Here is a 71,782-nt window from a genome sequence, read left to right as displayed (position 1 = left end):
GTGCTGGCTGCTCAGGATGGTAACTCAAGAGTGTTTGAAGTACAGTAGAAGCTTTTCCTGCAGGGATGCTCATCTTAATATCATAGTCTTCACTAATATTGCAAAGATTGGCGCTCATAAGGTCCCACAGGTGCCATAAAATGTCAGTAACATCTGCTTCACTCTATAGTGTTTGGGGCTTAAGATGATTAGATATTTAGATTTATAGATCTTAGGGATACTTGGAGTCCTTTCTCTAATCTTTAACATCTTTAGCATTGAAACCTGAAAGCCCTCAGTGGCCGGTTGAGGATGCACAGTGGGGCCTGCATGCCTGAGTCATTCTGTATGCTGAAAAAATGTATCTTGAACAGCTGCCAGGCTTTAGGAGCGACATCTTAATCACCCTTCAGCCATCAAATAAACTAACTTTAACGGTGCAGCTATTCTCCTTGTGGTTCACCACTCTTATAAAACAAAAAAAACAAAACAGGTCACACAGAGTTTCCCCAGATCAATTTGAACTAAAAAACCGCTCCAGCATCTTTCGTGATTCTGAAAGTGTCTTCATTGGTGATTCTGGTGTGACATGTTTGCCTGAACTTTACTTTTCACCACCTTTTCCTCACCTGATGGACGATCCTGTCAGGCGGCTCAGACAATCCATCACCCCACGGCTAGTTTCAGTAACGTCTCAGCGCTGCGACTTCTCCTCCTTCAACACCTCCTTCCCTCCTGCCTCCATCCTCCTGCTCTGTATTTTTAGATCATTTTCCTCACAGATCTGCCACAACAGATTGATTTTTCTTTTCCTTTCTTTACAATCCCAACTTGAGGCAGCTCATTCCCGTTTTTCCCCTCTTCTTCATCACTGTTCCCTTGTGCTCTCTCCTTTGACCCAGCCTCTCCTGACATGTTTATATGTGTGAGACCCCATGTCGCTGAGGAGACCAGCCATTAGCTGCTTTGTCTAGCTTTCTTTCTTCTCCCTCTTTGCCTGTGCTCGGCTCAGCTCTTCTGAAGGGCAGCTGTATGTGTGTGGGAGCCGAGGGGGAAATGCTAGCGCACATTCCTTCAGCAGAGGGGCATTTGCTGCAAACCGAGCGTTGTGGAATTTCCTAAGTGATCTGGTTTGTATTCCCCCTCAAGTTGGACTCATCTACAGAAGTTATTAGGGAGCGTTCGCTCTATAGGGCCGAGCTGATTAGAATCATGCACAGGCCTCCTCTATGCTTTCTTGCTCACCAACCCTCAGTACATCCCTCTAAATGTAATAGGATACAGCCACGAGGCTGTTCAAAGGCACAGCTTCAGTGTAAACACAGAGAAAGGCACAGAGAGAAAGAGAGATCACTCAGTGCTTGTTTGGATGGGTAGATGTTCTTCAGTGATTGTGAGGTGCAACTCATACGAGAGTCTACGCGAATTTGACTGATTGAGGGTACGGTATGTATGCAGGGCTAATTCGGTTAAGCACACACATGCTTGAGCGCCGTCTCTGTTTATTTTCACTCAATGAGACATCTGTATTTCTCATGAACTACCTCAGAGGGTGTTGTGGTCTGAAGCCGGGATGAGAAAAGCCTGGTAGAATCAGGGTGTGTCCACTTGCGGTTCAATGATGTGTACTACTGCACAGCCACATTTTGAAAGAGACAGTCCAATTCCTTGTGCAGTATCAGCCCATTGTAGGCCCTAATACACTGATCTCACAATTTAAGTGTAAGCAAGCTTGGATGCCAGCCTGGCGCCTTCCTAAAAGTTCACACAAAGTTTCCAAATCCAATATGTACACTAAATATACTAAATGGCACAAGTTCCACTTCGACATCTTTTTGTGGTTCAAATTGCTTCCACAGACTGGGCAGGGCATCTGAGTCGCTAGTGGACCCCGGAGTACTATTTTGTTGTTGTTTGTGTGTGTCTGGAAGTGTGTGTGTTCATGTATGAAGCATGTGTGTGCTCAGACTTGGACTCACAGCACCATAAGCATATGGTGGGAGCCCTGGTGCACTAATACACAGTCTGAGCCCAAACCACAATCAGCTGGCTGCATCTGCCTGTCTGGATAATGTTGAAATCACACAGAGCCAATGGTGCTATTTACACATTACAAAAAAAAAAAAAAAACCTGAATCAGCTATATGGCAACATTACTTTGTCTTTAATAGGCTCTTGGCAACAATACGGCTCAGACATGAGGGAATCAGAAATAATTGCAAATGAATCTCAGGGACTAGTCCTGGACACAATCACTGTTTTCACCACTGCCAGCTCGCCTGGTTTTAATTTGTAGTGTTTTAATGTAATAAATTTCGGGTGTTATCCAGTGTAAAATCCCACTCAGTGTTCACATGGATCTGGCAGCCAAAATAAACAGACACCGGATGTTGGGGGAAAGTATTGGCCACTTTGATTTAGTTTGGTAGCGGAAGAACAAACAGGCCTTCTGATTGCTTCTTTCCCCATGTTTGGACAATGTACTGCTAAACAGACCATGGATGTCCGATTTTACAAGCTAACAGAGTTGCTATTGAGTTTAGTTAAATCGTAATGGAGGTCTTTGTCACAGGTCAGAGGTTTGCGTGTGCGTACAAGAGGTAGAAGTCTTTCACATGCAGTCCAAGTTGTAATCTGCACAGGACATTACTTAATTCAATGGAATGTCTTGCAACACTTTTACTCTTTCTTCATTATATTGTCGGGTTAAGTGTTAAAGAATTAGGGGAAATGGGTGGGAGGGGGAAGTATTTCAACCCTCCACAGGCACAAACTGTGACTCTGCTGCAGTCACATTTTATCTTCTTCCACTCAGTCAGCTTTAAACACCAAAACATGAGAACTGAGCTATTCATAGCACCATGTCATTCATTAAGCCAGCTTGTGCGCAACATTATGGATCAATTGACGTGACATCCTGTCCCGTCTGATTCTGTTTGGCTCAGCCCATTTCCATCTAAATGCCTTTCTGCTCACTAGCCGAGCCTCTCCGCAGATGGTATAGGAACAAGGCAGGAATTATTCTCCTAACAAGAGGCTTGCTCTTTGTTTGGATCAGTGCTCTGCAGAATGTAATCAAAATTTTATCCGGGAGACAGAAAAAACAAAACAAAATGCCAAACACTGATCTGGTTCGCCGCCACGCAAGCGGAGGACTTAATCCGTGTCACACAATGCAAGGTCCTGACAAAATATTTATTCGTCTTCCCTCCTGTAAATGACATTAGCTCAAAATATCTGCCACCGCCACTGTGGAAATGTAATGTGGAGAAATACCAGGAAATCAGGGGCCTCAATGTGAGAGAGAAATGACAGAAAATCTGTTTTTGTTTTTTTGTGCACTGGCTTTTTACAACTTCAGACTTCATGTAATTAATTGAATTGTTTGCTAAAACAGTTGCACCACACACCGTGTACTTATATATTTGTACAGATTATAAAGGCATTTATGCCATTGAGACTTCCATTTTACATTATTTTCTGTGTTTTTGGATGCAGACTAAAAGATTTAAATGATGCAATCCACTTCAGTAAATCGAATGAAGCAATCAGCAACAACTTAAGAAGCACTTTCTATGCAAACTCAGCGGTGGATTTATGACTAGTTGTTGCAAGCCAATCCTGGATTTTGTCATTTGTGGTGGCATCAGTAGCTGGCTGTCATCACGCTGCCACAGTTTGACGCTTCTGCAGATCAAACTAAATTTTAAAAAAAATCACTGAGGGTGCAACTTACAACTTTCTTTTCTGTCTTGACCTGACCTCGTTTTGAACAATTAACACTTTCAACAGAGATTATGAGTCAGCGCTCAGATTGATGGTGCTGCCCATGCTTTGCCCACAATTAATTTCACTCCAAACACACTGAGGTGACTTGTAATAATATTCATCCCCATCTCCTGGAGTGCATTTCTGCAGCTACAGTACCTTATACACCCACCTCCAACTCGCATCCAGTCTGGAAGCAATTAAATTCATGCCTTCATACCTCCTGCCATCTGTGCTCTGAATGGTGTTCTCACTTTTTTACTCTCTAAATTAAGAGACTACGCTGAATCCTTTTTCCATTCGGAGGGCTCATATTTATTCTCAGTACACTAGAGGCTTTGTTGGTTCAGTTTTTTTTCGTGTTCGGTGAAAATAAGCCACGGGAGAAGCTTTCAATCTGTCACCTGGGAGAAAGTTACTGTAACAAAATTTGCCCAGTTAATGTACAAATCACGCAGCTGCAAAAACATTCGTGTTAAATGATGTTGTTACTGTGATCTGTCCAAAACAAAACCCAAAAAGTGGGGCACAGTCCACAGGTCTTGGTCAGAGAGAAATGTGATCAAAGAGCTAAAGCTGCAGCTCAGTGTCGTTTTAGTTGCCAGAAGGTTTGCCAATCCGGTGAGTGTATGCAGTCTCCGCTGTATGCTTTGCTCATCACCGTCACTCCACAGGTTTATGCTCTTTCACCAGCCTCTAGTAGATCCTATTACTCTGCCGTGAGTGAAGATGCTGGAGAGGACATAACTTTTCCATTAAAGAGAAAGTGCCAGCCGGCTGACAGACAGGTTTGGTGGAACAGCTTCGCTGGAGATTGGACGTGGTTATTTATCTTCTTTGGCCGGGCTCAATAGACCACAAGCGATAACCACGGTTTCTGACGAGGACCCCGCTAAGCTGTCCGCCATCCGCCTGACAGATGGGACAAAAAGCAGCTCAGACAGTAAAACTCACCCGCATCCAGGGAGAGTCACTCAGGGGCTGATAATGAGCAGTAACATCTTTCCTTCTCACCTGCTTCTCACATCCTTCATGAACAATGATGAATAGAAAGTTTTTCTCGAAGGCACCTCATGCTGTAAGTCGATTAAACACGATACCACATGAAAAGTGGTGCACATAGGATGACTAGTCTCGGAAGTGTTGTGGAACTTACCCACAAGCTGTGAGAGCTTTCTCTTTTATGGTTCTCAATGACTAGTCCATTTCACCACAGTGACTTATTCAATAATGGCTTGTGCCAGTAAAAGAAATTCAAAAATCCCCAAGTCAGACCCCAGAAAGTCTTAGGAAAGAATTTCCTCTGTAAAAGTTACAGGCAACTTGATCACACTTGTACGTAAGGGAAAGTCCTGACACATTCATTAGAGTTCACATGCAAAGCAGATCTGTGTGAACATCAATCTGAATGAGGAGGACTGACTCAGGTTTTACGGGGCTCCTATACTGGAGCTCTTTGTGGAAGTACTATGTGTGTTTGGATGCACTGAAGACCGGTGGCCTCATAAAACTCTCATTTATTGAACTTTGATTGGTCCGTGTGAGAATAACGTTCTTCGTGGTGGGTTCTGGCTCAAACTCAAAACGGGTCTGATTGAACAGACTTTAGTAATTAGCAAGTGAGGGCTGCCAGTCATGACCATGAACTGAATTTACTCAAGTGAACTCCATTACGGGTGAAGAAAATTAGGATACGCTACTGTAAATGTGAATGAGAGCAAACTGGTTCCACTCGGTTCAGTTTATCCTTCAAAGCTGGACAGACTGTTCCACCCCCAACTGAGGGGGGATGTATGAAAATTACAGTGATTATCTTTGTTTGTAACTGTTGGCTCATGGTCTATTATTTCATCCCAGAATATCTATTTGGCTAATCTGATTTATTAGGTGGCTAATCAGCTTTATGTGCCTTAGTGTTTTGGGAGGTGATATTACTGCCGGTTCATGCCGAGGGGGATCAGCTGCTGTGGTGTTCAATGTCCTCTGGATCTCTGTCAATGCCAGTCACAGCTCGCTGGTCATGTACGCACTGCATGGCATTGTAATTGTTTCTTAAAGATACAGGTTCCAGATTTATTTGCTTGTCCATGAGCTGCGGAGGTCCTGAACTCGACATAAGTCTGAGAGATGCTCTAAAATGGCCACTGTGCATACAATGAAGGGATATGGTTTAATCCGACTTGTTTTTTTAGTAGTACTTTTAACATAAATGAATTCTATAAAGCATCTTGAATTGTAATTGGCGCTATATAAATAAAATGGAATATATTGAATAAATGCAGCATTAAGCACGATGTTACGATCCAACCTCTTGGGGGTGGCTGGATGTAACAAAAATAACCAGAATGTTGTTGGTTTAGGTCAGGGGTGTCAAACTCAGTTCCTGGAGGGCCACTATCCTGCATGTTTTAGAGGTTTCCCTCTTCCAACACAGCTGATTCAAATGATCAGCTTATCATCAAGCTCAGCAGAAGCCTGATAACGAGCCTGATCATTTGAATCAGGTGTGTTGGAAGAGGGAAACATCTAAAACATGCAGGATAGTGGCCCTCCAGGAACGGATCTTGACACCCCTGGTTTAGGTGAAGGGATTTATTGCTTAGTGGCAAAGGAACATAAAAGGGACAACAATGAACACAAGACTGGTGAGTGTTGCTAAATCAAAGAATAGAATATAATGAAACGAAGGCTAACGGAGTTTCCCAAACTTATCTAAACCCAAAACAAAGAAACTGAACTCCCTAGCCAAACATAAGTACAACAGCAACACCAACCACCAGTAACAGAAACTAATACAAAGTTTCCAAAGGCAAACTAACCAAAACTGGTGTCTCACATTCACACATTTGACCACACAGGTCACAAACACACATTAGTCACACAGGTAACGAAGACTCAAAACTCAAATGGCTTCTTCACTAAGCCCACAGCATCTGTAGCACTCACCAGGAGTGTCTACAGACTGAAGTGGTCTGCGGTACCCACCAACCCAACCACACATACCTACAGACTAAAACTCATCAAAATGCTAACAAATGATCACACACACAGAGGCACCAGGGTGGACTGGTCACAAATACCAGCCACCCTGACTAACAGCATGGTTGCAGGTATATAGTCTGCAGGTGTGGTGCTGTCTGCTTCTGGTTGGTCAGAGGTGGAGGGGAGCTGGAGGGTGGCCCAATCAGGAAGGTCGGAGGGCGGGGAGAACCGGATTACTGTGCAGATCCTCAGCTCTGGTGTCATCAGCTGGAATGGCTGTCAGCTGGGGTTCCAGAGACTCTGGAACAACCACAGCTGAACCCACACATGTAATTTTCCCCCACATAAAGGCCCAACAGGACATCACCCCAGAAACCAGACGGTTACACCAATACTGGTGACCGTAACATGTGAACATGAAACAACATCAACGTAGCAGCAAGCAACTACCTGCTGTATAAAGATGGAGTAATTCAAAGGAGAGAGTTAATTTGTACTCCCTTTGTGTGCTTCCAGATTTCCAGATTTTTCAACCAATCCAGGCACATGTGCATGGTAGTGCTCTTTGAAATTGTTGTCCCTCCTTGCATTTTTAAACAGCCCCAGAAATGACCTCCCATTGAAAAAGCAAGAGTGCAGGCCAGTGTTCAGCTAGTCCCCAAAAAACAAGGATTTTTTTTTCAGAAAAGGTTAATATTGTAACTTATGTGCACTTGTTTTATTTGAGCTCAGTGTGAGAGTCCTTGCTGCTGTTTTTCAACTCTCATTTTCCGCTCATGTCTGTTAAGCTCCAGTCGTTGTGTATCAGTTTCCCTACATGGGTTTGCTCCAGTCTGACAGACCGACAAACCAACAAGGAGAGGCAAATCAATTGAAAATAATGTTACTGGAGTGGCCAGCAACTCCCTGCAGCCATTTAATGTATTTTAGAAAGCTAGCGTGAGGGCATGGTTGTGTCTGGGTTATTTTTTTCTTGCTGGTTATCAATCAAAATGAGAGAATAAAGGATGGTGGTGCTCAAGCAACATGCAGCGGTTCTGACAGGTTGAATACAGAACCTTTAACTGGTTGACACAGCATTGTATTCACCACAGTTACTGTTGAGGTTTGGGAACCTGAAGGCAATGCTAAAAAATGAGACAATAAACATAAGCTGTCAGACAAGAGACAAGAAACATAATCTGCTAATCGGTTTGCCATATTTTGCTATTTCTTTATTTGGATGTAAAACAGAAAATGTATCTGAGATTAAACTGATAATTCCGCATTAAACAGGGAAACTATGACTATAAACATCTAGAGTAAGTATGATGGGTCAAAATTCAACCTAAGAGTTCATCAGTACGCCATGTATTAGAAAATTGTTGTTTTTAAATGTACAGTTTTAGAAATAATTTGATTACTCCTTTTTTCCCCCTCCCCATTCTGTGAGTTTGCCTTTAATCTCTACAGTTAAGTTTGGATCCCTCATGGTTGTTGTCCTGTTGGAAATGATTAAATCCTACTACCTAGGCAGTTAGTTTAGTTTGCACAGTATCATCATAACTGCCACAATGTATTGCATTAAATTTTCTTTAATTCAGGAAAGAACTACAAATTTTGTCTAAAAACTTGACATACTGAATGTGATGGAACCACCTCTTGGTCGGCATGTCTCTCCAATTACTAAGATGGTACTTCCTTTTTAAAAGACAGATACTGCTAGCCACACCTCCCTTTGTTTGAGCCTGGGAAGGTTTGGTTTGGCAGCCACTTGAGACCTCACTGAGATAAATTGCCTAAATCTTTCTGTTGAGAGGATTACTATATTCATATGTAGTCCAGAAAGTATTTGTGAGTTCACTACTTAAATCACTTCTATGTTAAACTGAAGGCTGTGAAGTATACGCCCAATAATTTATGGATTCATTTTGCTTTATTCATTTTTAAAGTTACCATTGAAAATAAGTCCCAAGGAGGTGACCATAAGAGAACTTACTCTGCCCCTTGGCCTACTGTAGGTCAAATAAAGGTAGAGCTGCAAATAGATAACTGTCCCCTCTGAGGCAAATACGTTTTCATTTAACTTGTATGCACTCACCTGTATCGTGCTTCCTATAGTCCCAGATGGCTGCTCTGCTTTATTGCTGCTTTGTGATCTGCTTCTGTTTCATCATTGAGGCATTCAGACTTCTCTGATCTTTATTAGTCTGACGGATTCTTAAAAGAGCATTTAAAGTGTACGCTTTATTCTAACTGAAAGCTCTGATGTTTTTTAATTTGAAAGAATGTGTTAATGAGGTGTTTGAATATCTGTTGTCTTATTGCATGCAGCTATGAGTTCTTTTCTTTTATGTTTTGCTCCTGTGCAGGCCAGACATCCTCACTGCACACTGGGTGGGAAGACTTGTGGCCACAGTCACCAGTGTTGCTATGAATCTGAAGTGTGCATTGAACTTTAAAGTGGTTCTGTGTTTTTAGCATGTGTGGTGAATCCTCCATTATCTCCCCACAGCAAGCTGCTGACTGATTTATGTACTTTAGTGGTACTAGGCATTGAAATGAACAAGAAATATATATATAGATATATATTTTTTCTTTGTTTTAAAGTTATATATAAACCTTAAAGCCAGTTTAAAATATTGTTTATACATACATTTAATGCATTGTAAAAACCATGAACACTTAAAAAAACAACATCAACAAAATGGAATATTCTGGCAAGTGGAGAACCAAAAGGAAAAAATGAAAATTAATGATCTTTTTAAAAATATTGTAGTTTTCCATAGTTAAAATACATTTTCAGGCCCTAAACTGACATGAAATCATGTATTTTTTTGTGTTTTAATCTGCACTAAAGGATATTTGAATAAAAACAGTGAATAATAATAATAGCAAAAGATTCCTCTTTTTCTCTTAATTGTCATAAATTATATCTAAGAAATACAGTTACAGTAATAAACTTAAATGTACTATTTTTATCGATTTACTAAAGAGGACATATGTGTGAAACTGCACTAACTTCTTAATATCTTTCAGCAATGTTTTAATGTAGACATTCACAGTTATTAAACAGGTTTTTAATCTTGTTTTACATCAGAAATGTAAATTCGGTGAAATACAGTGAAAGATCTGTAAAAATTACAGGGTTTCTTTGGTGGTATTTATTCTATTGAATACATTTCTTGTGAATGCCTGTCTCTCACTTTCATTGAACTTAACCTGCAGTTGAAACTCTTCCACTGTACTCGGTCACATGTCCATTTCATGCTCCACTAGTGGGAACAATGTAAGAACAGCGTCTTTCCAACTATTCTTGTGTGTAATGAGAATCACGTTCTCCGAGGGCTGCTTGCATGGTGACAGATTTCAAGTCTTATTTGACTTTTTTCATGTTCTTTTTTTCAAATACAGCAACAGCAAAGACGCCACTGAAGCTCTTTCTTCCTCCTACTCCATCAACTGTTACTGTTAATGACGCATAACTCTTAAAATTGCTCCGATGGGAAAGCAAATACCAGACAGGACTGAAAACATTCTTTAATTCCACAGGTGGGTGATTCAGTTTGTGAAAACACGCTGAGTTAATGTTGACTCTTTGAAACTGGTGAAACATCTCTTCACTACACCCATACGAGCTGCTTCACTTTGTGGCCAGGTGATTCAGATGGCTGGAGCCTCACTCTGCACCCTGCAGGTGTTTAAATACACGTGTACTTGCTTGTACATGCACACACGACATTACCAGAACTGTTAAATTGTCCTCAGGCGTCTCCAGCCTGCTGCCCCTCTTCCTGACAGCTGACGTGGCCTTAAGCGGACGTCTGGAGGAGATACTGACAATCGTCTCATCCCATAAATACCAAATCCTCCATTATGTCTGCTCCTGCACCTGACCCCTGACAGGCCCTTAGCAAGGCAGGGCAATGTGGAATCAATACCCAAATTATTCGCACAGCGAGCAGAGGAAGTGTCCTTTCCAATTTAAAGTAAACTCATTTGTTATTGTAAAGAGGAGGCTGCTCCTCAGGCCATCACGTTGTTTAGAATTGCCTGAGAATACCGGTTGGGTTTAATCCCATCTGCTCCGCATATGGAGGTTCTGAGAGGAAAAGGCTCTTTACAATGACCAATTACGAAAACATGTTTTTTCACCTGACACAATTTGTAATGGAAAACCCATCGACGCCCCGAGAAAACTCTCTCATCCACTACTGTTACCAGCCACCCACCTGGAAGATACCACCGCGGAGAAATGCAGCATCGGCTAAATAAAAGCAGACATCAGAGGCTCTTTATTTAAACCATCCCACACAGGCTTGTTTTTAAGCTTTTCGCCCCACTCGCACGACTGAGGGAGAAATATAGTTCATGCAAACTGCCGAACACCCATAACCTCTCTTGTGTGGATGCCACAGCCTGCAGCTCTCTTGATTACTGCTCTTCCAGTCGCATGCAGGCATTCCAGACAGCAGCAATGAGTGTGTTGTAAATAGACAAAACATGCTTCGACAGGCTTCCTGCATGGTCTCCTATTTTAAAAACTGCTTCTTTTCTATTGCCTCTCCCTTTTTCATTTTGCCTTCTTTTCTTGGGTTTTTCCTAGTCCCACTTTATTAGTACCCTCGAGACCACAGATATTATCTGCAGACCGAGCCAGTTTGGTTCAGAAAATGGAGCGCGGTGGAAATGTCCTTTTATAATTGAGCCCAAGCTTGAGCAGTATAGAAGGGAGCCGAAGACTCAGTGCTGCTTTCCCATGAGCTCTTTGTGCATGACCCAGGGTTATTTTATGTTAATGGGAGTTGAAGTCACAGCTGCCAGAGCTCTGTGGTTTGTCTCTCTGTGAGAGTTATCTGTGAGAGTTCAAGCTTCAGAAACAGTAAAAGTCACGGAGGAGGGACCCCAACGGCTGGCAGAGGAGTGAAAATCAGATATACGGCACATTCAAGGGGACGTTTGGAAGCCATACATGTGTGTAAAGTGCACTTTTATATCTGTGTGTTGTGGTATTAGACTGTGCGCCCTCACAAATCGTGCCTTTCTGTGAGTGAGCGTGTTTAGTCTACAAGCAGAGGAAAGGAGCTTGTGGTTTGACAAAGATGAATAGCTGAGTTTGTTCCTCTCCTGCGAGCTGAGCGTGTATCAGCATATGACATCACCACTTCTATTTCTATGCCGCCGGCTGCCTGGTGGTCAATGTGCTCCAGGGCAAGTTCAGGCATTCATACATGCAGTATATTAAGTAGGATGCACAATTGGAAAACAGAGGGGAGAGTGAAAAAGACAGAGCAAGGTCGGGTGCAGTGGCTGATTAGATAGGCGGAATGCCATTGTCACAAGCCACTGTGGTAATACCGGAGTGCTAACAGCATGTGCAACATCAGCGCAAAATTATGCTGAGCAGCAGTGACGGTCGCTTTTGTGTGGAGAATATTACCAGTCTGAAGATATAACTCACACATGGTAATAGTAAACAGATTCTGTGAATGTAAACATTCATTCACATCATTTTCATACTATTTTACTCTTGCTTTATTGCTTCATAAAGGCCTGAGAACTACAAATTAAATGTGAAAACTGAGACTGTTGTCTGCCGCGGCTTAAAGCACTGTCACGAGAACCATGAGAGTGCACTAGAACATTAAAGTGAGCAACAGTATTGGCCAAGAATTAGCACATTTTTGTGGGTTTGATGCATATCGTGTTTGCACTGGTATGTGCTGCCACCAAAAAATAGTAAGATGCTCCCACTGTCACGTCCTACTCAATTTTCAGATATACACCGCCAAACTAATTTCCCAGCATATACATGAAATTATTGCAGCTTCAGTGTTAAAAACTCACTGAAAGACTGAGAAAAAATATACCTTCGACGTGACTGAGGTATTTTTCCCTCTCAGAGTTTGCCATATGACCTGTGGTACTGTATATACTCGCTGCCCTCAGCACTTCTCGTCTGCTACCTGCTGAACTGCAGCCCGTTTGCCAAAGAATACAGAACAGGGCAGCTGGCAGGTTTAGAACTCGCCAGATTTGTTCACGAGTCCAAAAATAGACTTGGTGTTTGTTAGCCTGTGGATATTACTCTTGATTTCCTGCAGCCGGTGGACTTTGAAAAGACTCCCTAATACGGTTTGGCCCCCTCAGTTGATTGAATTTCCTACAGACATAAAATTTTCCATGGAAAACAATCCTTCCTGTTTTAAAATGATTTAAATGTCCCACTGTTTTCTCCAGGTATTTCTTTCCACTTGTTGCAGCTTGAGCACACCAGCTCACATTCAACTCTGCTTTAACCACTGTAGCACCACTCTGTGCCATACAATGGTAAGTTGCAATATCAGGCTAATTCAGCATGCGTGTTCAAATCAAAGACTAAAATCGAAAGGGAATAACAAATGCAGGAAGGTGCATGCTGCAAATTGATAGGATTGGCTGCTTCGGTTTGTGACATATGAAACCTGGAAGTCTAAATCTGTGTTTTTCAGACTGTCACTGGTACACTGCAGTTTCCAGGTGAAACATTCACCCATGGCGTTTAATAGCGCTAGTTCATTTCTCATTTCTGCTACTGCCTAGCAAGATTAATTCTTGTTACTGTAAAAACAAAGAGACTACAGATGCAATGCCAGTCAATGTGTTGATGTCTCCACCCATGAGCACTCAGTCTTAGTCATTACTACATTATTCTATCTCATGGGGTGGACCACACCTATTTTCAAACTCGGCCTTCATTTTCATCTCAAGCACACACGTGTAAAGTTTCGTGACTACAACTTGCACAGTTGTGATGCTGTTGTGTTGACAAAATCTGTCGACAGACAGACAGACAGACAGACATGTAAGTGCCTGCAAAAAGTATTCAAAACCGCCTTTGTGGTAGCTTCGGCTACAGTAGGTGTCTCAAGGGCGACATTTTACTATGACACAAAAACTCAAAGGGTGGAAATGCACCAGATAACTTTTAATACCACTGTATGTTACCTAAAGCTTTAATCGTTGCAAGAATATGAAACATATTGTCTTAATTCCACTGAGCACCGGCAATGTTAGTTTGACCTGCACTCCTGTAGTATCAGAGGTGCACTATACCTCAAAACTTGAAAACACTTGATATATTTAAAGGATATAAATGTTCATTATAACATTTTGTAGATTTTTATTATTAGAACAGCAGCTTTAATTTGCCTGTTACATTAAGAATATAAATGTCTATTGCCAATATGCATGATCACAAATGTTGCAAGCACTACAAAAAGATCTACAGCCTGTTCTTGGTTTACAAGCTAGTTTGTCCTTAACTCCCATGATGTACAGCACCTCATAAATAGCATTTAACACCGTATGACCACGTTCACAGAGGAGGTTAAATCAGCTCTAACTCTACACTGAATTTGGCTCTGAAGTCAAGAAGTGTCCGTGCGTTGTTGTCGTTTGAGTCTTATCACAGTTCCTGTAGTCCCACATCTCCTTGCTTGGGCTCACTAACATTTCCCACCATATTCCTTTGATTAAGAACCACATCTGACTCCCATTAAAACTTCCACATCCAGATCCAACGGCTGCTTTGGAGCTGGATGGAACAAGTTTTTTTTTTCTTCTTCCCCTCTTTTCTTCTTTTTTTTCATCCAACCCAAGGCCAACTCGAGCATTTGGTAAAGAAAGCAGTATCTCCCTCACAGCGAAGGTCTGATTTAGGGTTTCTGGAAGAAAGTGTCGGAGAAACTGTTTTCTCATTAACACATTCCAGTTTTAGTGACAACGCCAGGCTTTTATCACTCAAAGCTGAACTCGCCAATCAAATCAGAAAGTACAATCAACTAACACCCATATATGGTTTGTTGAAAGACAGCTGGACGAGAGCTGTCTGCCCTGGGCCTTGCAATAAAAGTCTTCAACCAAATGCATTCAAAGCCAGGGAGTTACGTAAATGAATGACAAGTTCCAATGCACTCATATTTCACAATTTAATTTTCCCGACAGTTAAATGGGGGGAAGGAAAGAGAAAAGCAAAAGGAAATAATGTTCCTGACAGTGTGTGGATATGTGCAGACTGTGGCTCAACCTGGTCATAAAAAGCAGACAAAGATTGAGCTGCAGCCATGTGGACCACAGCCTGGCAAGGACAATAGAAGTGATATGACTAATCCACAGATTCCAGGGAGGAAATGACACACTGTGGACCGCCTCGGAGGCCTTGAATCCCACAGAACATCGGGCAATGTGGAGTCCACCCCTGAAGAAGAGGAAGTTGTTTCTCCAAGCGGGCACATATTCTTGAATGCCCGTGTATTGTCCTCTGGCGAGATAGCTGTGACAGCAGCACAGAGTGTAATACAAGATGAGATGAATTCTGACGGACTGGAAGAGATGAAGACGACACAGCATGTTCACTCAGCCGGGACAACTCCTTGAGCTGCAACAGTACAAGTGCCTTTGCTTCTCTCATAGGCTCAAGGGACGACTAGCACCACTTTAGCAGCTCACTTCTTGTTGTACACTTTGTTGTCTTGGGTACAGAAAAGCTTTTTTGCAGTCTTCCAATGCCGAAGCACTGGGGGAAGGCTACAGGACTTCTCTTTCTGGTTGGTGAAGATGTTAACTCTCATCCTGAGGTTTCTTTCATTCAGAACTAAATAAGCCGCTCAAATGAGAAGTGAAACATCTTCAAGAACCAAAAAGAAAAAATCCAGTTGTTCTCATACTGAAACACTTAGCATTTCCATGACCTTTATGACTGAGAACCTACACAAGCACTCTTAAACAATTTTGATACAACACTGGTGCTTCCCAAGCTGTCCACCTACCACTTTGGTCATGTATCTGTGCTGGAATCGATCCCCCACTTGTGGAGTAGAATATCAAACGATCAGATACTTCTCTAGCCTTGTTGTTGCTCACACTGCATCAGAGGGCATCTAACTCACTTTTGCTGCTGGGAGCCTTTTGATTCTGTATCTCAATAGCCAGCACTGACCTGTCACATCAGGTCCCATTCACAGTGAATAATAGTCTGTGACTTTCCAGGCTTGAGTCGCACATCATCTTGTTAGATTCAATATATCTAAAATTGGGGCCAACAAACAGTCAACAAAAAAATAGAACGAAGAATAGAAAGAATTTGAAACTCTGATTCCTGGCACTGCAAGAAGGCTCTGAAACGCCATGGAAGGAAATAGAATTTACAGAAAATTTAATTCAGCTGAGCAACTAAAACATAAAAGTATAAAAAAGCTTATTTTATGGTGTGCCAGAGCTAAAATTACTTTGTCTACAGCTCTGGTATGTGTTGAAGATAAAATCTGTGTTGTTTTTAATTGTAAAACTTATTGAATAAATCTGAACAGAAGTCTTGAAACATTCTGAACTTCTGTCCAGAAGTCTGATCTAAGGGTGGAACTCATATGGGACGTATTAGCAGTCATGCCCTGTTTCATATTGGCTACCAAACCCTTTATATTATAGCAGATCATGGTACTCGACAGACCAGCTATTTTTGGGTCATGCACCCCTGCCCAACACTCCAAGCATGTTGTAATTGAGCGTGTCGCAAGGAACTAATTGTCTACTTTTTTTTTTGCCAAAAACCATCAATCAGTTGTCTGCATCCCTCTCAGTGTCAGGCCCCTTTATGCAGCTGCGAGAGGCTGTCTGGCTTGTGGACTCCTGGCAATTACAACACTGGGTGGGCCATAACCAACCCGTGAAAATCAGTTTGCTCAGGATGCTCAGCATTTAGAGATACTAGAGAGGTAAAGGTGAAGTTCAAAACCCTCTCTCCATCTAGAGCAAGCAAAACAAAATAGGAGCAGATGGAAAACAGCAGGAAAACATTTGATACTATTTCCCCCAGATATCATTCTGCCCTGTTGATTACATCTCATGTCAGTGTACTCAAAGTGACATCTGATAACATCTGGACACTTAGTCAATAGTAACATATTTCTAATGAATGAGTTGAACTTAATAATAATAATGCTGGACTGGCTGCTTGTTTTCATAAGTCCTTATTTCCTGCATGTCTGACTCGTTTCTGGGATTAGCTAAGTGTTTGCAAGGTCCAACTAAAACAAAGATGACGTTGGTTGCCCGAGTTCTGCCCTAAACCGCCGTCCAATCTATCTGCTGATCTCGGCCCAGATCCTGTCCAGACAATACCCCGCTTCCCCCCACTGCACCAATCAAAACACATGCCATTATACGGCGCTGGGCCTGTAGACGACAAACAAGAAGAAAGGAGAGAGAAGGTGGCAAAGAGAGAAAAGCAGGAGGAGGAGGCATAAAGACAATGACAACAAATGAAGAGAGCTTTTTGTGTAGTCTATTTTGTGTGACCACCCTCTCCACCTTTGTTTAGTCTTTTGTAGTTTTCTCACACCCATGACTGCACTGATTCTACTCTTCAATGCTCTTAAAAAAAATAAAAACTTGTGTGGGATGGAGAGCCATCCTCAGTTGCTGGTTCTGTGCTCTGATGAACAAAACGGACTGGAAGTGCTGGTTGGGGGCAGTGAACTCGGTCCTCCTCTGGTGCTCTCTAACAGAGTCTCTAATCCATTTAGGTTGAGTCCTGGCAGAGAATCTGAGGTCTGACAAAGCCCAGCTCTGTCTCTGTGATCCAGCCCACTGAGTCTAAAGCTTTTACAGATGTGTGGAGAAAGTGGGCATGGAGTTGGCTCGAGCTGGGATGGCTGACTAACTGGACGCAGGGTGCTAAATCTGCCTTTCAACAACAGCCTGATGAATCTTTCACGTCTGCTCCCCATCTCTCTGCAGAGCAAGCTCACACCAACAAACACAATGAAATCAGACAGCCAGGGCCTGGTGGGTATTTTTCCAAAACCGATATGGCAAAATTTGCATGTGAGGATATCCGAGCCTGATGCTTTTCTCTTTTTTTTGCTGCTGTTGTGTTTAGGGCAGGCAGCCAAGCGTCTTATCGGCCCTGATGTTGTCTTTCTTGTTTTCTGTCCCAGTGTGCTCCAGAAGGAGAGGAGGGTCTGATGAAGAATGTAATTTCTTTTGACTCAGATTTCCACTTGTGAGCGATTGTCACGCTTTCGCCATCAAACAAACCACTGGAAAATCTGGAAAAATGCAACATCTCTCCGATCAGACAAGTCATCGCAGCCATTAAGGCGAAAATGATACGGAGCACATCAAAGCAGGCAGGCCAAGTTGTCTTTGATGAAGGGGTACTCTAGATTATGTTATGGCAGATGAATTCCAAAGATTGATTCAACATGATGCTGAAACAGATGTCAGCAGTATGCGTTGCCATGTGAATGCCCCTTTGTTTCCTTTTCCAGTCAAGAAAATAAGTTACGGTTCTGTCATGGTAAATCACACACCCCGCCCCCCAAATACTCTTTGAATCAATTTTCTTTTGCGCTGATCAAGGCCAAATGGAAATTCAGAAAGACAAGACACATCATGACTCTATTAAAAGGTGAAGAAATGAAAACAGCATCCTCTACTGTTCTACTGTATATTCACACCAGATACACGAGCCGGAGGAGCAAATAATTCTTTGACGGAAAAGCTGCACCCGGGAGCCAAGAAAAGGGTTGTTAGGGGTGAGCTGAGGTGAGATATGAACACACTAATTTGACTTTGACAGGAAAGCATGTAGGTCAAAACCAGGATGACAGGCCTGGGTGTGTAGAGGAACATGAGGATGTGATAGCCGGTTGAATAAAAAAGGTGTGTGTTAAATGTGAAGGCAGCACTCTCCCTGTGTCATTTCCTGACCACCTGTTTGCCAGCCAGCATGAATAGGAAGGTACTGTGCTTCTCCATGTTAGCATCTCCCACAGCTCCCTTTCCTCCCTCTCCTCCCTTCAATCTCACACAGACTCCATTTGAGAAAAACAGTAACCCACACTAGTCAGGCGGCCAAGCATTTCCATAAAAATGGAGCAAGGTTTGGAGGATGTGTGGGCTGTATTTTCAGACTTTTGGCCGAGTCCAGGATGTCTCATAACCCTGATATATTCCATGCAAACCATAAATAGCTGAAATGTCGAGGAAGTCACAAAAAAAGAAGTGGAGGTTTATCAGGCAAGTAAGAGCCAAAGAAAAGCAAAAATCCCCAGTTAGGCACTTTGGAGGAATAGTTGGACATATTTGGAAGTGTGATTATCGAACGAGTCTCACTTCCAGTTCGTCAGTAGACAAAACCACCCTGATGTCACAGAAAGATTTCCTGAACAGCAATTTTGAATCTCATTGTGGTGACTCCAACTGTTGTTATACTGACAGTGCCTAACTCCTTCTAACTTCCAGCTAATCCAAAAATGTACAAAGAGGTGAAATATGAATTGAGCAGAGGCATGCCATGCAGACCCACCTGTCACTCAAAGCAAAAACACCTTTAATTATGCATAGCTTTAAGCCATAAATGATTGAAATGGATGTGTTATATAAAAGTTCACTTCCTGTACAGTTGTCATGAACAGTAAAATTAGCTGTAGAGACCAAAACCATTTTTGTACCAAGCTGCAAACGTATTGATTTCTGCTGTACAGTTGGACATTTTAACACTGGGGTTGATGGGGGTTAACTCATTTTTGGATCTGCCTCTAGTGACCATTGGAGGAACTGCAGTTTTTGGCCTTTCTACTTTGACATCACTACTCAGCCTTGAAGGTTGCTGCTTGGGCATCACATTTGAACATACTGGGTACCATCCATCCATCCATTCTCTATACACCACTTTATCCTCACTAGGGTCGCGGGGGTGCTGGAACCTATCCCAGCTGACTCGGGCGAAGGCAGGTGACACCCTGGACAGGTCGCCAGTCTGTCGCAGGGCTACATATACAGACAAACACTCACTCTCACACTCACACCTACGGGCAATTTAGAGTTATCAATTAACCTCAGCATATTTTTGGACTGTGGGAGGAAGCCGGAGTACCCGGAGAAAACCCACGCATGCACAGGGAGAGCATGCAAACTCCATGCAGAAAGATCCCAGGCTCAGGCCGGGATTTGAACCAGGGATCCTCTTGCTGCAAGGCAAAAGTGCTAACCACTAGGTCACTGTGCAGCCCAAATACTGGGTACCTTTAAATGTGATTTTTCAATGTGCAAAGTAGCACGACAGACCAACCGAAATCCATGAACATCAGAAATAAATACCACGATTTTGTTGCCAAATGTTTACACAATAACTGTGACTCAAGTAATGACAAATTCACCTTTTAACATGGTTATTATTGACACAGGGTTTATTTTAGGCCAATACTTTCCCTTATTCCAGCTAAGGGCCTAAAATTAACCAAACACTGAGTGGAAAACAAAAGCAAACAGTGAGAGAAAACTAAACTCACAAAGAAAGGTTTTTAGGCTGAAAAAAAATCTTTATGTCGGTCTGCGTTGAATATTGGCACAAAAGGCATCTTGTAAGATTAGTTTTTGATGCCCTACAAATGAAAATTGGCTGGCACTTTCTTGCTTAGGCTAAAATGACCATTACTGCTTTATTATCCGTTCGTTAAATCTGAAGCTACCACTGGCAGCCACTTTCCTTAGTGGAGCACAGAGACTAGAAATAGAGAAAATGAAGTGACAACTACTGGAATTTAGAGGTGGAGCTAAGCTATATGTTTCTGCAAAGCTGAGCTGCAGCTTCACATTTTTCCTACAGATGAGAGTGGTATTTATATTGTCTCTTAGCAATAAAGGCACATTTCAAAACAAAGTGTATTTCCGGTGTGGTGTGGCTGCAACACAACAATGCAATTATCTGTAGAATCAAAGAAAGGGTTGGGCAATTTTTTTTTCTGGGATTTAATCCAGACCAACATTCTGCTTCCTAAATCTGAGTCAGTGTGTGCTTTCCAATGGCAAGTCTAATTACTGGCTGCAGGCAGGGTTAACTGACAGTTTGGGCTCTCCCATATTTCCCCTCATAAAGCCTCAGTAATGAAAGGCAACACCGCAGAAGCCATTAAAACAAGTGGAGAAAAAAGTATGTGACAAATACCTCTTTTTGGAGAGACTGCACACCCATAGGTTGGGAGGCTGAAGGACACATTCCAAAAAGAAACGGGTTCATCTCAGGTTATTTCTGTGCAAAATTAAAGGGATATTGCTGGAATACAAGGGATTGCGAAAAATACGTGAAATCCGGAAAGTTCTCCCACCAATGGTCTAGTCTATCAAAGTATTTCTGAAAAAAATAAACTAATTATTAGAATGACTGTAAAAAATGACCCTATAAAGCACCTTTGGCATCGCACTGGTATGTGTAAACTCATCAGGCGTTGATATCAGAGCCATGAAAGTTACGAAAAGTATCCCTGGAGACACGACCAAATATAAACAGCCTGAAATACTTGCCTGTCAATCTAGCCAGCAGCAGCCATCTGGCCCTATCCAGTTACAGTGCTGAATAAGAAAATGAGAAAATAAATAGCTAGCAGTACCAAGTTCCTGTCTGGGCTGACTGTGAAGAAAACCACCTTCTTCTGTTCCAGCCAAAAAGGTGATCAAGCCGGTGTGAAAGCTCGCTAATAAATTCAGCACCACATTCCCCGAGGTGTCTGGGATTTGAGGGTTCTGATTATAAGGCCATGTTTGACCTTCGCGTTGGAGTCTTTCTCTGGGCCCGCAGGTCTCTGCCTCCAGAGGGCTGTTTTAAGCACTAAAAAGTTGCAATGAGTTCCAGCTCCATGACCCATTTAAGGGCTACGTGCTGGCAAATGTGCCAAAAAGGTTTCTCATCTGACGGCAAACCAGGTTTGCTCAACTCCCGCTCTGCGAAACTCATGAGCTTAGTTGAGAGAAAGAAAGAGGGATGTACAAATGGAAATACAGTCAAAGAGATACAGAAAAAGGAAGCATGAGGAAGATGTTAATAGGAGGGAGGGAGGACTGAGAGGCAAAGATGTGGGTGATTTTTATTTTCTGCAGAAGGAGAAGGAATGTTTTGCTCAGCTTTTCTTGAGGTTGTGTTATGATAACCCTCAGCATGAAAATATTTATGAACTCAGTGAAGTGAAGGAAAGAAGGAACTTAATAACAGATCATGTTGGACTGTGCTGGCACAAGTCTCGGCGAACAATGTTGTGCAAGCTTCACCAGAAACATGAAGTCACTGCTGTCCCGAGGCTACACCCGCATGTTATTTCACTCATACTTTTAGACTATCTCAACAGCAACATGAAATTGTCCATGTGACTCTAATCTATATGAAACTACACCTCCAAGGTGGTCCCCCTTTCAACACTCGACCAAAGGAAAGTTTTCCAGCACCGAGCAGCGGTGTTGATCCAGGAGGGGGAATGTGTTGCTCTGGCTTCAGGGGGAACAAGGTCAAGCACTCAGGGGTCGAGCTCATCCATCCTCCAAGCAAATGGAAAGATGTCAGGCATGTATTACTACAGCAAAGCCCACAGTGTACTCTCATATCTGCAGCTGTGGGTGAGCTGCTGCGTGCAGATAGCAGCCAGTCATGGCATGACTTTCCACTCCAGTGCCCTGCTAATGCTGATGTTATTGTAGATCAGATGTTGCCCGCTGAATCCCATGTGAGTTTGGGTTGAACATAGATGACAGTTTACAGACACATGTGGAAAGAAATTCTAAAGAAGTGAAATCCCTTTGAAGAGTTCCCATTGCTAAGTCTTAATGATTATCAGAGGATGTCACACAGGAAAGGAGTGACAGATGCTTCAGATTGGTCCCAGACCAAATATTCAACCTCCTTTGAAGACATATTTTCTTCCCTCCAGACCCCCTCGCTCCCTCCTCTGTCCTCAATCTTCATTATTTCTCCTGTTTGTCTTTGACCTTTTTCATCCAGACTGAGACACTTTCACTGCAATATCTGTGGTACGTAATGTCAGAGATGTATTAGATGTCAGATATATCAGACATATTAGATAGAATCAGGTTGGTATTAAGTTGTCAGGGGTAGTTGTAAAAACTGAATGATATTTCAATTATGTGGGGTCACTCCATATAAAATAAAGCAAGTCTGAAAGAAGTTACCATCTGACCTCTTTGGCATCGGATGATTTTTTCTTATTTGCAATATCTTTGGTCTATAAAATTAAGCTTTGCAAAATTTTATTGAGTTTCAGGCCCTTGAAGTACACTCAACAAAAATATAAACAACACTTTTGTTTTTGGTCCCATTTTTTATGAGATGAACTCAAAGATCTAAAACTTTTTCTACATGCACAATATCACCATTTCTCTCAAATATTCTTCACAAATCTGTCTAAATCTGTGACAGTGAGCACTTCTCCTTTGCTGAGATAATCCATCCCACCTCACAGGTGTGCCATATCAAGATGCTGATTAGACACCATGATTAGTGCACAGGTGTGCCTTAGACTGCCCACAATTAAAGGCCACTCTGAAAGGTGCAGTTTTGTTTTATTTTTATTTATTGGGCAGGATAATGCACGGCCCCATGTTGCAAGGATCTGTACACAATTCTTGGAAGCTAAAAACGTCCCAGTTCTTGCATGACCAGAATACTCACCGGACATGTCACCCATTGAGCATGTTTGGGATCCTCTGGATCGGCGTATACGACAGCATGTACCAGTTCCTACCAATATCCAGTAACTTTGCACAGCCAGTGAAGAGGGGTGACCCCCTCCCCCAATAAAAAAAAAACTGCACCTTTCAGAGTGTCCTTTTATTGTGGGCAGTCTAAGGCACACCTGTGCACTAATCATGGTGTCTAATCAGCATCTTGATATGGCACACCTGTGAGATGGGATGGATTATCTCATCAAAGGAGAAGTGCTCACTATCACAGATTTAGACGGATTACATTCACAATCTAAAGCCAAAATCATTTAAAGCATGATTTTTTCTATCACTGAAGCATCAGTATCATGGGATGTATCATAGTTTCAGTGGCAAACCTGCACCAGTTAAATGTCTGTCACATAAAATCATAGAAATAAGCATTAGCACCCTGAGTTATCGGTTCTCTGATCATTCACAGGAGAAACCTTTAAAACATGCATTTTTGGTCAATTTTAAGTGTCATAGCAGCATGTGGGATAGGTGGCTGGTCCAAACAAATTACAGCAAATAAATCTCTCACTTTTCTCTACATTTAGAAGCAGTGATTTCATCTGTGTCGAGACATTTTTCCAATATAGGTGTATTTTTCAAATTATCACGTGGTTATGTCCTGCATTTATGAAGATATGAGGCCTCAAGGTGTGTAGAAAAGTAATCACTCCACTATGTACTTCAAGGGTCTGTAACTCGTAAAGTATTTATAGTAAAGTTCTTGCACAGCTTCAATAACTTTATAAACGATATCATACAAAAAACGTCAGCTGATTCTGATGGGGTTAGATAGGAGGCACAAATTGATTTTACATGGAGTAATTGTCAGATGTATTCTGTACTCATGCTTCAGTCTCCCATATACACACTCTCCCACTAAGCCTTGTCAAAACTAAATTGCTGTGGAAATCCGGTGAGGCTTGAACTCCTTCAGTGACGGCAGTGGTAGTGGTGGTGGTGGTGGGAGTTTAAAGATAAACTCCTTGTAGGTGAATGAAGTGGAATTCTTTCCCATCAAAGTCAGCGAATTGGCAACAAGATTATCTCCCCGCGTAGGCAGGAAATCAGATCTGTGAGTCCCATCAACAGGAAATTAAAGAGAACAACATGGTTCAGACAAAAGCCAACAAACCTCCAGATCCTCCCAGCAGCAGCAGCAGCAGCACCCACCGGTGACAAACCCTGGATGTCCTTACCAGTCTGTACGTAAACAGCGACCTCCAACTGCAGACATCCTTGAATAAATCATAAATATTTGCAGATTTCTACTTTAAACACTATTGAATGCTGTGTCCATGCTTTCTTATTTCTCATTTATTTTTGCTTTGGAAAACACTCCCTGAGATTTCCCCAATGGCACAAACTGTATGTCATCATGATCCGATGATAGTTCCCCTGTTTTATTGCTTCAGCAGTGATGGCAAAGTGTAATTTGTCTTAAATTCCTTGAGCATGACTAATATTTGTAACGCAGCCCTCTGTTCAGTGCCGTCAGTCTCTGGGGGATCTCTGGGCCGTCTGTGTTTCCACAGCTGAGCTTGAAAACCTATGAAACTCTTTTACAGATGATGTTCTCTTTAATTCTGCGGGGTTAGTAGTGTGCAAGCTGGAAATCAAGATCAGTCGGGAAGATAATCAATAATTAATCAAAACACAGCCTACATTTGTGACTGCAGCAAAGTTGGCCAAAAGTAAACTTGTACAGTGTTATGCAAACTCAAATTCACACCCAAGATCCACATTAAGTTCCCATATAAAGCACAGTACATTATTTAATCTAGTAAACATAGAGTCTGAGTGGGTAGATCACATTTCATCTGGGGGACTTTTATAGGTGCTCCTGTGAAATGTGCCACGGATAGAGTCGCAAATCCACCATCCACAGTTTGACGTTTCGTAGTCTCGTACTGTAAATCCAGCGACGCTCTCATTGATTCCATACATTGATTTAACTTTGCCTCTCACGGATGAAATACAGCCCTGCTCGCTGTTGGCCCTGTGTGAGTGTACCTATGCACTGGATGTGGATATACCGTGTTTGTGCAGGGTCATGTTGGGCTGGCTTGCTGCTGGTTTGGCTGCTCGCCCTAAGGCAGCTGCACAGTGGAAACCTGCCTCCTCCATCTCTCTCTGCACACTTTCTCAGCTGCCAGCACGCTTTCATCAGAGCCTAATGGGGCTTAGCTGCCCAAGAAGCCTGCAGCTATACCGTCCACAGTGAGACAACAATGGGACATGTATTACAAGTGTGCCCTAATTGAAATCATCTATTTACTTTACTGTAGTTATTGCTGCTGTGTGGCTCACTTTCTCCAGGGCATGTAATTCAGTTAATTAATGGAACCCTGTTTGGGTGAATACTTGTAGAACACGGAGGATATCTTGTGCTCGGTATTGCTGAATTAAGATCCAAGCGAGGCAGGTGCAGAGATGCATGACTCTTTTCATAAAGTGTCAGGGGAAGTTACGTTGTGCTCTGTGCAGATTTAAGCAAATAAATGAGTGCAATTTGTGTTCCAGGGCAAAAAAGTGCTGTGGCACAGCGAGCTTGGCTCCTTCCAAAGGTAACACCTTCGATATTTTGCTTGTTTAATCTGTTAATTTGTTTGCATTAGGGAGTCTGGCCGTCAGATTACCTTCAAAGTTACCCATTTCCAGTCTTTGTTCTAAGCCGAGTGTACCAGCTGGCTCGAGCTACACAGACATAAGAGTTACATTGATCTCCTCATCTATCGATTTGTAAGAAAGCAATTAAGCATGTTTCTAAATAATCTAATTAAGCCTCACCTGACATTAGTGCTCCCTATGCAGTCTGAACCATATGTTTTTGAGTTTCTTCTTAATTCAGCAGTAAGGTTCAGCTTCAGCAACATTTCTGTGATCTGATTTTTTTTCCTTTTCCAGAATAATGAAATATTTGCCTGTGGTGAAAACCAGTGATTAAACCTAACGTAAGCACACTATTTTTCAATGGAGTCTGTAGAGAAGATCAGAAAACACATTAGAGCCTGTTAACTTTAGAGGTTTGCATTGAGGGTAACTAGATCATAAATAAGAAACGCATAGCTGAACTCAAAGATTGTAGCTATAAGGTACTATTTCTCTTATAGTATATTCTACATCAGTTTTCTTAAATGAGAAGACGTCCAGCTTCCAGCAGCCCTCCAGTGGTCTCTCAGGCACCCCATAAGGCCTCACTCTGTGGCACTAGAGGTCCTGACACACTTGTGCCCTTACAAGCATAACACACTCACTGAGCAAATGGACAAATTATATATGAAAGCACAGACTGGAGCTGCGTCTCTGTCAGTTTAAGTCAGACAGGGTTTCAGAGAGACTGTTGAAGGTCAGCTGCTTTCTCAGAGCGATCTTTTTCAACCACACATCCAAAGTCAACATTCCAACCAACCTACAGCCATCAGAATGCAGAGGGCCTGAAAGCGAGAGGAAATGGAGAGTAAATTTGAATTACCGACAAAGAAAGTAGTTTTTTTTTTTTTTTGTCCTAAAGAAGCTAAGGTTTCACAGGTTTGGCTTCCCCCAGCTTTGGAAGCCCACATGCCTACAGTTATTCATCAGGGCAGACATCATCAATTACCACTAATTAACCAGATGATGGTCTGGTGAGCAGAAAATGAAGGAGGCGATTAATCACTTCAAGCACCTCCAGGCCAACTGCTTGACCTAAAATAGGAGGATGGTAAAGAAAAGAGCTCAGGTCTCGACTGTAGAAGCAGGATCAAACAACTGTGGTCCCCAAGCGGAAGAAAGTAGAGATTCCTCTCAGGATTACATTGGCAATATCCATCCATTTGTTGAGAGGAGAAAACACACCTTTATCCTTGAGCATGACAGTTGACCTCCCTTTAACCAACTTTGAGCATCAATAGTATGGGATATATCATAGTTTTAATAGCGAACTTTCACTAGTTTAATGTCTGTGATCTACAGTAATGAAAACAAACATTGGCACTGTGTATTTTATGTAACATTTTAAAGATCATATCGCCATATGAGAGAGGTGTTTGGTCAAAACAAGTTGTTGCAAATGAAAGGTCTCATTTTCACCCATATTTTGATACCAGGCTCATCTTCAGGCCATAATTTTATCTGTGTCCAGATATTTTTTTCTTAATAGAGGCATATTTTCAACAGAGCTCAAATCTGTTTTCCAGCACTGAAAATTGAATGTTGTTAGCTCCTGTGTTTGTTTTTAAAAAAAGTAAAGAGCAAAATTTCAACTCACCCCTGTGTACTGTAATGGTCTATAACTTCGAAAATATCCATAGTATAAAGGCAAAGTTGGGCCCAGTTTAATTAAAATTGCAAATTATTTTACATAAATCAGCCGAGGGGGTTCTCAGAGCACCTCCAGGCTAAATGCTCATACAGATAGTAAAGAAACTAGCTCAGATATCTACTCTAGAAACAGCTGGTCCCCAAGCAAAAGAAAATAGACATTCCTCTGAGGATTACATTGGCAATATCTATCCATCTGAAAGACCTAATGGAGAAAATATGCCTTTATCCTTGAGCATGTACAGCTGACCTGTAACAGAAACAATAGTCGTGCGAGCTGCTATATCCTATCTTTCATTAGATGGAGGGAATTTACTGCCAGTGCTGCTTCCTTTGCCTGTCTGTGTCATTGCTTCCTCTCCTGGTGAGTTACTGGTGGTTTGGGTGGTGACGTAGTTGTGGAGAGGTCCTGGGTGCAGTCAAACTTGTAATTCAGCGAGGAATTTCTCGTCTGGTCAAGGCTGGCTGCGTGCGTCTTTATAAATAAAGAGGTTAGTCTTCAAAAGAGGCAAAGGAAGAGGAAGAGGAGAGACATGTAAAGAAGGAGTCGTTACCTAACCTACTTACTCACTCAACACCACTGCAAAACCCTGATATGAATTTCAAATCCCCCACAAACATGGTCACAGGTCAGATTTCTGTGCTGTTTACAGTGAGAGAGGTTCTGCAAATAAGAACACGCTGATGCTGAGCAAGAAATAATTCTAGTCCTGATCCAGGAAAATATTATCCTGACCGGTGGAATCCAGAATTTGTCTTCCAGAAGGGGATTTCTGGGGATCATTCAAGGCCTGCTCATGAGTCGGTTATAAGGTTACTGCATAAATCCCCACATGCCGCTTGTGATTCGGTCCTTTCTAATCAGTCTGTTGAGCTGAATTAAATTACGGACAGTCATGATTATGTATGCAAATTTAGCACAGCAAAGCATCTTTGCAAATAAAATATGGGCCCAGCAAGTGCATGTTTAGTCCACTGCTGCTACGCACTGAGAGTCAGCTGCTGCTATCATCCGCTGTGCTTGAGGAGGGAGTCTGGGCTGCTTCAGTGGCACCGACTCGCCCCATGTGTGCTTTATTACCTCATCTTCGGTGGTGATTTATGGCTCCTACACAGGCCACTTTTCTGGGCTGTTTATATCTGCTGAAGATAAAAGAAAATCATGGCTTTATTACCTAGACGGAGTGGGTCTGTTTACACAGCAGAGGGCCTCATCGGGGAGCTGCTACATAACTGCATCACACATATCTGATCGGCCTTCTCAGAGGCAATAAACTACCCGGTGTGTGCAAATCATCGCTCAGCAGGACTGATACGTGTTAAATATAAAGTGGTATCTGTGGGAGCATTACTGTCTGCTCCTAATGCTGACAAGTAGACATTTCATCCTCATGACTCATATCCTGGAAAATACAGCACATACAGCTTTGTTTGGATTATTATTGAAACGTTTGTCTGGATAAGAACTGCTTGTGCTTTCTCAGTTGTACATATCATCCGTCCGTGTACTGTTTCAGCGCGTACAGTAATTCAAGATTGCACTCAAGGCTGCATGAGTGTGTCCTTATGTCTTCCCAAAAAACCCCTCCCATGCAGCTGCTGTCTGAAAACTGTTTGACTGTGGCTCCATCCAGTGGCAAGAATAAGAAACAGGACAAAGCTTGACACGTTATATGGCCGTGTAAGACCCACAACAAAAATGACTTTAAAGAAACTACAACAGTCTTATTTTTAAAAAACAATTCTTGAATCTGTAGCTTCCCTCTGTTTTATTAGCTAATTGTTGAGCAAATTTTACTGCAGAAGGGAATTTCTGGGATGATTTAGGAAACTCACCAGAGCCACAATAAGAAGAATTGAGAATAAAAAAAAATACTTCAAAACAAATTGTTAAGGTTTCACTTGCACACACATTGTTTAATTTTTTCATCAATCTGTTAGAAATAACAGGAAAAGCAGATTTCTGACACTGCCTTTACTGTTTGTAGACCAATAAGGCTCATTCTCGTGCATAGTCACCAACTAAAGGCCTCCTCTGAGCCATGAGTAACCCCGACAACTTCACCGTTTTAAGCTCATTGCTGTGATAGCATTGTTTTCAGCCCTAGCAGCAGCTGTTTTTTTAAGTGAAAAAGCTCTAAAGCCCCACTAAACACCAGCTGCCTTTCAATTTAAGACAAGCTGGAGAATATAAGGGAGCATGTAACAGCTAAAGAGACAGATATTTTCCTCAGGTGTTGATAGAGATCAACAATTTAGCAAAAAAAACAAAACAGTCTCAGTAGTTGGCATTCACCAGGTTGCCAGAAATTCGATTCCAAATGAATGGTAAAGTTATGCTGTGTCTGCTGGATTTGTAGATAAGCAACTGTTTCTGAACACATTTGCCAAATCTACCTTAAGTCTCCCTCTGGTCACTGACTAAAACACTAAAACTCATCTGTGTACCAAAGCTACATTTTTTTTCATGAAAATCATCAACTCCAACTCTACACTGCCGCTTCCTTTTTATAGTGCAGATCTATGACGTCCCACCCTCCTCCTACATCCTCCTTCCACAGTTTACTGCAGTTGGAGCACACAAGCTCACTTATGACTCTGCTAAAACACAGTAAAACTACTTTAAACTGCACAATGACAAGCTGTAATATTACAGGAATGCAGCAATGCATGTTGAAACAGATTCTGAAGAGGGAATATCATAAAGAGAACTCCACCCAAAAGGTTTGAATCCATGTTTTTGAAGTGGAAATGCTCAGCCATGATGTTGACTGCCTCTATCATTCACAGTGTGACTTCTACTGTATAATAAAATACCATATGGACACTTAAATACGCAAAACACTTGAGCATCATTGGATAGGGTCGTTAAAAAAATGTTTTTTATCAACTCTCTTTCCTGCTCCCGTGGCCAAGAAAGTCTGGATGAATTGCTTTAAAAATCGCATCAGCACAGGACATAAAAAGTCTGGAGTTCTTTTACAGTATTGCATTACTTTATTCGCCAGTACAGACAATTAACCGCAATGTAAGGCTGTTTTTGTTTTGTTTGTTTTTTACACACTGGAGACCAAAAAAATGACAGCAGCTTACGATACACACTGACAGGGAGGTCAGCAACTTCCACAAACCAAAAAGTATTCAAATCAGACGAAATGATAGTGTCTCAGTACATATAAATGATTAGCATTTTGTACTTTATGTAATTTACAAAGCTTTCCTATACATCCTCTTGACAGTGCCAATAACAGTCACCGCAAGCCTTCAGACGATGGTGAAACTACGGCAGGAACATCTATTCAACAACCTTCATGGTAAGAAAACAGTACAGAATCGTGATGGCATTGTCTAACGTGTGTGGTATTTACTAGAGTGGAAGCATGCAGGTTAATACAATACTATGCTTTCTGCAGGAAACGCCGTTGACGGGGTTACATTAGCTAGAAGCGCAGAGAGGTGTGTGTGTGCTGCACCGCTGGGACTTGTTCGGATTGTTCTCCATTCTGATTTCTGGTTCTGCTCATTGACGGCACTCATTTAATCTCAACAGTTTCTATGATCTCAGTGGTGTCATAATAATGTATAACTGTTTGCTCTCATCTTTGAGCGTAACCTATTTTTTTTTTTTTTACAGACAGCAAAGATAAATATGCCACAAAAGAGTTCACAGCTAACACATTTAAGAAGACAAAAAGGTATAGGCAGAGGCTGAGAGGTTATACCTGCTTTGCTATTTAAGAAAATACTGTATTTAAACCCTTTTTCAAAATAAAACTTAACACTTTCATAACTATATCTATTCGTAAGGTTGTGTCCTGTAAGTTACCACACACTAAAACTGCTTTATACTGATAGATGGTACAGTGTTTATGCTAAGAAAGAGGATGACACAGTGAAATACAGTATGTAGTTGTTTATGGTGCTGTGTTTAGCAACATTAATGTGACGAGCAGCACATGGAGCTCGGCTATCTCATGCGATTACTGTATTTTCCACAAAGCATCTGCTGTCGAAACAAAGCAGAAACAGCATCTGAAAACTTGGTGCTAAAACTGCCTGTACACGTCAATGAGCTGAATCAGAAATCAGTTCTAAATTAAATTAATCCAACAGTTGTAAAGAAATTAGTTCAAGGAGCCCAACACTGGTAGACGCAGTACTGGTGTTCAGGGAGCGAGCGGCCCCAGCCTCAGCTCCACGTTTTGAACCAGCCAAATGGCCTCAGCGGCAGCGTCGCCCGTCTCCTCGCTTGGCCTGATGGGAGCTGCGAGGTTGCGGAAGTCGTGCCGGACCTTAAACGAAACGGTGACATCCGCGTCCTCTTCTTTCTGAGGGATCACTTTGATGAAGAAACCAATCTTGTTGGATTTCCTGAAGGCAACAACACTGCAGAGGAGACAAGAGAGAAAAGGGTAAGAGTTCCCCTCACTCTATTACTTCTGTGTGAAAGTGTGTGAGTGCGCTAACTCACTCTGGGTCATCCTGGAAGTCCTGAGGTTCAGCCAGTTCATCATACTCAGCAGCAGCATCCTTTCCTGCCAAGACCAGCTCCTTAGTGGGTACTATAACCTAGACAAACAAACCAACAAAAAGCTGTTGAAACATTCGGTGACTTTAAATCTAAGTGAGGGATCAGTGAGATTGTAAATGTGCCTCCTCCATTTTAAAATACTCAGTAATGTAGTGTTAGAATGTCAAAGAGAAAAAGAGGTGAAATTATTAATATTTATCAACACAGCTTTACTTCTTCCAGACTGCTATATCTGGCAAAGTGTTAGCCTAGCCAGCTAGACCCATGTTTCTGAAGGCACAAGTGTCTAGGCACGCTCGACAGGGAGGGAGGCGGGCTAAAAGGCTGTCTATCAAATCACTCTGCAGCAATTGGGTAGGTATAAACCCAATCAGCGCAACGAATAGGCTCCTAGAGCGCCGGAAATCAGAGGATGCGGTAGTTCAGTGAAGCCTTATTTATACGGTCAGTGGGTGAAGCTCAAGTGTATTACAGACGTTAACAGAAAGATTATTCAGAGTCGGTGCTAATGGAGCTCAACGACTGTTGTCGACCCTGGCAGAGAATTAAATTCGTTGCCGTGGGTTGTCTAGCGCGGCTAGGCTACTTGTTTCCGGTTGTTTCTGTCAGAATCGTCGCGCCTCTGTCGTCACTTAGTTACGCCCGCCTTCTGACTCTACACTTCATGGTGATTCGTCAGCCAGTTTTAGGAGCATCCAACCTCGAGCCTTATGGAGGGTAACTAGACCCACCCCGGCAGAGAATTAAATTCGTTGCCGTGGGTTGTCTAGCGCGGCTAGGCTAGCAAAGTGTAGAATAATTTCTAACATCTAAAAATCGGTCTCCAATTTAAGGTTGATGAATGAACCAACACAGATGTGTATTTTCACCCCAGTTGAAAAGATTTATCACCTCATGTCTGTGTTACAAATGTATATCCATACTGGTATATGTATCTATACAGATATATGTGTGTGTGTTAGATGTAAGAGGTGAGTGAATCCAGCCAAGATAGCTGGCTGATAAAAATCAAGCGAGCATGACTTGACGTGGTTCATACTGCCCTTCAGGTGTTTGAATATCAGATCAAGCAGAAAGACAGGAGTGCACACTCCGTCAGGCCATAAAGTGAACGGAAATGGGTCATGAAGATGCTCCCTTTTTTGGCCAGGAGCTCTTCCTTGCCCAGGCTGGCCCTGATTTCATCACTAAAGAGGCCAAGACAAAACAGCCTGTAGTCACTGAGAGCCTGGGAGCAGCTGCTGGCAACAGGCAGCTCAGCAGACCGTTACACAGCGCTTTTAGCGATGCGTGCGACAGCTAACAGATAGTACGAGATGATGCAAAGTCTCCGAATTCTTTAGGAAAGACAGCATAAAAAGGGTGATCGTCCTGCACTGAGGGCTGTAATAATGTAGAATGCTTTCAAAAAAAGGCAGATGCTGAACAACAAACACAAGATGTCGCATTTTTCTGTCTTGTTTAATCATTTGATTTCTGGCAACAAGCAAAAAACCTCCAAGAACAGGTTGTTACTTCATGACAGTTGATGATGATGCTCAACCATGTAGATATTTAACCATAAACACAAACAATGATTCAACAGAGATTTAAAACCTTAGTAGAGTTGCAAAGCTTGAGATAAATCTGTAGATTACATTTAACTTCAAAAATGCTGACTCAATCTTATTAAAGAAAGTACAAACAGCATCTTTTGTCTGGCCTTGGTGTCACTAGAAACTATCGAAAAATACCTTGGCAGTGCTGTTCATGCCGTCAGGATCTTCGTCCTCACAAGCAGCCAGGGTGACGTGGGTGATGTTCTCCACCGGGTTGGTGAGGGTCAGCAGCACCTGGCTCTCCTAAATACACAGGGGAAAAAAAAGTTTAACTTCAAGTACCACTTTGAACTCAACCTCATGGAGACTACTGGAGCTAAGTTATTCAACGTTTACGGTTCCTGAAAGTTGACTCACAGTCAGCTACAAAAAAAACTGGCACCATGTCAAATAAGTCATCGGTGTGGCTGCATTTTGTTCAAACAGACGGCTAAAATGTTAGGAATAAATGCGGCAGACAGCAGTTTGCATATCACAGCTCAGCGCCAACATGGCAGATCATCTAAGAACAGTAGTCTGACTTGTTTGTGTTACATGACTCAATGGATCTTGTGTTAGGATCACTAGCTGATGTAGCTCTATTTTCAGAAATCATACAAATATGGTTAGGTGCATGCAGGTAGCCTGTTATCATTTCAGTATTAAATAACTTGGTTAAAAGGATTTATTAGGCTGCAAGAATAGTTATTTTTGTAATTTATTGAGGCTAATAAGGCTAGAGGATAGGGTGCTGTCTGTACTCTGTGGCTGATTGAGTTAATCAAGGGATAACATGAGGATTTGTATTTTCCTTCTCACAACCAATCAAGTAGTTAAACAGTAGGTAGAGTTTTAGTTGAGGAAGACTTTCTCTGGTTGACTACAGCTCCACAGCTTAGTGCTTTAAGTGTAGCTTTGGTCTTCTTCTGATCCCAGAAACAGGTCTGTCCCAACATCTCAATAAAGATTCTAGAACCTGGGAGTCATGTTTAGTAACAGGAAACAGCATTTTAACTTTCATAACAATGTTTGGAAGAAGCTCCTGTACTTGAATGAAATGGACTTTTGTTATTTTGATGTAATTTCATTTAATCTGTTTCACAAGATAATTAAGGACTATCTTTAATGGCATACAACTTTGTATGGTCTGGATATGAGATACAGTTTTATATGTAGTTTGCAAAGTTCATTTATCTGTACAACAACAAAGACTGAGAGCTACTTTAGCTCAATAAACTTATATACTGGTGAGTTAGCCTAGTTTCTAAAGGCACTGATGGCTAACAGCATATTAGAGACCTAAAACACTGAGGTTAAGAATGTGAGCAAAATAAAAAAGTGTAAAAGATCTATTCAACAGGCTGAGACCAGCGCACACACTGACCTTCATGTACCGGAGATTTGGAATGGACATAATTCTCACTTCAGGGATATAACTCCTGCGGGAGGAACGGGCAGAAGGTAAATCAATACACTCTAAACACATCAATAGTGTTCAGCAAAGCATTCATCTGTATTCACTGAAGGCTGAGAGCTGATCACTGAACTCCTGGGAACATCTTCAGGTGCAGAGAGGAGCCAAAACATTATGAGCACACCTGACAGCAAAACGGTTTCATATTATGCCGCCTCTGCATGAATAATTTCCTGAACCTGTGTCAGACTTTGAAGTGATTAAACTACACAAGGCTTATAGCCGATTAAAACTCTTCATTAATTAAAAAAGGTCAACATCATTAGGAAAACACAGCATCGGATGATCAGATGATCTACTCACACAGCCACCAACTGAATTTTAAACTTGATTGAAGTAGGATTGAACTCTGGCTTGCTCAAGTTGTGCTCGCATTTCTTGAGGAAGGAAGGAAGAAAGGACACCGTTATCTAAATGGAATCTAGAGAAAAAAAAGAGCCTTTGATTGATACCGAGCAGTAAAGTGGTAATGACCCTGCATCGCAGCGAGCGTTTCATCAGGAGGTGCTTGTGTCGAGGGTGAAGCTGCGACGCTCCTGCAGGCTGGAAGTCCGGCTGCAGGAGTCGCTGGCGCAGAGTGGTCACTGCAAAGACACAAAAAGATGCAAATCAACCTGAACAAGAGAAGTTAGCAGTGCTGTTTAGAAAGTTCTGGACAAAATCTTACCTTCTGGTAAACTGATGGGTCTGGTATAACAGTCCTCAGGTAGAGGCTCCACTTCATCGAGGGCCTGGGCAGGTTCAATGCTGATCTCTTTCTGGTCCTCACCCTCTTTAAGGCTAGACGAGGTACACAAACGCTGCTTAATGATGGCACTTAATAAAACTGAAGCCTAACAGTAACAGCTCTGGTGGTTTTGGAACCTCCAGCATATGAACTATAAATAATCTGCTGACATTAAATTGCACTGTTATACAGTTAGCAAAAATCACTTGAGATGTTAATGTTGATGCCCTCAAGGACACTTTAGCAGCCAAGATTTTTAAACTTGGCTACTGCACGGCGACCTTTTGAAACAACAGACAACCAAATTCACATTATTCTTTCCTTGCTGTTCTTGCCTGCTTCACATTTGTCTCCTGGACGTGACAGGACACTTTGTCAAAACACTGCCTTTTGTCAGCCAGTCATTAATTTTAGGATGTTAAACGGGGTCCTTGAATGTATTCTGGTGAAGAGATTTAAAAATGATCCCAGCTGACAATTATATTACTACAATGCGATGATGCAACTTGAGAAAAAAAAAAGAAGAAGAAGGGTGACGAACAGTTCACTATGATGAATCACCTACACGTCTCAAGCCAAGTTTCAAGGCTCTGCAAATTGATTTCAATGGAAATGAATCAAAGCAACAACTGCTGGAAGGTCGAATATCTATTCATCTATGTCACCAGTATTATGTACGTACACAATGTATAGTTAATGGGCTGAAGCATGCAATACCAGGTAACTCCTTAATACTTTAAAAGTTTTACTTGGAAAAAAGTGTTGCATCTAAAGAGTCAGAAGCAGTAGTAATTATATGTGAAAAGACAACTCACGAGAGGCCAGCCAGGCTTGATATGGGAGCTCCAGACCTCTGTTTCTGCAGTCTGGTTCCAAGGCCATATTTTTCCTGAGTGAATTTAGGAGGAAAAAAAACACAATTAAGCAATTTATCAACTGAAAATTCAGGACTCAAGATGATTTTTTTTAACTTAATCTACAGCTACACTTCTACGTGGCTATTTTAACACAGGGATTGACCCATAAAGGAATTTACGACAACGTTTTGAAATGAAAAAGGAAAAAAATTCTGACATTTAAATAAACAATAAATACGCCATAAAGAGTATAATTTGGCTTGCGGTAAGAGACAAAAACAGAAGCCTTTCAGCCCAGAATAGCGGGAGAGAATCATCTCAGGATTCAATTAGCATGAAACCTATTTTGATCTTGTTACACAGACTTCAACAAAGTCTTCAGTTGCCTCTCTCCCTCTAATCAACACAAAGCCTCCTCTTGTGTGGTTGTCATTTACCCAAGGAGACATTCATGTGATCTGTGAGGCCACTCAGTAACAGATTGGACAGAAACGGAGATAAAGAGAAGACAGTGCTACTGCAAAGACGACACTACCCAAGTTGTGAAAAATACAACTCACCACCACATGAATAGTGTGTTGCTGGGGGGGTAAAAACCAAAATGTCAGAGTGCACAAGCAAAGGAAAAAAAGAGAGAATAAAGAACAAGGTGAAACCCAAGCGACTTAGCAAAACATTAGTGGCATTTGGTGACGTGCAACAGCAACAGAAATGCATCAGTGATGGAAAACAACCGCAGGACATCACAGATTAAGTGGGTCCAAATACACAACAGCAGAGACTGGTTTGCATTAACGGATGTTAATTATTGTAAAAGCAGAGTGTAGGAGGTGTGACCAATGTGCCGACAAGCTAAAGAAGCATGAAGACCATGTCCACACCGGGGCACATTCTCGGCTGCGTTTTGGTTTTTCAAACACACTAAGTTTACGGTTAATTTGGGATTTCAACTTCTGACGCAGCCTGAAAGTATGGACATGGTGTCAGTCTTGCACTTTAAATGAAACACAGCAGGTAACAATAATTATTCAGTCTTGCTTTGGCTACAGGTACGCTAATCATATAAAATCTCCTAAAAGGTACAGACTTTAAATGCACCCCTGGTAATGTCACTGAGCTTGAGGTAAAATGAATCTCTTAAATGGAAATAATTGTTGACCTAAGCTAATAGTAATGCTGAGACAACAGCTGTTTGGCATTTAAAAAGGTTGAAGAAGAAGGTATGATATTTTTGAAAAGGCTGAGTGTAACTGCTGGGCTCAGAGGGAGCAGAGTACCGAGAACGCCAGGGGCATGCACTGTCGTCTCCTGGCCAACTTCTTCCTGTCTCGCTCTTGTTTCTCTCGGTGAGCCAGCTGCTGATAATACTCTATCAGCTTGTTGATCTGTAGGGAACAAAAAAATGAATCAGTGCTTAATGCATTCTTCTATAAAACAAGACTTTTTGTAACTAAATAATATATTATGGTTTTATCAAAAGCTGATTTGTCCATCTTAACAAAAAAAACTTGTGCAAATGTATAGTCTTGTAGAAAAATGTTTTCAAAAATTAATAAAAAATGAAAAGCTGAAAAAAACAACTGTTCAAAATAACTTTGTAGGAAAACTGAAGGCATATTTCACTATAAAGGTTAAGGGAGGGCATTTATAGTTAGTTGTTTTTGCCAAATGTGTTGCCTAAGTAACTGTGCAGCTGCTTACTTGCTGCTCTGTGTCTCTTATTCAGACACACATCTATTCAGAAGCAAGCAAAGCATAACAGGGAAACATGTGAGCAACTCGAAAGAATTTAAATGACCAGAGGGGAAAGCTTACCCGCTGAGTGTGAGGGTTCTCCGGCTCTTGCCATCCGCCGCTCGCTGCAGAGAATAAAATACACCAAAACATCAGACTGTCACAGATGACGGTTTTGACTTAAAACAACTTTATTCATGAGCTGAAGTAATGACCAGCTGTTCAGTTACTGCAAAACTTTTGACACAAGGGAGGGTTTTGACATTGCTGTTGCTAATTAAGGCCAGAGAGCTTAAATGTTAAAACTAAATCCTCATTAGCATGTGTACACTCACCAACTGATTTGTCAGCCATTCCCACATCCCGTGAGGTCCAGCGACAGAACCCACAGGCCAAATAGTAGGCCTTCTTCATAGCCGTCTTGGTCGGATCATCGGGCAGAGGAGCTGGGATGTTAGTGGCCCGAGTAGACAGTGTGTGCATGCAACATGGGCAGTCGAAACAATTTGCACACCTACAGCAGACAGATAATCAGGTATTAACACATGGCTATTGATGACATAAGTATGATGACATCAGAAGACCAGACAAATACAAAGTCAAGACGGACCTGTGTAAGTACTTAACATTTCTTAATGCAACTGCACTTCAGCCTCACCTGTTCTTCTTAAGTTTGGCCTCTGCAGAAGGCATGTTCTCCAGACAGCTTGGACAGTAGTGTGAGTCCACCTGATCACCGCAGACAGAAATGTAAGAGAGGTGCATCCATATTTTAAAGCCGATCTTTCACAGCCTTCCCTACTGCTGGATTATCAAAGTGCTTGACAACTGCAACTTCAATAAAGGTGATCATCACTGTAAATGGTTAGCATTTGTTTCAAGAATGTGTTAAAGCGACTTAGAGGATAAACCACTATTTTTACAGGGGTAAGATTGATGTTTCATAATGAACTAGCTGGCAACAAAAGTCCTGGATTCGTATTATGATGTTGCTACAAAAGAAAAATCTAGCTAAGTCGTCCTGGGTGTGGTGTCTCTAACAGTTAGCCATGTTAGCAAGCTACTCTGTAACAGTAAGGACGTTGAATGAGGTGGTTTATTGATAAAACAGATGTGTTTTAGCTATCCAGCAAGCCGCTCATGCCATTATTTTGAGATAAGTAGATACTTTAATGTTGAAGTACAGCAAGAGCTAGCTAGCTTGTGCTTCAATTTCTGTTGTGTACGACATAACGCTAATTCCAACGGAAGTGAAATCGAACAGCCAATGACATAAGCAGTCTGCGTGGCAAACACTTGATTGACAAGCGGCTGAACCATACAACACGCGAGAAGACAGGACAAATCCGCCTACCTGTCACAGCTACTAGCAAGTCCGCTAACAACAAAGTAGCGAAACAAAGCTAACCGCTAGCTTGTCATAACCAGAGGAGAAGAAGGGAAAACACGCCACTGTACCTCGTGAGACACACATTCCAGGGACCGCAGTTCACTACAGTAGCGACAAAAATAAAGCTGAGATAAAGGTGCTCTGATTCTTTTCTCCCCACGAACCAGATAGGCAACTCTATCTGGCTGCAAAAGGGACGCCATCTCTGCCCAGCGAAGCCGACCAGGATGCTCACTGACTGCACTTCTAACGTTGATGTCTCCGATGGTTGTCTACACAAACAGTCCGCTCGTTGTCGACCTCATGTGGTGAATATTGAAACTGTCAGACCTAAAACTTTTCATATTATGGGTTCTGTTCCCACTATTTTGTTAAATGCAAACTTGCAAGGTAACAAAAAAACCCACATTAGCTGCTATGTGTGTTCCACGCATTGTTTTTATGAGTTATATTGATTTAATAATGTTGCTAATTGCATCAACTTAATAGTGTTAGTATTTTCAACTCAAATATCGGAGTTCATTGATTTAAAACTGAACTTCAGTTGTAATAACCAAATGAAATTGACTTAATAGCTTCATTTTACTTCACCTTGAAGTCTCATCTCCTACCTACTAGACTGGACAACGTAAGACCCTGAGGATAGGCACTAAAGTAATTAATCTAGGAATATTTTCAATTTTGATATGGTTAATTTATTTATTGTATTACAGTTGATGGTTTATGTTGTACTACAGCTAATATTAGCTAATACTAGTCATATTTAGCAGTGACATTTGATCATCCTACTCTTCAGATACCAGTCAATAAAAATTTTCGTTTCATTTCACAAATCGCTTAGCTTGAGAGGGCTGTTCATGTTTATTACTCTGCTGAGGAACATGGCGGAGCTATTTGGCAATCAGCGTTGGTTTGTCTGTTCGCAGGGAAGGTTAAAAAAAATGACACAAGGACCAAGTGATTAGATTTTGGCAGTGATGCAGCTTATAGTCTGGATCCACAGATTTGTTAAAGATTTCTGTATCATTGCGAGATAGCGGCACAGCGTAACTGTAACTATGACAAATGAATACTGCCTACTGATGATCACATGATTGAGATCCTACTACAAATCGACCACTGCACACTAATCGGGACTTATCCATCAGAAACGATTAAAGGAACAACTGATTAACGACTGAAGAAACATCTAACTGGTTTCTTTTTTAAAGGTTTGTCAGCTTAAAAATCTGTTCATAATTAAGATAATTAAGTACATAACACAGATATTATTTAAAAATAACATGGAAATAGAATTGCCTTTATCTGTAATCAACTTAAAGACTTGTGTTTATGCAATCAATCATTAAATAAGCGGTCATTAAAAATGGTTTTGACTGAAGAGGAAAAGCTCTCTGGGCTCTCAGACTGACAGTGTCACATGTTCTTTCCCACTGAGCAGCTCCTTCATTAACACATTCACTTCACATTCATTTGCCAGAGCGCTGTCATTTTCTCCTGAAACAACGTTATCAAAGTCTTAACTACCAACATGTTTTCTACCTTTGTGATCGTTAAATGATGAGTATACATTTGTGTTGTAATTGAGCTTCTTATATGGACGTGCTGCCATCTCATGCTTCTGTAAATGACTTCTCATGTGACCAAACACATTCGCCTCAGAAAAGGACTGCTTACAGTTACACATGCAGCATGAAAGAAGAGCTTATTCCTCTACTTCTCTTTCTAATCTGCCTGTATTGTTATTAGAACAGGACAAAGGAGTTTCTGTTACATTAAATGATTAAAACGTACAGACACAGCTGTCATATAGATATGGCAGAAGGCTAATTCTTAAATAATGGCAACGTTGCAAACAGTAGTGACTAAATATTTAATCATTTTACCTCAAGTGTGTAAGGATACAGAACATAACTTGCATTTCAGTGTAATCACCTTCACTCTGAAATTTAAATAACAGTTTTTGAAGTAAGCAGGACTTAACTCTGAACAAAATCTTGACTTTATGACCACCCTTAAAGAAAAACTTCTCAGATTTAGTTGATTCACAAAAATCAACCAAACTGATGTGGAAAAAAGCAGCATTTGCCAAAAAAGGTGAGCAGTTTGCATCCTTGTCTTGAACTTTCTCAATTCCACTGTGCCAGTATAAGATCAGAGGATGCTTTGTTAAACTTTATTAAAAGGACACTCGATTAAATTTATGACTCCAGTTGTTGTGCAGGAAATTGCACCTCTTTTCCCATGGATGGAAAAGCAATAGCATGTAGTTGTGTTGACTTTGTGTGCATCAACCACACTTAGAGTAACATTCTGGTAAAGGTAACAGTGTAGTTTGTTTGGTCTAAAGACAATCTGAGTGTACAAATCTACCTTTTGGGTTTCTTCCTCTATAAAATTCTACTTTCTGACATTTTTTGTACAGTTTAACAACTTGTGAGTCACCACTTAGGATGCCAGTTGACTGAACGTTTGATTTGCTGCGTTCTCTTCGAGTATCCAAGGACACACACTGCGGAAGATGTCCAACTTATTGTAACTGTCACATCAGTACACTGGATGCCTGGGAGATTGGATTTTCCAAAGGAGAAGAAGGAAGTAGCGTGTGAATCGCCTTGTACTCGCTTCAAAAATGTCACCAAGATAAGAGACAGTGATGAGAGGTGGCACTTGGGAGCTGTGTGTGACAGAGTATTCTTTGTGTCTGTGCCCAGCCATGTCTCATTAGGAGTTATCAAATAATACTAGGTTTTATCTTAATATACCGTGTGATTTTAAAGCATCATTGCATGTCCAGGGATCAGTTCACTACCATATGTGAACTGAATTTTAAGATATTTTACCCGTAATACCCTCTAATTGTCTCATTATTGGTCATGTTTCATTGCTGTATAAATATAATTTATGGCCTTGTGGGACATTGCAGATCTGAAGCAAACAGTGCGCAACATACAGTCAATGAGGTGCTCTAACAGGCGCGCAAAGAGGCCTGTTAGTCACCCACAGGGCATATGGCCAAGTACCAGCTCACCATGGCAACAGCTGATCCCAGAGAGGAGAAATGATCCATGAATAAAATAACACAAGAATAGCTTGTCTCTGTTTGGGGAAGCTGGTGCCTATTATCCTGCTTTCATTAACATTCAGTCGACTTGTCACTCATTTAGAGTGTTTCATTTGGGTATTTTATAATGATAATTCTCGCGTATGACCTCGCTAAGTGCTGTTTACGAATGTTCACAATAGGTTAAGCAGCTGGCATGCACACCGAGGCCTGTCAGCTGTGTTTGTTTTATTTCTGACAGGTGGTCAGATTGTCTTAATTAGGGAAAATTAATGTCAAAGGGGAGCATTTTTAGTTAGGTAACTACACTACGTTATATAAAGGTTTAAAAAATAATGAACAGTAAAAAGTGCTGCTCCATTGGTTCCTCATCATGTGAATACCAGGTTGATAGAAGGGAAAATTATCTATCTTTGGACCGATATTGGGGTTGGCATTTTTCTGATTATCTGCACTGTTGTTTTTTCTTAACAAATTATGATAAATTAATATAAAAATTTGCTTATTTGGCTATGATGTTGCCACGATCTATCACTGTCTATCACTGTGGTCCATAGTAATGTCTGTTTATGACTGGTTAGGATACATTCTGAAAACGTCTGGGTGAAAAAAAAAATCTATCTTTACTACTCCACCAAGGAATGCGGCGGAGTTATGTAACGATTACTGTACATTTGTCTGTTTTTCTGCCTGTTAGCAACATTACTTATAAACAGAATAACGGATGAGGATGGCAACACCTTTGACCAATTGCACTTTTTGCACTTTTTGCACTTACTACAGGTTTTTCCCTATGTCTGAATTCTTGCTTGTGTTGTACGTCGCTTTGGACAAAAGCGTCTGCTGAATGAAATTGTAGAATTGTAGAATTGTAGGATGAATTTTCAGGGAAAGTCGAAAATTACACAAAATAATTAATTCACATTTTGTCCCTCAGGGAGCCAACAGTAACTAATGATTCTCCTCAAGAATGGGAGGAGGTATATGATTCATCTGTTTCTGAACTTAATAGCAAACAAGAGTGGTTTTGTTTCCATAATATTTTAAGTTGTTTATATTTTGTGGAAACTCTGGTGGTCAGCAACCATAAAAAGTTACTTAATCCACATTTAAAGGTGTTTTAAGCCCCTCAAGTGCACCAACAACAAGTAATATTCTGAAAAAGGCCATTTTTGACCTTGCACCGCAGTTTGCATATTTTGGTCAGACACCTGACAATCGACAGGACACCCAAAGACTCCTGCACACATATTCATTGTTGTCTCTGCTGCATAATAACAATAACTGTCATTTCTCAGTTGCAAGAAGATGTAGTGAGTGGACATTATTTCTAAAAGATACTGTAATTTGAGATTTTCATCAATGAGTTAGACCAGAGAGCAAAGTTCTACAGTTGACCCTTGGCCTGTTTTAAAGTACTCCTGCCCTCGAAACAGCACAAGTATCAAGATGAAGAAGGGTGAAAGTATAGCAGCTGTCTGCATGACGCCACTTATTTGGTAAAGGCTTCTGGATCCATTAGGCAAACAAGTTCCCCTTTGCATTGTACACATGACAGAGATGGTAGAGTGATTGTTTATCTGACCTCCTGGGCCTTCTCAGCATTTCTCAGAGTGTTAAATGACCCAAACATAATGCCTTCAGATGTAACATTAGCCAAAAATGTGAGCAGAAAAATGTATAGCTGGAAAGCTAATCAGGGGAACAGTAAAGTCATGAGACAGCTACCTACTAAATCACAAAAAACACTACTGATTTTATCAGCTAATGTTACACCATATACTGTTAAATTTAGCTAGCGAGCATCTAGTAACAAATTGCCTGCTAATTAGCTGGTTAATAAATGGCAAAGAATAATACCCACTAGCCACAATGATCCAACAATGTATTTTTGCCATGAGTTTTCATGTTTGGTATGTACTAATTTGACCCTAAACTGTAACGCTTATGCATCAAAGTTAATCTGCACTTTTCAAACTAAAGTAAAATCTCATTAATACAAACTCTGAAAATTCAAAGTACCTAGATATTCAGTGTGTTGTTACAGACTTACGATATCAATAGCATTGAAATAACTGCTGTTAATTCAAACTTGGTTCAAACATGTTTTCTATTCCATCTCAACTTTGAATTTTTCTGTATTTAGAAGGCATGGATAATTTATGTTGCCAGAATTGAATTCTAACATTCAAAAAAATGCATGAAACAATGTTAATATACTAAACATTGGGTAACTGGGTTAAAAAAAATGTTTAAAATAATGTAAAAATACTAAGCCAATGGCCACCATCTTGAAATATGGCTGCCACTTTGGCCTTTTAATGTGGTTATTGTTTTTTTTCTTCAAAATTTGTGGCCTATAAATGCCAAAAATGGGAATATGTGAAGGATTTTATAGTTATGTGCTCAATTAAAAGGTTTAATAGTGGATTATGAGAAAATGGGTCAGAGTAAACCAACTTTTAGAACCATTTTACCCATCAGAAACAGCAAAATATGACCCAGCATTATCAGCTCAACTATAAGTTTACAGCAATAACTCAGCACTTTTTTTGAGTGTAATAATGCAGAAAAATGAATGGTAAAAATGACAGAAAAATGCATAACCAGGCACTGGCTGGCACCTGATTTCCCCACAAAAAATGAGCAAATTTGTTAAAACATGGTCAAAATAAGCTTCATAGGCGCAGCTGTCACAACCACACCCTACATAGCTGACAGATTTGTGCACCCTTTGCGGATGGGTGGACCAAACTGGATGGATGGAATAATGCCTGGTCGTCTTTATTTAAAAACTGACACCTGGTTTTCTATAATTTATTAATGTGTTATTTTTTCCTTCTCATAATGGATAAAGCATTACAAACACCCTGTTTATAAACACCTTTGTCAATGTACAACCCCCTGTTGACTTTGTAAAATTGTTTTTTTTATGACTTGTTTGAAATGATATCATTAAAAAGGATAAAGAGAAGAAAAGATATTCAAGTTGTGCTCTACATGCTGAATACTTCTGAAAAGCTAGGTTTGGATGTTTTTAAGTGTAATTTGCTAGTCTTGAAAGAATTGAGATGAAAAAGACAGACAACCAATATTTTCAAAAGATATTTGCAGTAAAATTGTAAATATTTCTGGAGAACACAAACTTGATTGAAAGCTTGATTGAAGTGTCAGCTAACCTGAAAACCACATACTTTACAGCAGCTTTCCTCTTAGATGCTCCGTCTATTTTCTTGACTTTTAATGCACTTTTAATCTTGACTTGCATTTTTATGTTGTATTTCTATGATTTAATTGTGGGACTTGTAACATAGTTGACATTTTTGCTGTTTTCAGGCCTAAAATCAACATGGCCGCCTAAAATATTCTAAAATATTATATATACACAATTAAATACAACTGAAATTAAAATTTATTTATAAAGATATTGTAGTAAACCTGTTGACATGCAATAAATCCACACTTGACTCACACAATACTTTATATTAAATAACTCAGAAAGCCTTGCAGTCTTGTCAGTCTTTTCTTCAGAAGGAAATGAATGAATGAATGAATGAATGGATGAATGGATGAATGAATGAATGGGTAAATTAGTTGAAAGTAATTTCTCAGACACAGATACAATTTGTTATTTTCCATATAAAATTTGATATATTGCCTAGAAATAAATATCTGTCATGATTATCTCAACTTAATAAAAAGAGCACAATCAAAACAATTTTTGAATAAGTTCATTTCATAATTGTTTTGCTAATTAAATTCGGATGGTTATTTAGTTGACATTTTAGTGACATTTTAGTTATTTCAGGCATTTTTTATTCTGAGTGTTTATATAATAAATAGAGATTTTTTAAAGACATGATCATAATGAACTTTTTTTTTTACTTTTCTACTTTTAATAAAAATATATGCAAGATATATCCCGCTGGCTTAAAAAAAATCACTCACTTATATATTGAATCATATGATCTTTATGTCTGCTTTCAAATCATGTTTGTAATTAATATTCTCAATGTATTTTTTGTCATTGTAAAGCACCTTGAATTGATTTGTGTATGACTTGTGTTATACAAATAAATTTGCCTTGTCTTGCCTTGAAATGCCTGAGTTTAAAAATGTTTAACATATGATTAGTAAATGTAGCTGTTGATTACTGACAAAGGTTATGGAATTAGCCCTGATAAAATCCTGTTTTCCTGCAGCTACTGTCAGCTACTTCATTCATTCATTCATTCCATCATTTATTCATCCATCCATTCATTCATTAATGCCTGCCGTGTTTACGTCAGCAGATGGCGACATGTCATCCAGCTGTGTGCCCCTCCTGCTACGTCTCCTGCCACCAGAGCTCATTTATACCGAGGTGGAAACTGACAGGCCTCCACAGAGAGGAGGCACCGTGTCGGGCAGGATGTTGTCCCTCGTACCGCTGCTGCTGCTCGGTCTGCTGCGACCCTGCACCTCCGGAGCCGCGTTCACTCAGGTAGGACCTGTTGATTTACCAACAGATTCACTGCATGAATGCAGACAGCAGAAAGAAACGTCACATCCATGAGCGTTTTTATTCCTAAGGCACACTTAGGCTGTGATAAAACCCACTGCAACAGAGTCTGCTGCAGAAAATGATGCTAAAAACACTGCAGCCATCGTGTATAAATCATCTGAAATGTAAACATAAGGCAGATAAGTAATTATTGATTACAACAGTGTTTGGGGTGTTTTACATGCCAGTAAACAGAGATCCGTCATAACCTCTGGTGGTCAGATTGGTGTTTTCCAGAATATTCCTTCTGAGTATTGTAATAATTCAGCTGCCTCTTTCTTGTCGGAAAATTTTTAGCACCAGCCAGTTTTCACCCTTGCTTATGTTTACCTACTTCCAAGCCTTTTTAAACAGAGACCTCCTCAATAGATTGTTGATTTAAACTAATGGATTCACAGTGAGACTCTGAAGAATTAGATGGATTTATCTGTGTATTCTGAGCTTTACAGCGCAAAAAAAGCACAGCAACTAAGAGCCTTTTATTTCCAAAGCTATAATTGTTAAGGTGTTTTCATTTTGTGGAAACTCTGGTGGTCAGCAACTATAAAAAGCAAGTTAATCCACATTTAGAGGTGCATATTTTTGCCCCTCAAGCACACCAACAACAAATGATCTTTTGAAAAGGGCCATTTTTGACCTTGCCCTGCAGTTTGCATACTTTAGATCAGACACAGGACAATCGACAGGGCACTGAAAGACTCCTGCACACGTATTCATTGTTATCTCAGCTGTATAAAAATAACAGTTGTCATTTCTCACTTGCAAGAAGATACAGTGAATATTATTTCTAAGAGATCATGTGAGAGTTCTGTCACTCAGGTAAACCAGAGAGCTCCTGCCTACATAACAACATATCAAGAAGAGGAGGGGTGAAAGTATCGCAGCTGTCCGCATGACGCCGCTTATTTGCTTAACGCTTCAGGATCCATTTGGCAAACCAGTTCCTGATATTTGCATTGTACACAGGCCAGAGATGGTAGAGTGATTGTTTATCTGACCTCCTGGGCCTTCTCAACATTTCTCGGTACATTAAATGAACCCAAAGTGTTTTATTTTGCCTGAGTAACACACCATAAACCAAAGACAGTCAGTTTAGCAAAATTTACACAAAGAAAAAATAACCACATATGTCAATTTGAGGAGTAAACATTTCGAATTTTTTGCTTGGAACATGAATTTCTGTTGATTGACTGTTCATTACTTTTAGCTCTAGATTCAGTTTAGAGTCCAGGATCTAACACAGGTAGAGTTATTACCAGTGGCGTCACTATGCCTATTTTAGGGGGGCTTCAGCCCCCCTAAAATATTCATAAGCCCCCTAAATAATTTTATGTTCATTTATTTTTTTAAAAAGTTGTTTTTGTTTTGTTTTTTTTACAAAAAAGTGCCAAAAAGTTCCATATAATGTGACCAGAATATGAGTTTAAATACATAATCACATAACCAGTCATTTTTAACTTAGATACGATCATAAATCTTAGTTTCTCTTCACTTCATAGTGGAAGGTAGAGAGTCTGAGTCGGTGCGTCGTTATGCAATCTATTCCACTTGTTCATATGGAGCACGCCCACATCACTGAAATCCAGTCCACATTTTCCCTGCAACCTAAGCTGCTGGTACCTGCAGCATGTGTTTATAGGGAACGAGCACACAGAACGGAGGAGACCTAGCCTAGCCGCGCTAGACAACCCACAGCAACGAATTTAATTCTCTGCCAGGGTATGGCAAGCCGTTTTAACATTTAATGCCTAGAGTGCACTATCCAGAATTAAGACTGCGGATATCCACAACTCCATTCTGACTAGGCGTTCATGAATTTTGGATATCCAGAATTTTCATTAAAGATATCCATAACGTAATTTTGACTATCCTAAAGGACAGATAGAGATATCTAAATCTCAGTTTCGCCTAGTGGAAACTGAATTACGGATATCTCTAATGACATAACTGAAACGTCATGAAACGCGTCACATATCCTAAATGAAAATTACAGATATCCGTAATTCAGTTTCCACGAGGCGAAATGTGAGTTAAAGATATCTTAAACGTCACTATGACTCGTCGGAATGACGTTGCTCTATTTTAGGCGGGGGCGGATTGAACGTCATTTCATTTGGTCGTTTGGGTCGGTGCGCTGGTATTTATTAAATAATTTTACTTACAGGGTACCTGGTAGTTCCATGTATAGCTCACTGGGTTAAGCAGGCGCTCCATGTGCAGCGGCTTGGGTTCGATTCTTAACTGTGGCCCTTTTCTGCATGTCTTGCCCCTACTCTTCTCCCTTTTACCTGTCACTCTTCACTGCCACCATCACAATAAAAAGGCAAAAATAATAATAATAATTTTGTTTATTTATCCATATGCGGCCGAATGGGATGAGCGGCCAACCATCATCAGCCCTGTACAGGCACGCAGGCACGCAGGCACGCAGGCAGGCACGCAGGCAGGCACGCAGGCAGGCACGCAGGCAGGCAGTCACGCAGGCAGGCAGGCAGGCAGGCACGCAGGCACGCAGGCAGGCACGCAGGCACGCAGGCACGCAGGCAGGCAGGCAGGCAGGCAGGCAGGCAGGCAGGCAGGCAGGCAGGCAGGCAGGCAGGCACGCAGGCACGCAGGCACGCAGGCACGCAGGCACGCAGGCACGCAGGCACGCAGGCACGCAGGCACGCAGGCACGCAGGCACGCAGGCACGCAGGCACGCAGGCACGCAGGCACGCAGGCACGCAGGCACGCAGGCACGCAGGCACGCAGGCACGCAGGCACGCAGGCACGCAGGCACGCAGGCGTCACACCACAACCACGCTCATCCCATGGGGAGATTGCAGTGTTTGGTAAAGGTAAAAATGAAAACAAGACATGATACATAGATCGATCAGGTTGATACTTTATTGATCTCCAAGAGAAATTGGCATTTACAGTAGCTCAAAAAGGGGAGAGATAAGTATGGTAAAGAGGCATGTAAGTTTTAAACTAGATGAAGATATAGAGTACAATATAAAGCAAAATAGAAACACAAAACTTACATTTCCTATACATAGAAGATGTGCATAGTGACAGTGTGCACCATACAGTGGTGCAAAGGGCAGTTCGTACACAATTAAAAGACATTTATATAGATGTGAATGCAACCCACACAGTAAACCAGCAACTCAGAACGCATGTTACTGTCCCTTTAAGACGCTAGACGCAGCACCTAGGCAACCGCAGAAACAGAGACCTGAGGGAGAGAGCAGAGAGCAGAGATCAGGAACTTTGATTGCTATTTATTGAATCAATTATAGCCAGAAAAATTAAATGAATTTAGCCGCGCTTTTGCTACTTTGCTAGTTCGGTGGTATGTAGCCTATGCTGGCAACACTTACTCCGAAGGAGTTGGGGTTGACGGCGAAATAGCCGCCTCGTTGCATCCACAATATTATCCGTTTCTCTTGCTGCCAGTTCCTGTCGAGCACGGGTAGTTGTACTGAAAAGTCTGTCAAAAAGGGAAACGTTGTCCAGCCGGGAGGCCATGGCCGCGACAGACAAAAAAAGGCGTCAAAAAAAGGCGTCAAAAGTTCAAATCACGCATTTCACCGCTTTTCGCCTCAAAGTGGGAGGACTAATAGCACGACATTACAGATATCTGCAATGTCATTTCGTCTCGTCAAAACTGTCATTCAAGATATCTTTAATTACATTTCGCCTAGGCAGAATTGTAATTACAGATATCTCCAGTTTTAGATATCTCTATCAAAATCCATTAAAGATATCTCTAACATAATTTTAGATATCTACAATCAACACCATACACATGAATGGCAAAAGTGACATCATTTCTCCTAGGAAGAATGTATTTGTGGATATCTGAAATGATAATTACGGATAGGAGAAATAGAGTTGTTGATATCTCTAACGTTCTTTTCGACTAGGAAGAACTGAATTACAGATATCTGCAGCGAATATCCAGTCTGGGCATTAAATGTTAAAACGGCTTGCCATACCAGGGTGGGTCTAGTTACCCTCCATAAGGCTCGAGGCTGGATTCTCCTAAAACTGGCCGGACCAATCACCATGAAGTGTAGAGTCAGAAGGCGGGCGTAACGAAGTGACGACAGAGGCGTGACGATTCTGACAGAAACAACCAGTGCACAATAAACAGTTATCTTTCGACTGGGCTTTGGCCACAGCCCTTAAAGATTTGAAGGTAAAATTCAACTTGGAAGATAAACAAAGGACGGCACTTAAGTGTTTCATTGAGAAGAAAGACGTATTTGGACTTATGCCGACGGGATATGGCAAATCCTTAATATACCAGTTGGCTCCGCGGCTCCGCTAGTTGGGAAGCTAATGGGACTTAGCCACAATCCGCCGGTGCTCTCGGAACTACGTCAGCCTATTCGTTGCGTTGATTGGTTGTATACCTACCCAATTGCTGCAGAGGGATTTGATAGACAACCTTTTAGCCCGCCTCCCTCCCTGTCGAGCTTCCTTAGACCCTTGTGCCGTCAGAAACATGGGTGTAGCATGGCTAGGCTAGAGGAGACCAGCATTAGGAGAAGAACGTGAACAAGAATGGATATGCGAAATGTTTTCAGGAGAGTAAGTATTCATCACTGCTGATAGTAACAATAAGTTAGCTCCAGCCCCCCAGCTAACAGCAGAAAGTCCCATGTAATTAATAAACCAAATGCTCCCTGTTAGACAAATAAAAACCTGGCTTGTTCACTCTGTAGGAGAGAGCCCCCTGTAAAGGAGGCAGCGTGAGATACTGCTGTATCTCTGTGCACGTCTTACCTTTGTTGTTCTGCGGTCAAAAGTTACATTTCAGCTCTAAAAGAACGCTGCTACTTAGCTAGCTAGTTAGTCTGAAATGCACTGTCAAGGTTCTGGTTGTTCATAGAGTTGGATGTGCACTCTTATTTATTTTATTTTATTTTTTACCATATACTATCTTTGGGGTGACTTCCTTCTGGAGCATCAGCTCCAGCATCAGATACACACTGTGCAACAGGAGCTGAGCTCATTCACGTATGATTATGTGAATAATGATGATAATAATAATAATAATAATAATAATAATCATAATCACTCCACCACCCATATTGACCTGTAGGAGTCAGGGCAGAGGAGCAGAGAGAGTGAGAGGGGAGAAACCTCTACTGGAAAGGTGAGTCTAAAGGATTTTACAGGAGAGAGTCATTTGTGATGCAGACAGTCTTGGATTTTTATGGAACTTGATATGAATATGAAATATGAAACATTTCAGTCCAGGTGCACCAAATAAGACTTATTTAACTTGAGCTTTTATTTATTAGAGTAATGATTGGAAAGTGGAGATAGCAAAGAGAGAGATACATAAGCCAAATATACGACATAAATAAATAAATAATTTTGCTAGTTTTGGACCTAATATGACTCTGTTTTCACTGGTTGGACTGAAGAAGACTAAGACCAGGAGCACTGTGGCTCTAGAGGGAACACTCTCCTCTATTATGACTATTAAAATGGCTGGTTTGGAGCCATGCAATAAATGGGAACCCACCCCAGAGATCATCAAGGGTTCAAAAAAAGCCACCAGGGAGTACAACATGGCTCACAAAAATTCATTTTTCCCTGTTCTTTTCCTGTTCCTGTTTACAATTGTGCCATTTATTCTGAGTTGACAGTCTTTATTATTTATTTTTGGGCCTCGTTAATAAGTTATTCATTCATTTAGTCCTGGGTTTAGTCCATGATACCCTGCTCCTGTGATATCCAGTCAGATCTGGTTTAGTCCTGATTTTAGTTCATGTCACCCTGGTTCTGTGAGACAGAGTTTAGTGTGTGATTGTAATTCTGTTCAGTGAATAGATCATTTAAGTTATAAAGATGTTTTGCTTTTGCTTAAGCACTTTTTATTGTTTAGTTGCTGATGTGGTCAAATTGAAGCTGTTGTGCATTAGAATCCTCCAAGACAAACGTTACAAGTGGTTGCTGGAGTTATTTCAGTTATGCACATATTTATGGAAAATACTGAAATGTGTTGTGCTCATCCAGCCACAGAACTTTCATCCATATTTTACATGAAGAACTATTTTCAATACTGCCTGCTGTTGCAGTTTGTTTGTTTTTTTGCCTTTTTTTTTAGCTCAATGTTGTTGTTTTTTATTATCCCTCTATAATAAGATTTTATCAAAATGCTCATAAAATACACCAGAATGCAGGAAATAGGATCAGTAATTTTCAAAATTTTCTGGGGGAGGACCCCCAGACCCCCCATCAGCATCCTGCACAAACCAAATCTCTGAGGTCTGGTCACAAGTTGGCAGCTCTGAGTTATTGTGAGCAAAAGTCATGGCCACTGTGGTGTAAAACATTTACGCAGTAAAGTATCTCTGAATAAATCTAAATCTTAATGTGGAAAAGCAATTTCTCAGTTTTTGTTAGCTGTAAAATTAAATGTTCGCTCACATCCTGTGCATCTCCTGGGGGCTAAGCCCCCCCTGTCCTTAAAACCTAGTGACGCCTCTGGTTATTACTATGTGTAGTCAGTTTTTGTTGCATTAAGAGAAAATCTTACCTGTCAAATACAGGATTAAGCTGCCTGGAGTGTTACAAAACAAAGTAATTCCATCTGAAATCATGGATTTTTTGGAACATTTTCTGCTCAACCATCTCTGATTTGACAAATGTTTATAAAAGAAAATGTAGATATTTCTAAATATATTGTTGAAATTTGAGATTGATATATGAATCACTCATTTCTTTTAGCAGAAATTACTTTGACAGTTGAGGTTTTGTTTGCATGACAATATTCAGGAACTTACAAAAATAAAAATGTCATCTTCACTGTTATTTCTCATCATGCCATTGATTCTGAATCTGCAACCTTGGACAAGTAGCTCAAATAAACTCTATCATGTTGAATTATGGAAAAAATTGATCCCATCTTTGAGCACACAAGAGTAAAAGATTTTCTAATGGTAAATTTTCATAGCTTGACATATGTTTAATGGTTAGCTAATGTACTTGAGTGGTTAATTTATTTCGCTTCATGTTCGATTGGGAACAAACTTAAACTTTACGACCAAAGTCCCAAGCTGAACTATACATAGAAAGTTGAAGTGTGAGTACATGTGCTGTTACGGTTTTCCAAGGGAGTTCAGGTACAAAAAATGAGCAAGCAGACAACTGGAGCATTTTAAGAAGGTTTATTACAGCGTATAGTACTAGAACTACAGAAGGCTCCGGAAAACTACAACCAGAAATACCAGACAGACAAAGAAACGAACTAATACTGCAACTAGTGGTAGGGAGGACAAACTGACTCACGTAGGGTATAACCCAGGTAAGAACAGTAAAACTCTAGACAGAGAAACAAAGAACTAACAGAGCGAAGCCCACGAAGGCTTGATAATACTAAAGCTAAGACTACAGATCCAAAGGTGAAGCATACTAAGATTCTAAACTGTTGAACAAAAAGCGAAGCACACTAGGCTCAAACACTGATATGAAAACTAAGAAATATTAAACTAGGCGCAGTGAGAACTATAAACAATATATACAAAATGTAGACTCAGACTGTCTGATGCTCGGACAGGGCTGGGCCTCGATTTGCAGGGAATCCAGGTAGTGTTGCAGCGGCTGGTCAGTGTGTGGGGAACGCCAGATGGTGGGAAGCGGCTCCGGTGGGTGAATCCTTTGAGGCAGTCGGCAGTGGTGAAGGAGACAGAGAACCCAGGTGAATCCATAACTATGGCAGAGGAAGACAGTCAGATTTAGTAAAAGTTTAAACACACTCAGAACTAAAGAACACTAGTTAACCATTACAGGTTGTGTCTCAATCCTGCACTGGGAGAAGAGTGTCGCCGGGTCATATAGTGGTGGAGAGAGAGGCTTGATTGGGTGTGTTTCCACCTGCTCTTGATGATTGTGATGAGGCACAAATGCCGCTGCAATTAATCTATGAAGGAACCTAAGGAGGAAGAAAAAAAGGGAAAGTGAAAGAGAGGGAGCACCAGCCAGAGCTGGCAGCTGCCTGCCTGACATGCATATTTGTAACAACCGCTTAAGAGTCTAGCTTCATGTACCTACCTCTAACAAGTAGTTGCGCAATGCATTGAGCTGAATAAGTGATATCCAAAGTCACTAAAGACAACATTATAGGGCCTGTATTCACAATTATTTTTTCTTTCTTATAATTTGAGAACCATTTTGAAACTCCAGAGCTTTGTTCTATGTGGATTAGGCTATCTGGCAATATTTTGTTTTTATTTTTGTGGTACAATTAGTCATACCTGCTCAATCAGTTATTAAAGTTTAGCAAAAATAATGATAATAGTTTCTGATATATGGTCGATTAACATTGAAATGTGCAAAAAAAAAAAAAAGGGCTTTAAGTTGGTTATGGTGCAATTTAAGAAAAAAAGCTATTTCAGAAATTACTTGATATATAAAAACATAAACTTCATAGATACCATTTTAAATATCCACAGTTATTGATTAAAGCACAGTTGTAAGTAAATCAGCAGAAAACCCCTGATGATTTGAGATGGAGTAACCCTGAACTCATGGCCACCATTTGTCTGTTTGTGCTGTACAGATTACAAAGTGTAGGGCTAATATTCTAGCAAAGTTGTTTGCCAAAGTGTTTAAAGAGTTGTGTGTCAGTATATCGACCTGTGTGCGTGTAATCTGATTTGTAAATAGTGTAATAGAGTCTTTAAATGTGTACTAGGATTTGTAAAATCTGAAAATACCCATACTGATATGAAAGGCTGAAAGGTCTTTAGATCCAAAAGCTGGAAATACAGACGAGATTTAAGATTTTTTGCTGCACTTCTGCTATAATTTAAAGGAACTCAAGTCCTTGGTTGGAATCAAACCAAGTATGTAGCAGCGCTGTAAACATTTGACAGCCAGGTTGTTCCATTAGTGCACAAATCATTGTCATTGTGTACTCTGCAGGACAAATCCACATATGAGTTGTTTGCTGTCTTGCAAACATCTGTGTATACATTTTGGTACAATACTATACTAAAGAAGTAATAACTGTGCTGACTGTTTGCCAATCAAAGTAAGCACAACCTTTGTCTTGTCTCTCCAGCGATGTGACTCATCCACAAATGGCACCCTTTACAAATACCAAGCGAGGACTCTAAATGGTAGTTGCACTGTCAACTTGAGTGACTACCAAGGCAAGAGCGTCCTCATTGTCAACGTGGCTACATACTGAGGGTACACCTATCAGTATGTGGGTAAGAAACGCCACCGCAGGCTTCTTTAATGGGTGAAAAACACAGCCTTCTTCATCTCAACTTTTTCTGCTCTTTTTACCAGAACTGAATGCACTACACGAGGAGATGAAACCGTTTGGCCTCACTGTTCTTGGCTTTCCTTGCAACCAGTTTGGGATGCAGGAACCGGGGAAACGACATGAAATCCTGCCAGGTTTGAAGTGAGTCAGTCACAGTAGAAACACCATAAAGGCCACCCCACATCTTATCTTCTAGGGAATTTGAAAGGACTTTGTACTGGATGCTTGTAGAAAACTTGAAAGGCTTTGGTTCTTATAGAAAACATGAAGTTAAGAGAATTCCCTAAATTGGAGCCAACAGCTTCTCACACAGCCGGTATACATTTTGATGTGCTGTAACATAAGAACTTTTAAAGCAGGATGTAGACAGGAATTTGCCGTATTGCTAAATCCTGTCAATCAGCAAAGCTTCATTTAATCAGGGAAACATCCTTTGGCAATGAGATCAGTTCCTCTCAGTGGCCCCTCTAACACACGTAGAACTTATGTCTCAGGTTCCATCAGTCATCGTAGATCCGTAGCAGAGCCTTTGCAGTGCGCTGTGTGGTCTTGGTCAGCTCACAGATGAATCTAGGGCAGCTGCCAAAGCCGTAAAGTGCTCAGAGGCACGTCCAATGATAAGCTGCCCTCTCTCTGGATTCCAGGCATGTTAGACCGGGCAATGGATTTGTTCCAAACTTCCTGCTGTTTGAGAAAGGTGCTGTGAATGGAAAAGACGAGCAAGAGGTTTACACTTTCCTCAAGGTAAGATGTGGCCTGCTGGTCAAAGTGAGTGATTTAAAAGTTCTTTGAATCACAAAGATGTATTAAAAATGCAGCTGTGCATAGACTCCTTAGATAGGAATGCAATTGACTCAACATATGAACATTAATGTAGAACTGGATGCTCTGCAGATCTTCTAACCAGAGTGTCGACAATAGAATCACACTTTTTACGTTGTAGGTCACACCGGAGCACAGAGCACAAATGTGTTTACACCCAGAACTACATGCAGCCAAACTAGAGATTGACCGGTTGTTGTTGCAGATATTTAGCATTTTTCTGATTATCAGTATCTGCATTTTTATTGACTGATTATTAATAAATTAAATGTACTATTTTAGGTCTGATGCAGCCACCTCTCTCTCTGTGGTCTCTCAAGCAGAAACTGCAAAAAGCTGAACAAGAAAAATAAGTCGTTGCAACAAACCAGGGCGTTAGTATCTCTCACAGTGGCTACGGCTATGCTAGCGCCTAAGTTAGAAGGCAGCAATTAATTACCCTGAAACAGAGTCTGTAAAACAGTCATTAATAATGCTTTAAGATATGGGGAATGGAAGTGATAAAACAGTGAAAGAATAATAGAGAAGAGCAGCGGATGTAACTGCAGGATCAATCTCAGTCAATGCCACATAAACAGAGGAAAGTGTCCTAATTTAATCACTGCTGTTTCTATTTTACATATTCAGTTGGTTCAGTATATAGTTACGGGACGTTTTAAAACAGTTGACAGGTATCATAGTTTACATTTTTGCTGTTTTCAGGCCTAAAATCAACATGGCCGCCTATAACCAAACACCACATGGCATTTTTAAAGAAAGATTCTTCTGAAATATTATATATACAATTATATGCAATTGAAATTTAAAGTTATTTATAGAGATATTGTAGTAAACCTGTTAAGATGCGATAAGTCCACACTTGAGTCACACACTACTTTTTATTAAATAACACAGAAAGCCTTGGAGTCTTGTCTGTCTTTTCTTCAGGAGGAAATGACCTCATGTGGTCATGTGATCTGGAATTAACACACTGTTTTTGTAATGACTCATATAAAATTTGATATATTGCCAAAACAGAAATATCTGTCATGATTATCTCAACTTAATAAAAAAGAACACAATCAAACATTTATTTTTGAATAAGCTCATTTTATTATAGTTTAGCTAATTAGACGGTGGTTGTTAATAAATTTGAATGGTTGTTTAGTTGACATTTTTGTGATATTCAGTCATTTTTTATTATTAAGTGATTGTTTCCGTAATAAATAATTATGGAATTTGTAAAGACACGATCATATTAAACATTAAAACTTATTTTTTTAAACTTTTTATAAAAATGTATGGCAGATATATCCCATGGACTTCAAAAGTCCCTCAATTATATATTGACCCAGTTATACTCACCCTTATTAATGAAGAAGCCTAGTTATTAATGACAGGTTCTCTGCTGTCACATGCTGATAAAACATTACATTTATTGTATATCGGGCACAGATATCAGTTTTCGCCTTTCTCAATCACCAATAATCGGTCAATTCCTAAGCCAAACGCAGCATAAAGTATTATCCAGATATATAAATATATCAGGGATTAGAGCTTAATTGTTTCCGAGTAATTTTTGAATAACATTACTGATAAGCTGCACTGATCTCAACAAGATCTTTAGGATGGAGGTTATGTACTCGATGTGGACACTTTCTTTGCAGAGCTCCTGCCCTCCGGTTGGAGGCGAATTCGGCAACATCATCGGCAGATTGTTCTGGGAGCCTCTGAAGATGAGCGACGTCAAGTGGAACTTTGAGAAGTTTCTGGTGGGACCAGACGGCAAGCCGGTGATGAGGTGGCACCCGAGTGTGGCCGTGTCTGAGGTGCGAGCTGACATTCGCAAGTACTTCCTCCAGCTGTACACGCAGGACGTTTTCAACTAGAATGTGATAGCAAGCTGATGTAACAAATAGAGCAAAAGTAGCACATCGAGTAGTGTAATGGGACAGCTTCTGACACATGAAGATGGCATGCTGAATGAAGAGGAGGCTTGAAAACAGGAACACTGTGGTGCCTCTTCGGAATCTGGGGTTCGGGCCAGCTTTTCAGTGCATTCAAGCTGCCCTGCGATCCCACAGTGCCATGTCATCTTCACACCCCAGGACCTGTTTGCTATTACAGTTCAACGTTAATTACTTCCAATAAATCCTAGAGAACACCAAACTGATGTGTGGAACTTTCTTTACAGGCAACAACTGCGGGTGTTATGTAATTGAAGGGGTGAAAATTATGCAGCAAAAAAAGTTGTGCCCCCTTGAACACAGGGTGAATAAGCAGGGGAAGATACTAACAGACATTTAGAATAGATTTATTAAGCCAGTCAAATACAAAAAGTCTCACATGTGCTTTTGCCTACAGCAAAAAAAAAAGAGAAGAAAAAAAGGCTACAAACCAGGAAAATACAACTGCCAGTAATTACAGCGTACCTTTCAAAGTGCAAGTCGGCTCACATCTCATTTCAGCTCTCACCCACCGTTATTTTGTTCCCCGTTTGATAAAATTGAGCTTTTTCCCCCCAAAACCGTCTCCACACACATATTTGAAGCCCTTCATCTTGACTACTTGAAATAAACTATACTAAGGAAATTGTAATTGGGATTCAGGTAAAACAGGCAAGGCTTGATTTTAAGTTTAGATTTACCTTCTTAAAAACGGTAATGATCTCGAGGTGTGGATCCTGTGTCTGTTATCGGGCCTCTCGACTTGGTGTTACAGCAGTTCACAGGTCAGTCGGCAAGGCATGGATTGCTGGTTGTTGGAGTGGACAGAAAGCAAAGCCAGACATCCTGGCAGAGGGGGTTTTGTTTTTCCTCTGAAGAGCGGCTGTACTGCTGTAACACGGGGTCTAGGGCCTTCTGAGTACTGATGAAAATCTTCCTCCTGCTGCTGCTGCTGCTGCTGCCTGAGCAGAGTTCGAATGTTCAGTCGCACTAAATTAAAACTCAGTAAGTTCACAAGACCTAACAGGTATGAAGAGGAAGGTAGTCATCAACGTTTTGCTGCCGTGACCTCGAGATGACGCGCGCTGGGGCTAAACTGAGCAACAGTACAGGATGCAGCAAGATGAGTGTAAATATCGGAATGAGTGGTCAAATCAAGTAGAAGTGTTGTTTAATGAGATTAGGTCCATCATCATGGGGAAAAGAAAAAGGTTGTGTATGTACTGTGCATTGTGTATTGTGTCTGATACAAACATACAATGTCAATAGCTACAATATATTGGGATTACACTAACAACATAGAAAGAACAGCATTACTAAAGACAATGATTTACACTTAGTCAATGCAACTATCAAAACAGCAGGTTATAAATAAATTATCATAATCACAATCAATGTTTTTGGTATGATACCATCAAAATTCATTTCCCAAAATTTTTGTATTTCAACAACCACTTTTGAACAGTTACACATATGGGACAGTTCTATAACATCGATGGTACTGAAGAAACCCTCATAAATCAATTAACATTCACATTGTAAATTCTATGATTCAGTGTACCTATATAATCATTCATTGTTGGAATGAGTATATGTAGTCATATTGGGGAATGGCTTCCTGTAACCCTACAAGTAACAAACCGAGTGTTAAGTTGTTACGTACTTGCAGAGAAACAATCACATAGGTAATATTTTTCTGGAAAAAAAACCCAAAACAACTGAACAATGTTAATTATTCCAACCTATTTAACAAATGACTTAAGTTCCCGATAAAAAAATCTAAATAATATTTCATGTATATATTCAGAATAGCGAAGTGTTTCACAAATAGCCTTATAAAACGCAAGTATAAACAACATTACAATAGGATATCTACAGTTCAGTAGGAAAATTATAGATCAAATCACACCTTGTCAACTCAAAAACAAACTGATTTCATGCTACTACCCAGACTGTTCGGTGGGTACGGTGACGTTTTAGTGCTTTCCAGGGTCAATGTTCTGTCGCTCCCTTTTTCCGAATCCTGCTGCTGCCGCGGCCGCCGCTGCTGCTGCTGCTGCTGCTGCTGACTGATCTGCAGAAACAAGTTCAAGATTACCTTCACAGTCACGACCTTTGCTGCTATTTTGATTTCTTTAATCTGAATTTAGGGCTGTTTTTTGGACATCGTCAGCCCAAAATCCCAAAATAATCTTTTAACATTTTGTATTTTAAGCAGTCTGAGAGGAAACAGAGAGGACTTTAGCAAATTACAGGCCTTTTCACACCGATCAGGTAAGATGGTACAAACAAAAACAAACTTTACAGTGGGACGAGGCCGTAAGCGGCACAGCTGGGTTAAACAGAGGACTTTGACATATACATATAAGGTCAGGCTTTAGAGAGAAGAGAGAGGACTGTCGTTTAAAATTCTGATGTTTATCTTTTCATTTAGCTTTAAATTAAGCTAAACATGAGCGACTGTTTCAGCTTTAATTAAAATACAACAATCGGGGCATCAGAGATGATTTGCATTAAAGAATTATGCCAATAATATTCTATATTTTCTTGACAATTTTCATTAATAGAAACGATAATTTAATCCAGATTACGAGTATCGTCTGCTTTAAGCCTGATGTAGCTTAAAGTTCTGTGCTAAAGGTCTCCAGCCAATTGTAGCAGGGACAAAAACACCTCAAAGCACAGTGAGTCACACCATGGTGCTGTGCAGGGGTCGTCCATTAAAAGGTACATTTCAAGTAGGGTTCCAACTAATGAGTAATTCCTATATTAATTAATCCATCAGTGATTTTCTTGATCGTTTGATTAGTTGTTTGGTCTAAAAAAAGTCAGAAAATGTTTTAAAAAAAAAAATTGTTGAGCAGCAACCCAAAGATAATCATTTTAATGTCACAGAGGAATAGAGAAACCAGATAATATGAACATTTAAAAAGCTGGAATCAGAGAATTCAGAATAATTGCTCAGACTGTATAATTGAAAATAACTGAGAGAAAATGTGATAGTTGACAACTAATCGATTAATTGATGGATTTTTGCGGAGTTCAACCTGTCCTATTGGCATTATTGTGTACTACTAAGTATTAAAAACAAAGCTGAAATAAACTGAAAAACTGTCGGCAACACATGCAGCATTTAGAAAAATCTAAAAGCATTAGTTGTGGCCCGTTTTTAAAGAATAACAGCTTTAGCTTGAGCAACTTGGCTTGTGACTGAGAGCCACACACAATGTTAGAGTTTGAGGAATTGGATTGTCTTAAGATTGACTACTTCAAGAAACACATGGTTAGCTTTGGTAGCTTTACTGGAGTTTTACTAACAATAAAAACAAAAACACAGCAACACAACTTGTCCCTGTAGCAATAAAAGAGCGTACAAAAAAAATGATTTATAAGAATCAAAAAGGTGTTCTTGTCTGACTTTGCCTTACCTGCATTCTCTGGTGGTGGTCTCGAACTCTCTCCTACTGCTGCTCTGGCCCCTCTGGGTTGAGGGAATGACATCTGCCAAGGAAAACCCTGACCAAAGAGAAAGCACCGTCTAAGTTAAACTCTCTAAATGTCCGGAATCATCAAAGCTAGCAGCCCGTAAGCCTTTGCCGTAACCTAGCAATGGTTATTGAATGTAAGCGTGCGGCTCCCAGCAAGTAAGGGGAGTACAGGCAAGAGAAAAGAAGAGCCTTGTTTCCTCAGTGAACCAGAGTCACTCCAGAGACAGAGACAGAGGGGCCTTAGAGCACCCTTACCGGGGTAACAGGCTGGAAGTCTCGTACAGGGGGTGGTGCTGCGGCGGCTGCGGCTGTGGCGCCTGCTGCATTGGGCATCCTGGGAGGGAAGTGTATGGGCCAACCCTCAAGGCCCTGCGGTCCCACCTGCACAAAGGGACCACAGTAGGGAGGGCTCAGCGGGCCGTTCACTGAGCCTGACGTGGGGTCTGAGGTACGTCTTTCCTGCTGCTGCCCCTACGAGGGATCACAAGTACACATGTGATCCCCAATCAGTGCACGGCTGCTACTCTCAGCGAACGCAGCGGCCATGTCGTGGCATGGGCCGCTGCTGACCTTCAACCCTGCTGCAGCTGCCTCCCACAGAGGACTGGAAATGTTCCACCTGCTGATCCCGAGTGCACTGACAAACAAGCTAGCTGGAGGGAGGCTCTTGTGCTGGAGTATTGATTTGTCCAGGGAGAACTAAAGAACAGTCAGTCTAGTCGCTCAGTCATCTATGACTGCATTCTGTCACAAGGGGGCGCTAGTCTGCAACGTTTACCACCATTGGCTCATCCCAATTCATTCTAAAGACTTAAAGAGCAACTTTCAGTCAAGTTTTCCCTGATTTAATGCACTGCCAAAATAAAATGACGGCACCATTTTATTCAGAATTTCAATATATTTGCAATACTCTCAAGCTCAGCCCTGAGCTGTAGCCAGTACCTGTTTGTGATGCTGCATCTGCAGTCTCTCCAGTTTACATCTCTCTGTTCGTTCTCTCTGACACTCGTTCTGCGCCTGATGAAGCTAAACCACAAAAGGACAATAAGCAGATGAGCAAATCAGTCGTACAGACATTTTGTTATAATAGCTATTCACTACAGCAGACAAGAGCAAAGACTTCCTGATTTCCTCATATATGGGACAAGACTGTGCACACTCAGCTTACCTGATTGGTCAGATTAGTGATCTGACCCTGGAGTCTCTCAACTTGCCGCCTTAAGTCCTCTTTTTCCTCGTTCATTCGCTCCCTGTCGCTCCTTTCTTTTCTGAAGTCCTCCTCAAAGATTTTCACCTGAAGCATAAAACAAAAAGTTCAGGAAATGCATGTGTAATTGCAGCATAACTGTGTGTATTCATGCATTATGATTTCTTAAGCATCTGACCTGTTCTTTTAGTACGGCAATCTGAGTGAGCAGTTCCTGTTTTTTCAGGTTATTGGCTGCATCTGCAAAGTTGCCCTGGCCAGGAGGTTGTTGGGAGGATGAAGGGGAGTGCAGGTTTAAGGCTTCCTCCAACGCCTGAAGTAGGACAAAAACAAAGATTACACAAAAACAAACGCCTGTGTGTTTGATAGCTCTTTTTGCATGTTTCACACTCACCCTGTTGAGGCGCTGGATCTCCTTCTCCTGGTACTCTCTCTGTTTGCTGAGCGGCAGCAGCTGATCCTGAAGGTAGCGAATCTTCTGCTTCAGCTCAGTGGTTTCAGAGTTTAAACACTCCTTCTCCCCCTGAAACACACACACACCCAGAACATTAACATTTCTCCTAAAGCCTTTTGAAACTTTTTCTCCTTGTGTGATGTTGAATTTCACCTGGATTTGGCGTTTTTGTATCCTCACCTGTACATTTTCAATCTTGGACTTGGCCAGCAGCAGCTTCTTGTCGTAGTCGCGCTGCCTCTGCTCTCGCTCGGCTTCCAGCTCCAGCACCGTTTTCTGGGACTCGGCCAGTCGTTGTCTGAGGTCTGTGATCTGAGGAACAGTTTAAACCATTTAGGTAGGGACAGCATTCACAGAGTCTGCTAATCACAGCTCTGAGGCACAATTTTCATGAACACAAACCAAAAAATAAAAAAAATAAATATGCGTTTCAGCGATAACAACTCTGGTGAAGATAAACATCAGCTGGTGCATGCGTTAAAGTACAGCCCTGGAAATGATGTGTTATCAAATTACAAACTAAGCCGCAGCAACAAGGACACATTTGCAAACACGCAGTGCTGTTTTTGTGTAAAATATGAACGAACATAGTGACGCAAATGGATATATCTAGGGTTCTGTGGTTTAAACCAAAGGCTGCATGGTGTCTCCGTCTGAACAAAGTGTGAATACAGGTTTCTTCATATAACTGGGTGTGCACAGGCAGAAGTGTGTGAGTGTGAGTGTGAGAGTGTGTATATGTGTGTGTCTCTGCTGCCCTCTGACTGCACCACAGCAGGAAGTCAGCGGGTACCAGAGAGGTGAGGGGAATTCTTGCTGAAGTGTGACAGGCCTTGTGGTAAGTATGCTCAGATAGCAAAGCTATTGCAAGATTGCACCTTTTCCACTGGACAAGCACATTAAAAAAAAAAAAAAAAACACAGACAGCTGCCAAATGATGCACACAAACTTCAAAATCAGGTGTTTTTCAAAAGACATTCAGAAGAGTTACGAAATCTTTGACTATTTCACTAACAGAGTGCAAAAATGTGGCGCCAATAGGCTACAGTTCTTCTTAACAATAATAGTGTTCTGTATAATTTAGCAATGCTTATCGATTTCAAGGCTCAGTTTATCCTTGTTGGGGAAAATAGTGAAGACAGAAACTGGAAGCAAAATTTTACAGCCACTTTGAAAATGTGTGTAATTCATGAACTAAAGTGACACACAAGTATTTAAAGCAATACCTTAAGACAATAGGGAACATTCAAAGAGGTGTAATTAAGAAAGTGGAAGTCAGCTGATTACTTTTGTTTTGTACATGTAGATACATTCTTGTACAATTTCCAGTCGTATCTGCATGTGCTTACCTGAATCAAAAAAGAAGTCTTTGCATTTTAATACAAGCACAAGGGAACATTTTCAAAAGAAAGCTAATAAAAAAATGAGTGAAAAACATCAGAAGTAGACTGAACAGACTTTATACACCACAGAACCCATAATAAAAAGTAGCAACTATTTTAAAAACTGCATTCAAAATTAAAAGTCTGAATGAAAAGAAATTGGACTGAAGAGCTCAGCAGCATCAGTGAAGGACACAGCGATGTCTTCCCACACCCTTTTAACAGTCGTAAAGTCATTACTGTACCTTCTGCTCAAACTGTGACTTCATGGAGTTCCACTGAATGTCCCACTGCTTGTTCACCTCCAGTACCTGTAAGCAGCAGCAGAAAGTAAAACAAATACTGAACATATAGGAAACAAACTACACAGAGAGTTTCCCCTATGGCAAAAGAGGATGAGCAGCAAGTAAGCAAATAAGTAAGTAATACTCACATCCTTTCTCTGCTTCTCCAAAAGCTTGATCTTCTTTTCGTACACCTCTACATCACAAGGTTTAGTTGGGGTTTTCTCTGCAGCTTTTCCACTCTGGGGGAACACAGAATATTCCTAAATCCACAACAATCCTCTGTTACGCACACTGTGTGAGCTTACAAAAGGGAAAGTTTGAAGAAATGAATCAGCTGAAAGTATTTCTAAAAGAGAAAATGAAATGTACAATGAAAATATATTTCGCACAACGAAAAGATTCAAATAAAGCCAAGCTACACATTGTGCCTGTACAGAATAAGAGTATACATTAGTGATGTAATTGAATTCCCACTACCTTCTGCGGTGTTGAGGCCTCCATTTTAGGTCGGACAGCAGCAGCTTCCTCCTTAACTGGCTCCTCTTTGGCCTCTGGCGTTTCGGTGTCAGATGGCGACGTCGCCGATGCCGCTGTTGCTCCTCCTGTGACCAGCTCCTTAAGTTTCTGATTCTCCTGTCTAAAGTGGCAAGAAAATGAAAATGATAGCGCCAGAGGAGCAAGATCCCTTATCCAGCGTTTGTTGACATGTTGCGCTTCAAGAGGCCTTTTGGGAAGAACCTACAAAACCCACTGTGTGCAGTCAGGGCAACAGAAAGCACTGGAGTAATCCCCCCCACCGAAAGTGAAAGCACTGGCAATCGTCCACATTTATGACACAGAATGTGTAATGTTTCTTATGAAAACAGTTTTCACGCTGCAAACAAAAACTTCCACATGGTTAAAAAAAACAAAAAACACCTCGACCACAAGAATGAAAGGCTGGTGTTGTCTGTAGTGAAGTGATGCGCTCCGATAACACGTTTTGTTCTTTTTGGCTTCACTAACAATAAAAGTTTGTGCTCCAGCAGAAACAACACAAAGCGCGGCCAAGTTAAAAGAAAAGGAGAAACATTACCTCAGCTGTTCCAAGTCTCGATTCCTGATATGATGATCCTCTTCCATTTTCTTTCGAAGCTCATTGTTCTCCTGTCTGAGCTGCTCACAGAGAGTCTACAGAAACAAAAGCAAAAGAATCCATGAGTCTTAACAGTAATATGGTCACTATGCAGCACATTTGAACTGTCTTTGTTTAATGCAGCACACAAACTATAACGGTTTAAAGTAAAATGTCAAATAAAGCAGAGAGGTCTGGTGTCAAGTGCAATCAGTGCAGATGCCTGAGTGACTATTCGTCCACTACCAGTGTTGTGTACCAGTAGCAGCATTTCTTTTTCTGTATATCAAGCACAAACATGTGTCCTCTCCACACATACTACTTAATAAGACGCTGAAAGGAAAGAAAATTTTAAAGAAAATCTAAAAAACAAAAATCAAATTCTTACATGTGTATCTGTTCAAGCTCTCCTCTCTACACCTACCATCCATAAAATCTGCCACAAAAAGGCTTTTATAAGTCAGCAAGAAGCTCCAAAACTATCTGGCAAATCAGGCATAACACAATACAATATTTAAGGTAAAACAAAATGTGTAAATGGTTTAGAGTTAATATATTAATGACTCAAATGTATACACTACCATAGAGGGAACTCAGAGTAAAAACTTCAAGTTAAAGAGTGCGATGGTGAATTGTCATTTATTACTTTTGTTAAACTGTTGTGTGTCGTACCTGTAGGAGGGACGTTCTCTGTTCATTCTTTTGGACCTTAGAGGAAAGATGGTGGAACTCCACAGCCATGCGGCCAAGGTGAGCCAACAGCTGGTTTGGGTTAGACTCCTCTGCAAATATGCTGAAAGAGCTCTCTAGCCTCTTCAGCTGGCTCGCGAGCTCGATGTTCTCCTGAGGAAGGAGGGGGATTACTCCTGCCACTGACCCGGCCTGGAGATACCCACATAGGTAAAAAGTCAGTCAGCCTTTCCCCTCAAACTGACTCAGTAGGCGAGCCCACAATTACACACAAATTTAGACCAGCACAAAGCATGGCGTGACAGTCATCATGCTATTACGTCTGTGAAAAGCAGCAGCTGATTTATCTGAAAAGTCAAACCAGTTTTCCTTGTTGGATTTAAATATAACCCGCACAGACTATAGGTGGTTGTGGGGACACTTTAACCAAGATGCTATTTTTAGGCGTGGGAACGGTGTCAAAAGAATTTTACAATACAACAAACATGAAAGGCCAGTCGATAATGAGGTTTGACACCATGTGTGTCTGAAACGTAATGGCACAGAGTCCTATTAGCACATCCACTAGGATGTGAATGAATCAGCTGTGTAATTCTAGTCAGTAATAATCCTGGACTTTCCCCCGATTGACTCAGGCTGGAGCTACCAGTATTGAGTTTGTTGGTGAGTCAACACACCAAGGATATCTTTCCAATGCTGAGGAAATAACTACAACAAGGAAAGGTTGAATTTAGCCTTAATAGGTTAAATTGCAATTTTAAACTGGTCCTAATTTGGAACAATCTACACGATTTAAAAAGTTTGACCTCCTGTTAAAGCTAAGTATTTATTGGGTACGTACAGTCAAGGCATCTGAAGTTTTTCCCTCCACATTCACCACCTCAAACTCCGATAAGGCCTCCTGTAAAGACCAGAGAGTCACGGTGTACTTTAATAAATGCAGTGTTCAAAATTGTAGCAAAAACATGTAACGATAAAGTAAACAATCTCTAACTACAACATATTGCACATTAGGCCCCTTTAATATCTGCATTATTTACAGTTTTACAATCATCACAAAATCTTTTCTACCCGAACAGAGAGCTCTAAAAAACAAATTACTTACATTAGGCTTTTCAGACTGAAGGGTCTTCCCTAAACAGCTTGTTTGCTCCTCCTTCTGCTCTGCAGTGGTGTGCAAACAGGGTTTACCTGAGAGAAACCACAGCAAAATCAGTGCCAACTGGGAGTAAAGTAGAAAACCATGCCACATCGTTACCACCCAGAGAAATAATCCACAAATAAGAATACAATTATACAAAATGAACTTCCTCATCACGATATAATCTGTGGGACCTACTCTGTGTCTCAGTCTGAACAGGTCCTCCCATACACAGACTGGCAGCAAAGCTGGAGGACTTCAGGGCTTCGTTGTCTCTCACAAGCTCCTCCACTCGCTGCCGAAGCCTCGATGCCTCCGACTGAGACTCTTCCAGCAAATCGCCTGCAAGTTTCAGAGAGAGATCTTGTCTCTGTCCGGCAGCACTTCAGCCGAGTTTCACTTAAACCAACTTCACGTTCTCTTTTTTATCCATCAAATGCTGCTAAGGCTACTACTATCAGCACGAGCAGTCATCAAATAGGATGTGACAGAAGCTCAGTGAGACATTACGTGTCAAACAGCACTGCTTTGGTGAGTCAGAAGAGAAGCAATCAGGACACTCACATTGGTACGCGAGCCTTTAAAGAGAAAACCAGCGAAGACTATCAGGTTTTACTACATACCATCTCGAATTCCTGTGTGTCAGCCCTGCTCTGCGTTTGTGTCGTATGGTTGTGTTTTGAATGAAAAGGCAGTCATGCAAGCTGTTATGGAATACATCATATGACTTTTGTATGGCTGAATCAAGTTTATACTCAGTAATAATCACGCGCTGCTGAAAAAAATCAAGCAGATATCTGTTCTACATGTTGCAGATTACAATAAAGAAATGAGCGTTCTTGTAAATGTACAAATCTGGAAGCATAAAATCTTTCGTTGAGACACACAGCAGACGTGCAGTGCCAAAAAGCAGGTGGCATTACCCTCAAGTCCACAGCCTTCAGATAACCATGTTCTCTTTAGGAACTTACCTAAGCTCTTAAGTCCCTTCATCCGCTCCCTCAATATGCTGTTCTCCTCCAGTAGCTGTCGATAGCTGCTTCCCCCTCCAGCCTCCTCCCTGGCCTTGACCTCACTCCCACCTGGATCATAGATGCGGTACGGACCTTTCCCTTCCATTGCCGTCGCTTACTTCCTATACATGGTCCTCTGAACTGTGGGGAGAACGCACAAACACTGTTATTTTTTTTAAACAATGTAAAAAAAACTGATATAAAGTGCTGGAAATTGCTCAGCAGAAGATAAAAGAACACATAAAGAAGAAGTCAGAAGTAGCTGACAATTACAGAATACAAGCAGTTCAGATTGCTTGTGTCTACAATAATAGTCCACGGTTTGCAAGAAGAGAAGCAGCTGGAAATTTCTATTTTTGCACTACAGGCAGCTGTATTTGAATCCTGACTTAATGGTAGAGGTCATCAGAAAGAACAAAGTACAGAACAACAGCAACAAAATGAATAAATATTAAATCAAGTGTTCATGTAAGTGAAGACCACAGCTGAAGCATTAGCTCTTGGTTCTGTGACCTAAACTACTAACCCTGTTGAACATATAACACAGGAATACAACAACCACTAAAAAGCAACCTCATATAATGTTTCTGACACTTCTCGACTGTGGATGAATTAAATATCACCCACTCAACCATCCCACTGTATGGTCTACTGTAAAACCACTGGACCAACGCTGTCGACCTCTTACTAAGCCGTATTTTGTAGGAGGATGAGTGTAAACTAAAGAAAATAAAGACCATCCGATGGCTCTAAGAAGACAAAAGCAGCAATATTACCATGAAGCTACCCTGCCAGGGAGAGACATATGGCAAAAGTGTGCTAGCGTTTGTGATGGCTAAATATGACAACTACAATCCGAGGGAAAAAAGACAAAAGAAGAGGGGAAAAATATATAAAACGTGACGTGAATCCTGCTAACAAACCTCTACCCGACAGACGAGAGTCAAATACAGCACAATGTAGCTAATGATAGCTACCTTGATTGGCTGAAGAAAGCTAATATTAGTTTTCGCTGTTGTCATGCAAATTGCTAGCAACATCTTCGTTAGCTGTCGGCTAGCTAACACTAGATGACAGTGCGGGACGGGACGCCGCTAGCTCCTCTCATTTACCCACTACTTTTATCGGTGCAGTAAGTCAGTCGGAATGCCGAGTTAAACGACGAGCCAGAAAACAAAGAGGTGTCTTTTGGCTGGGTACCTTTCTGCTCGCAGTGGCCTCTCGTCTCTCTGCCCAGACATCTATTGCGGAAGTGGTGTACTGAGTCTATGCTGTAACCTGGGAAATTCCACCTCGCAACGTTTGATGTAAACAGCGATGATTGACAGCGCGAAGGGCCAATCAGAGCGCTGCTATCGGTCAGCGGGGGACCAATCGGAGCCGCTAGCGGTAATGTAAACACTGGAGCCAAATGCTTTACATATCCACATTTCATTATAGACATTTTATGAGAACTGAAAATCTTGTTCACATGACTGACTTTTTGATATGTATATTAACATCTAAATTTGGCTCACGTTATAAAACAATATG

At 41.0% G+C, this 71,782-nt stretch overlaps 3 protein-coding genes across 8 annotated transcripts; 1 reads left to right on the top strand and 2 right to left on the bottom strand.

Annotated features, from left to right (window-relative positions):
- Positions 1–30,529: 30,529 nt before the first annotated feature.
- On the bottom strand, positions 30,530–40,119 carry dctn4 (dynactin 4). 2 transcript variants are annotated; one of them, XM_022195705.2, is made up of 14 exons: positions 39,914–40,119; positions 39,114–39,184; positions 38,791–38,969; positions 38,537–38,580; positions 37,999–38,106; positions 37,282–37,302; positions 36,680–36,753; positions 35,805–35,917; positions 35,612–35,721; positions 35,441–35,514; positions 35,048–35,102; positions 33,820–33,927; positions 32,027–32,124; positions 30,530–31,941 (listed from the first exon to the last, which is right to left on the bottom strand). In XM_022195705.2, exons 1-14 carry the CDS (start codon positions 40,046–40,048, stop codon positions 31,722–31,724), a joined length of 1,410 nt encoding a protein of 469 aa, XP_022051397.1. In that variant the 5' UTR covers positions 40,049–40,119; the 3' UTR covers positions 30,530–31,721. The 2 variants fall into 2 exon arrangements, with proteins under 2 accessions (XP_022051397.1, XP_022051406.1); XM_022195714.2 differs by lacking the exon at positions 37,282–37,302.
- Positions 40,120–47,194: 7,075 nt separating this feature from the next.
- On the top strand, positions 47,195–59,696 carry gpx3 (glutathione peroxidase 3). Of its 2 annotated transcripts, XM_051954612.1 has the most exons (6): positions 47,195–47,392; positions 52,545–52,598; positions 56,517–56,667; positions 56,750–56,867; positions 57,371–57,470; positions 59,195–59,696. In XM_051954612.1, exons 1-6 carry the CDS (start codon positions 47,210–47,212, stop codon positions 59,414–59,416), a joined length of 828 nt encoding a protein of 275 aa, XP_051810572.1. In that variant the 5' UTR covers positions 47,195–47,209; the 3' UTR covers positions 59,417–59,696. The 2 variants fall into 2 exon arrangements, with proteins under 2 accessions (XP_051810572.1, XP_022051448.1); XM_022195756.1 differs by lacking the exon at positions 52,545–52,598.
- Positions 59,697–60,627: 931 nt separating this feature from the next.
- On the bottom strand, positions 60,628–71,573 carry tnip1 (TNFAIP3 interacting protein 1). Of its 4 annotated transcripts, none has more exons than XM_022195726.2 (18): positions 71,450–71,573; positions 70,208–70,390; positions 69,435–69,578; positions 69,201–69,286; positions 68,937–68,996; positions 68,078–68,287; positions 67,367–67,461; positions 66,769–66,928; positions 66,438–66,530; positions 66,250–66,315; positions 64,803–64,934; positions 64,563–64,691; positions 64,347–64,481; positions 64,130–64,255; positions 63,904–63,987; positions 63,217–63,432; positions 62,902–62,989; positions 60,628–61,547 (listed from the first exon to the last, which is right to left on the bottom strand). In XM_022195726.2, the coding sequence occupies exons 2-18, from the start codon at positions 70,353–70,355 to the stop codon at positions 61,450–61,452; spliced, it is 2,070 nt and encodes a 689-aa protein (XP_022051418.1). In that variant the 5' UTR covers positions 70,356–70,390; positions 71,450–71,573; the 3' UTR covers positions 60,628–61,449. The 4 variants fall into 4 exon arrangements, with proteins under 4 accessions (XP_022051418.1, XP_051810569.1, XP_051810570.1 ...); XM_051954609.1 differs by lacking the exon at positions 71,450–71,573 and adding an exon at positions 71,227–71,365; XM_051954610.1 differs by lacking the exon at positions 71,450–71,573 and adding an exon at positions 71,227–71,248 and having other exon boundaries at positions 63,217–63,342.
- Between the last annotated feature and the right edge of the window lie 209 nt (positions 71,574–71,782).

Source organism: Acanthochromis polyacanthus, chromosome 10 (genome assembly GCF_021347895.1).
Source record: "Acanthochromis polyacanthus isolate Apoly-LR-REF ecotype Palm Island chromosome 10, KAUST_Apoly_ChrSc, whole genome shotgun sequence".
In the NCBI taxonomy this organism is placed as follows: domain Eukaryota; kingdom Metazoa; phylum Chordata; class Actinopteri; family Pomacentridae; genus Acanthochromis; species Acanthochromis polyacanthus.
This window is presented reverse-complemented; position numbering and strand designations above follow the sequence as displayed.

Bases quoted from the DNA above. Each gene is read 5' to 3' on its own strand.
- dctn4 (XM_022195705.2), bottom strand. From the start codon at position 40,048: ATGGCGTCCCTTTTGCAGCCAGATAGAGTTGCCTATCTGGTTCGTGGG. The intron at 38,107-38,536 runs GTAAGCTTTCCC...TGTTCCCTACAG, and splicing joins AGAACCCTCACACTCAGCGG to ATCAACAAGCTGATAGAGTA. The intron at 36,754-37,281 runs GTGAGTTGTATT...AAATTCACTCAG, and splicing joins AACACACTATTCATGTGGTG to GAAAAATATGGCCTTGGAAC.
- tnip1 (XM_022195726.2), bottom strand. From the start codon at position 70,355: ATGGAAGGGAAAGGTCCGTACCGCATCTATGATCCAGGTGGGAGTGAG. The intron at 66,929-67,366 runs GTAATGTTTCTC...TTGCCACTTTAG, and splicing joins CGAGACTTGGAACAGCTGAG to ACAGGAGAATCAGAAACTTA. The intron at 62,990-63,216 runs GTAAGGGTGCTC...CTCTTTGGTCAG, and splicing joins ACTTCCAGCCTGTTACCCCG to GGTTTTCCTTGGCAGATGTC.